The 72,089-nt window shown below is 41.6% G+C and overlaps 1 protein-coding gene across 1 annotated transcript; it reads left to right on the forward strand.

The window, feature by feature from the left end:
* The first annotated feature begins 9,656 nt into the window (after positions 1–9,656).
* On the forward strand, positions 9,657–53,122 carry LOC148028021 (jagunal-like protein). The gene is made up of 6 exons (XM_087689705.1): positions 9,657–9,837; positions 9,930–9,985; positions 45,219–45,342; positions 51,919–52,025; positions 52,130–52,217; positions 52,352–53,122. Exons 1-6 carry the CDS (start codon positions 9,753–9,755, stop codon positions 52,423–52,425), a joined length of 534 nt encoding a protein of 177 aa, XP_087545831.1. The 5' UTR covers positions 9,657–9,752; the 3' UTR covers positions 52,426–53,122.
* The last annotated feature ends 18,967 nt before the right edge of the window (positions 53,123–72,089 follow it).

Raw genomic sequence — 72,089 nt, forward strand, 5'->3', positions numbered from 1 at the left:
CAAGTCATATGTAGAATTAAGTGTAGATTGAGTATACCTACACATTATGCATCTTCTATTTTGCTCAAGTCAGCTAAAGAGACCACCAAAGACCAATATTATGTACTATTATCAAGGAAGATAATTCTTGCGAATTCTTATCCAATACCTTTGCTCAAACTGAACTTGTAGATCATATTGCAAAACAAGATGCAACTTTTGTATACATCAACCAAATAGATTATTATGCAAATGATATCACCCTTACTAGTGCGGCCAACATTCCTTGGAGACCTTAGGTGCAACTTCTAGTTTATGTATAAATCAACTAGTCAAATATATCATTTAGCTTCACTAAATATTATGGAAGAGTATGTTGAATTAGTGCTTATACTCGAATTTCAATAGGAGGGTATTCCATATTACAACTTTACTGACCTCCATTTGGGCCACTTAGCTACATGTCTACCTTGCTTGCCCAAACTATGTAAAGACACTCATGAGATAAGAGGCAAAATATCTATTTTGTTAACTCCCTCACTTGTTAGGAAAATGATCTCCACACTAGAGTATGCCTATATTTAATGTGGGTTCCATTTACCTCAAGGCTATCAAAGAGGCCACTAAGGCTTAGTATCATGGAATACTATCAAGGAATCCTAGTCTTTGCTTACAATGGTCATGCAGAACATGCTACAATAGTTACATTGTATATAAAAACTATGCAACAGATTTGTTTGTACTGACTATGTTGGGAAAGCTAAAGTTTATGACCATGCAACTACCAAAAGCAAGACTTAGTTTTGAAATTCGTAATGTTGTATAGTACGTTCACTTGACATGCTATTTGCAGTTTGTTTACACCCTCCTTGTTTATGCACAATATAATCATGCAACTATTGCTTATCTCAGAGAAGCCATTTAGATCATTACAGTACTAAGGAAAAATATTGGTCATAAGGTCAAACCAATTCTACACATTTAGACATATATGCCATTCAATTTCTAATCACTTTGAGTCATATGCCTAATTACAACTAAAAAGGTTTAAGTTACATGACAAATTTTTAGACCTTGGTTCATGCCCATACATCATGCATGTTCTATTTTACTGAGGGGTGGTGAAGAGGTCACCAAAGACCAATATCATGGAATAATTATCAAGGAAGACCTAGTTCTTATAGATTCTTACTCAAATTGAATTCCTTTGCTCAAATTGATCATGTAGATCATATTCCAGAACAAGCTACAATTTTTAAATCAATCGTACAAACTATAGTGTAGATAATTCCACCCTTACCATGGCTAATAATAGAACCTTACTTAATCGTATTACCAAACAACAAAAATAAGCATTGGATTGTTGATCCATAGACTAGAGTAGATAACATACACCAAATTCTAAACCTAATTTCTTGACACTGCTATCAAAGCTATATCACACGTGATTGAAGACAAAGACTACTATTTGTGAGAGTAGGATGCCCTTGTTTGTGATTCTTCTTGCACGAGTCTCCTTTTAAAGTTGCACTTGGAGACGAAGTGCTAGAGGTCAAGCATAATTTGAAGAGTAGAATGGAATATGGCATTCATCTTGCCGATGTCAAGGGAGGAGGAATCCGTGCAAAGGCAGTGTGCACAACATAGGGAGAAGGGGTGAAAGAAAGGGGAAAGTTGTTTTATCATGCTCATCTTTCATGTTTTGTGCATGTGTGAATGAGTGAAAAAGCCAAATGTGTGTGTGTGTGTGTGTGTGTGTGTGTGTGTGTGTGTGTGTGTGTGTGTGTGTGCGTGCGTGCGTGCGTGCGTGCGTGCGTGCGTGTCCTCAAGTTGAGAGAAAGATACATGTAGGAACTAAAGAAGAAATTGAATTAGATAGAAAGCAAGAAGAAAAGGCAAGCATACATGTACTTGCCCCCATAATTGTGAATTGGAAGCCTATGTAAGTGCAATGGAAGAGAAAGCATCTATGAGGCAAGAATGGGAACATAAAAAGAAATATATTTTACTAATCTTTAGAACTTACAAATTTATACAACTTAAGCAGAAAATGAAGGCATTAATAAAAAGCATCAATGAAGGAGCTAGTTCTTGATTAAATTTGTGAGAATCATTTGTATGTTATAATTATGCTTGTTTCATGAATGAAAAAGTGCAATGTATGCTTTGAACATGGGCATCACACCAAACATTATCCATACCTCAAGGAGCCATATGTTAAATGCAAAGTTGTTTCCACATCAAGTATTATTTCCTATTCAAGATCATATGGATGATAAACTTGGATATTTATTTTAGTTTGTCAATTCAAGAAGTTTTCATGATATACCTACAATAAAAACTATTCAAGTTTCCAAGAAATTCTAGCATTGCAAGAATTTTTGAAGTTATAGGATAGTACAAGAATTCAACAACACATTTTTAGGTGTAGCAAAATGAGTAGGTGCTATGAACTGTACCTCAAGGAATTCAGGTGCAAGAGTAGTTGCATGTATCTAAAAGAATACTAGGTGCACTGACTTAAAAACAAACTTGAAAACTGTTATATACAAGCAATCCTTTGAAAAAAGTATCCTGCACATAAAAACTATTAGACCCAAGTATGTGAAAGGTTTCCAATGCTTAAAAGCTCTTAATTTATATGGAAAGTGGAGCACATTGATGCATATGTATCTTACATGATCCTATAGTATAAGATGTTCATGAGATAGCTCTCTTTGAGCTAACATTTGATTTAGTGTAATGTTATATTATCTTCTTTTATAGGATTTATTAGGTTATTTCACATATTTCTTTGGTGATGCAGTGCCTTGTTCTAGATTCAAATTATGTGATGTTTTGCCTAGCATGCACTATGTTTCTTACAAAAGTACTATAGTAGTGATTTTCAATCAATACAAAATAGATGTAATGCCTAAAAAGGAAGCCCTCATCACATAACAAAATAGTTTGTTATTAAAAAATGACCATGTTTTATAATTCTTTCTTTACTCACTCATTAAAATCACTCTCCTTCTTCATAATTCTATATTTATTTGTTAATTGAAGATAATAAGTTGTATATCTTTTATTTATTTTATATTTGTAAAAATATATTAAGCCATGCATGTTTTTATTCATAAGTAAAAATAAATATTTTAAGAGTTAGTTATGTTATAAAATAAAAGGAAACAGTATTATTAATAGATTCTAATCTTTGTCAATTCAATATTCACTTTTTTATGATTATTAAGAATAAAATGATTTTTCATGCATTGGAAATATTATGTGCCCTTCATAAATTAGAAGATACTCTTCCTATGACGTTGAATTTTTTAATCCTCTTTTTAAATATGCTTTACATGCTAAAACTCAACCATATATCAAATTGGTCATGCATTGTTTATTTTCTAAAATTACTCTCTCATATTTATCATCATTCCTCAATATTTTTATTATTAATATTTACCATTGAGGATTAACAAATGTTTTTGAAGAGCATCCAAATTTCCACAAAAGTGGCCTTTCTCTTACAAAATGTGTGTAATCACTTGTTGTGAAGTTTTCCATTGCATGAGTTAACTAGCAATATAAAATTAATGTATGTAGCCTATAGATACATAGGGGATGCATTTAGACACAATTTTCTCCATACAAGGTCGTTAAGTTCAAGGAGAAAAAAGTGTGCAAATAAACATTCTTCAAGTAAAATATAATTTTCTACAATACTGAGTACCAAAATCACCTCAAATATATATATAAAGGGTCTCTTTTTATATATGCAATTGGTTTTGTCATATGACATTGAATGCACAAAATAGGGGTAGTTTCTTACCACGAGACTCAAATGTGTACATATTATGGTCACAGATTTTAGATGCATAATCCATGAATGGAGACATTATAGGTGAGTTTTGGTGCTTGATTGAGACACATGGAGAGGAATATTGTATGGGAAAGAGCTAGCTAGCATGCTCTGATCGTAGGGTTCCAACATGTAGCTATCATGGATAGGAGGACTCAAGTATAGTGTCGTGGATACCATGTGAATACACATTAAAACCACAAATTGTATCCCTATTTTACTCCAATGGTAAAATTACATGCAATTTTGATTAGTGAAACAACCAAATAAAGGAATGCTGTCAGTTATCGCCATAGTGGAAATTACCCTATTACAAAAAGTACGGTATCTCAAGAGGAAGATAAAGTCTACATTACATCTAGAAGATCATGAGGAGGATGAACTTGCCCCAAAATAGGTTTAAGGCCATATTTGGGAAGTTTGGAGCATTGTGAGTAGCCATGGGACCTTTGATTGATATACAAAACCCAAAAGGTGTATCTAGCAAGTTCATCGGTCTACATGGAGGATTGAGAAAATCAAGCTCATGGGTGAAATCATGGATGTCTTCAAACATAAACAAACAATTGAGCAAAGAGAGCTTACATGTGAAATCGTGGACATCTTTAGAGCTAGTCAGCCTTATTATGAGCATATAAATAAGATTGACTAGATCTTCAATCCTAGTCAATGTTACTATAAGCCTACAAATAAATGTTCTTGCTTGCAGCTTGAAGATTGCTTAGGAAATTCTCCTTCTATGATAATAGATGAAGAATAGAACTTAGGATTAACTCTTAAATAATTATTTGACTTTTGTTTGCATTTGCTTCAATAAAGAACTACAATCATCTCAAGCTTCCATTGCATCTTCTATTCTCACTTGCATTGTTTCTACATCTCATTCGATATGCATTTGGTATCTAAGCATGTTGATGCTAGGCTTGTGGTGTATTGGGTGAGGAGAGCTTTGGATCAAGTTATAGTCAACACAAATTAGACACCCATAGCATAAGGTGAAAGTGAGAGGAATCTATGGACTTGGAGCAAGAGTGGACCACATTCGAGGTTTTCATTGAGTCATCCTTCAATTACTTTTAGAACCATGCTTGTTACAAGTTGCAAGAAACCATAACCCAACCTTAGCAAATGATTTTAGCAACCATTAAGAGGTCAAACATGGAGAGTTTTTTGGCTATTGAAGGGCTAAGATAACTATAAGTTTCAAGAGCAATACAAAACATACTATAATACCTTTGGAGCACTTGGAAAGCTACAAATATGTGTATTTGAGGCATTAAGAGAGATTTGAAAGGTGTTTTGATTCTTAGATGAGTTTGAAGCTCAATTGTATGCATGAGAAGGGTATCCGTATATTTGAAGGTCTCATAAATTTGTGTTTAGGGGAACAAGATAAGACAAAGTCCTTTGAAAACTCTCACTTCAAGACAACATGACATCATTGCAATGTTTATATCATAATGCCCTAATCAATACAACAAACCAATTGCATTATTGTAAAGCTAAGATTTAGTTCTACAAGCGTTGTAGAATAACCCATGGTTTGAATGCATACATAGGAAAAGAAAGACGCAAATTATGGGCACAAATCTTTTGAGCAGCAATGTTGGACATACAAGTTGATCTCTTTTGAACACTATTGATTACTTGATAGTGTAAAGAGATAGCTCTTGATGTATAAGTGGTATTGGGTAACTTGAATATGTTTGTAATGTATATGAATTGATTTTATGAAATTTGTTAGCATTGTACATTAGGGCATATAATTATGCAATGATGCGATGACAAGGTGATGCAAGTCCCAAAAAAATTGCCCATTGTTAACTTCAATTAAGTGGTCCACTTAGCCTTGAAATGCATGGATATCTTACTTTTCGAGAAACAAGTTTTATTTTAAAAATTTAAAGAAAGAGGTCTCTCTCTCTCTCTCTCTCTCTCTCTCTCTCTCGCTCTCTCTCTCTCTCTCTCTCTCTCTCTCTCTCTCTCTCTCTCTCTCTCTCTCTCTCTTATTTGAAAAGAAAGGGCAATGATCTTGTGTGCAATAATGTGCCCCTATTAATACTAAAGACTTGGATAGCTACAACTAGAGTAACCAAATATGTCTAGTTGTTTAAGACAACATGTTGCCAATTTTATGGGGATACTTTACACATTTTATTGGTTGAATTTTGGCATCTTTGATAGTGGTGTGCAATATATTTGATGTGTTTATTGCAATCTTCTAGAATGAGGAAACAATGGATGTACAAACTACTCATTTTAAGCCATTACAATAATCACCTTCTATCACAAATGAATATAATCCCATATAAATGGACATGTTAGACCTCATGGTTTGCATGGACAAATTTGTTGCAAGTGTTTTATGTGAAGAATGAAACAAAAAAAAAACACATTTTGTGGAACAAGCTCTTCAAAGTAATGCTACACAATCTTATACTAATTTTGTGAGTATGCTTAATGTTGTCATTGCCTCAAGGATTTATAGGTATCTTAGCAATGCACGAAAAACTTTGATTTTTCCCATGCATGGAGGGATGGGTGGACTAGCCTATTCTAATACATATGAAGGAGCAAATAGTAATCTATACAATAATATAAGACAAATCAAGAAGATAGGCACACAATAGTAAGAGGCATCGTGTTACTAGTACACATAAAAATGAGAAAAATAAGACAAGTGGAATTTGCAACTTCTATGGTAATATAGACAGTGGGAGCATGAGTATTACGAAACTTACTGGTAGGCAAAGGGAAGTGTTTTTATTACAACAAAGATAGACTCATGGTTCAAAGGGATTGTAGGAAAGAAACAGAATTGAGGATACATGAGAGAACAATATTTGTGACATCTACACTAATGAAAAGGCATGATCTATCTTTGCTTTTGAACTTTAGATGTTGATCTCTGTATAGATACATCTACTATAGTATATGCTACACAAATAGCAGCACTATGACACTTTATGTGCATTTTTCAGGAGTATGGATGTGATCAATTATGAAAGTTCTAATGTGCAATGTAGTAATTACACATACATGCCATAAAAATAAAGGATATGTAGTATTCATTCTCAAAAATGGTAGATATCTCAAATTGTTAGAAAATCATGTAAAGTTGGTTGATGGCTTAATGAAGTCACATGTGCAAATGTATACTTTGAGGACACAAACTATCATGCATTAAGGAAAAGTGTCAAAGATGATGATATGATGTCTTTATGGTACAAATGCTTTAGTCACTTGTGATGGAATTTTTGTGCTTGCATGACACACGGTTAAAGGATTGCCTAAGTTGGATGACATACAATCAAAGGATTGTCTAAGTTGCATTGGAGTCTAAGGTCATAAACTCTAATTTGATGGATGCATAAACTATCATTTTCCAAGCTTGACAAGGAATTAGACCTTGGATTTGTATTACATATCGCATACAATGATGTGATTGGTCCATTTTCATTATTCATTAGAGGGGATCAAAGTACTTTGTCACATGCATTGATGAGAGTTCTCTACCCACATGGTTGTTCTTGCCAGATAAGAAATTGCATATACTAGCTTGGTTCAAGGTTTGATTGCCCATGGTAGATAATCAATTTGGCAGCAGTTGAACATCTTGAGATCAAATCAAGCAAGAAATATCTCTCAAATGGGATGCACCATTTTATACAAGAGAGAAGCTATAAGTGTGAAAAATCAAGCCAAGAAATATCTCTCAAATGGAATGCACCATTTTATACAAGAGAGAAGCTATAAGCATGAAAAATCAATGCCTTAGAAATTAGAATATTGATGAAAATAGCTTAGGGGGTGTACCTATAAGAAATTATATATATAATGTACATTCAGAGGGTATTAAGAAATAGTCTTTCTTTACATGCTATAATGTCATAAAATTACCCCTTTTACTTTACTGAACTTACACTTTTTTTTTTGCAAATTGTAATTAAAAATCTCTTTTGTAAATATGATCCTATAAAATTTACTAAATGAAATACCTTATCTTTTGAGCTCATGTGGTATCTTACATATTCTATAAGGTGCACCTGCCAAGGAAAAAAGCCATAACCATTCTAAAAGTATATGAATGTTTAGGAAATCTATGAGGTGAAGCTATTGTAATAGCAATGCATATCACTAATAGATGAGTTAAATGTGAATTAATCGATATTATAAGGTGATATTTAGGAAGAAGCCACTATAAGGTGCAACCCCTTGGGGAAAATAGCTAGAACCATTCTAAAAGCATATGAATTTTCGAGAAATCTATGAGGTGCAGCTATTGTAATAGCAATGCATATCACTAATAGATGAACTACATGTGTATTAATCAATATTGAACCTTACAAGGTGATATTTTGGAAGAAGTGAAATGTGGAGTACTTTGAAGCATTTATTTCATCATAGCTTATGCATATTAATTAATTATAAGAGAAAGAAGTTAGATGACAAGAGCGTTTTTAGAATTATGGTTGGTCTATGCCAAGCCAAATGGAAAGGAATATAGGCTCTATAACCCACTCACAAAAAGAGTTTTGATTAGTGTGATGTGGTACTTGGTTAACTTGTTATACTAGAAAGTGTCCTTTTGAGAATCACTTAGAGCACTTCAATAAGAAAATAATGTTGAAGAATATGCAAAAAGTAGAGAACATGGATAGTATACATTGAAAATAAGGTAGTAGAGACTCCTAACATACTAGAAGGATGCATACATACATGGGTTGTTAAGATCATTGCAACCTACAAGGCCAAAAAGTCATGGATTGAAGAGCAAAAGAGGGTTGGATCATGTTTCCTATGTCCATGCATCTTACTAATATATTATTTTCGCTATAGGTTCAGAAATCCCCAAACCTCCAGAGGGCTTCCCAAACCTAGTCCTTTTCCAAACCTCCCTTTTTCAATCAAAACCCCCTCCCCTCCCCTCTTTCTCAAGTGTAATCTCTCATTTTCTCTTCCCCTCCCTTTTTTCATTAAAGCCTCCCCCCCTCCACACACACACACCTCCCTTTTTTAAATTAAAACCCCCTCCCCTCTCTCTCACTAATAATCTTTCTCTTTCTTTCCCCCCTCCCCTTTTTAATTAAATTCCTCCCCCCTCTCTCTCTCTCATCTTATGTGTAGAACCTAGGTTTTCTCTCTCTGCTTTAATTAAATCAAACTTCTTTTTAAATCAAAATTTCTCTCTCTTTCTCTCTCTCTTAGATTAAACTTTTTTTAATTAAGCATTAAAAAAATTAATTTAAAGTTTTTCAAACATAGTTTTTCACACACTTTGAGAGAGAGAGAGAAAGAGAGAGAGAGGAAGAAGAAGAAGAAGAAGAATGATAAAAAGAAGAAGACGTAGAGAGGAGGGAGGGAAAGAGGAAAGAGAATAGTCTTTTTTAAATTAAACATTTTTCTTCTCCCCCTCCCCCCTCTCTCTCATCTTTCTAAATAGGGCTCGAAGATGGAGGAAGGTAAACAGGATCATAGGAAGGGAGTTGGGCTGAGATCTAAAAACGTGAAGAAGGGTGTTAGGCTAGATGCAGAACTGCATAGAAGTAGGGACAAGGATAGATGGCAAACAACAAGAGTAAGAAAGGAAAGAATGTGACCATGTTGTTCTTAGCATTATATGCCTAGATCGTGAAGGGCCCTTTTTCTTACAATTTAAGGTTCATATGCAGTCCATGGTAGATATGCAAGATAGTGGCATTGTATAAGCATACACTCTAAAAGGCAATGCATTTTAATGGTAAATGAATGATCTTAAAAATTGAACTGAAATCTCCAAGAGAGAGTTTTACAGTTGGATTTTTTATTAAATTTAAAATCTAAGAATTTAAATATAGACGTCTCTCTGTCTGCCTGCCCGCCTAGACGTCTCCGCGAGCATGCTGTATGACCCGATATCGTAACAGAAAATTACAAGAGAGAAAGAGGAATGCGGCCTCGAGCAGGGGCTTCGTCTTCGAGGCCCTCTGGAACGGATGGCTTCGATCATCCTTACAGAATGACAGTCGATAACAGTCAGTGATTGAATCTCTTCTGCTTCTTCCGACGGATGGTCCCTTATGTTCTATATTTGATCTTTGCTTTTCCATTTTTCCGAGATTCGCAGGATACAAGAAGGCGGCGGAGAAGAGAATTCAGCTGCAAAAGCTCTCACTTGCGCAGGTACGATCCTGAGTTATTTTCATATCACATTCTCGTGATTTTAGCTTCGTAAGGAAAACAGAGAGCTTACTGTAACCGAAGAGATGAGAGAAACTTAGTAGTAAAACGCAAGCTTAATGATGATCACATGAGAGAGAGAGAGAGAGAGAGAGAGAGAGAGAGAGAGAGATGGTGTCACAACACCCTTCCCCCCTTCGTTGATCAGTTACGCAGGGTCGCTTGCTGAGTCCTTTGTTCTTTGCCTTGGGCACTCACTCCATTTTGAGGATGTTGTCTTGTCTATATAATGGTGAGGTGGTCTGACTCTTTCTCCCTTCACAAGAACAGTTGGTAGGGCAAGCCTTGGCGCGGACAACACCTTCATGTTTCTTAAGGCTGATCTGGATACTATACAAAGAGTGATGGCCACATGGGACTTATTTGCCCTTGTCTCGAAACAACACATTAAGGCATCTAAGATCAGCCCTTATCAGTTGCATTGAGAGTGATCTCCGAGCCTTGGGCTGACAAAGCGAGGTGGTGCTTAAAGGCTTTGTTTTCAAGCACTCGGACTATCCTTTGGGGGTGTAGGTTTTGCCTAAGGTGCTAATGGATTGGATTTCCTAGGGGATATCATGGATAAGTTTGTTTATTGGAAATCGCAAGTCTTGCCTTTACACGTAAGATTAAAAAATAGCATAGACAATCATGACACCGATGGTTTCATATTATCTTCCCTATCCGGTTTTTGTTTTGAAAAAAAGATTTTACATGAATAGGTATCTCCTAGATTTCCTAGCACCATGTTTGCACTTCCAAAAGAATAGGTAGTGGGGTGGTTCTAGATTTGGAGCACATATGATTGCTCTCCATTGGTCACTGTTCTAGGCCTTGTGAGGGTAGACAATCCTAGTCTTTGATTGCAAGGTTTTTTTCTTGAGACTCCGGGTATTAAGCATGAGAATATTATGATTTCTGTCTAGGCACCAAATGGTAGTAGATGGTTGGGGGAAGCTCTGATCGCGACGTCCTCCATGAATGGGGTGTGGGCAGTGTTAGCCTGCTCTTTATCACTCTCAGTCTGTCATCTCCTGGTTGTGAGCTCCTGTTAGAGTCTGACAGGAGACAGAGGAGCTCAGTCAGTTCATTTTGTGGCTGTCTTTGTCAGTCTGCAGCCTCTGGGTGTCATACAGCCCAATCTGGGCTGTTATTCAGCAGTCGGCCCATTTTCTGGGCAGGTCGGCCAGATCTGGCCAAAGTCGGCCAGATCTGGCTGGTCGGCCAAATCTGGCCAGGTCGGCCAGTTTTCTGGCCTGGGGGCTATATATAGCAGCCCCCCCAGTCATTCCAGAAGTGTGCTCTGTAGGTTCAGCACTGCCTCCGCCATCTCCATCTCCGGCATTGGTGTTGCCATTGCTTCCAGTCTGTTCTGGTCCCCTCACTGACTCTCCGGGCTGCGTGCAGGGACTGCTCTGTCCATTTCAATGTATTCAGCATTCATCTCAGTCAGTGCAGACTTTCTTCCTTCATTCTCTGCTTTCTCTCTCCTCTCCTCCGTGTTCGTGTTCTTCTTCCGTTGCGCACTCTCACATGGTATCATCGCCTGATTGAGAGCACGGAGGACATACCCTTAGGAGTGAGATACCTTACAGCTGCTGCCATCTGATCAACAACTGCCAGGCGACTTCTTCAGGAGGCCCTTCAGCCTGCGTTTTGCTGCCCACGCTGCCTGCAGAGGCTGCCACGTCATCCAGCGACGCAGAAACCCTGCGTTTTCCACCAGGCTGTCCCTCCTGCTGGGCGACCTCCCTACAGGCTGCGTTTTGTTGTTCTGCTGGTCGCTTCCACTCCAGGCGGCACATTTCCTGCTGGCGACTTCTTTCCGGGCTGTCTCCTGGTGCTGGTGGTCTCTCTTCTGGTGATCGACATCAGTTATCTTTGCGTTTTGCAGATCCAGGTGTTTGTAGGCACTCTCTGCCTGTGTCTTGGTGGTTGGTGACCACATTGCTGGTTCTATTTCGACAGTGGCACAACTTTCTTTGGTATTTTGCAGATTGGAAGATGTCTTACCAGTTTTCAGGCTTTGATGACTCAGAGGATGAACTTCTTTCTCATCATTCCTCTGAGCGGAGGCGGGATTATCATGAGGTTCGACGACGGGATGAACCTCCTCGCACTCATCCTTCTTCAGTCCATGCATCTCAGAGGGTTCCATCTACCGCGAAGGTTTCTTCTGTGAAGACTGCTTCAGATGTGCGGATGCCTTCCCTGATTCCCTCTATTCAGGTGCCGATTCTCCATTCCTTTCCGAAGGAAGATAAGTTGGATGGTTCCAACTACTCCCTCTGGTCATGCAAGGTGGCCTGCATCCTCGATACATTTGACCTTTGGGAGCTTGTTTCTTCACCCATCGACTGCCCCCCCGCGGATTCGTCCGATGGCACCTCTATGGACCGTGCAGCCTTATGGGATCGGCTTAACTCTCGAGCCCGTTCCTTTCTTTTTATGAGTCTCCATGATTCCGTTCTTGTACATGTTCACAGGTTACAGACCGCGGCGGAAGTGTGGAAGAAGCTTGCGTCTTTGTATCAGCACAAGACATTTGCCCACAAGATTTCCTTGGAGAAGAAGTTGCGGATGCTCAGTCTTGATGATTCTCCTTCCATGAAGGAGCACATCACGAAGATGGAGGATATGCGAGGCGAGTTAGCCTCTCTTGGTCGTATGATATTGTCTGAGGATATGGCGATGATTCTGTTGACTCAGCTGCCATCACCCCGTTATGATGTCTTCTACACCAGCCTCATCACTTCGAGGACCCGTGAGACACTCCTATGGGAGGAACTTTCCCCGCTTGTCTTGGAGCATGACGAGCGACTCAAAGAGGTGGGAGCCAGTGGCTCCACCAAGGCATTTACGGCCGGCACAGTTGGCGGCAAGAAGAAGAAACAAAAGAAGGAGAAGGCCAAGGACAAGAAGGAGGAGGACAAGAAGGATGCGCAGGAGAAGAAGCCCAAGTGTCCCCATTGTGGGAAGGGCACTCATCCCAAGGAGAAGTGTTGGCAGAAGTATCCCCATTTGAAGCCTAAAGAGAAGGACTCGAAGGCGGCCCCAACCACAACAGAATCTGCGTTTGTGCATGTCTTTGTTGAGGAGGATACAGCCCTAGCTTCTACCACCCAGGAGAAGCCGTGGCTCGTTGACAGTGGAGCATCTTCCCATATGACCTTCCGTCAGGATTGGCTTCAGGATCTTCGTTCCAGAGGGGGTACAGTCACCATTGGTGACAATTCTATAGTCCCTGTTCGAGGCGTGGGGACCTTACCTATGTTTTCTGACAGGCGGTCTTCCTCCGCCAAAGTTCTCTATGTCCTTGATTTGGGTCTTAACCTATTATCTGTGCATGGTCTTACTCAGTTAGGTACCCAAGTCATTTTTACACAGGATGCAGTCACAGTGGAGGATGCTTCTACAGGTGATGCTCTTTGGACAGGTACACAGGAGGGTGGGCTTTATACGCTCACAGCCTTGGCTACGCGGACTTCCCATGAGCTTGGGCTCCTTTGGCATGCTCGGTATGGTCATTTGAACCTCGATTCTCTTCGCCGGGCTTCTAGGAGGAAGATGGTGGAGGGACTTCCTGATTTCCCTCCTCTTCACACTTTGTGCCCTAGCTGCTTGAGGGGCAAGCAGCATCGGCAGCCTCACCCGCAGGTTGCCTCAAGGAGGGCTACTTCTCCGCTTGAGTTGGTTCACACCGACCTTTGCGGACCTATGGGCACGGCCTCCCTCGGGAAGGCCAGGTATTTGATGCTGATTGTGGACGACTTTAGTCGTTATGTATGGCCTTATTTCTTGGAGTACAAGAGCGAGGCGTACTCCCGTTTTTGTGAGTGGCAGGTGTTTGTGGAGACCCAAACAACTTCCAAGGTTCGTGGCGTTCGAGCTAATCACGGTGGCGAGTTCACTTCTCACCTTTTTTCTCAGTTTTGCAGGGATCATGGTATTCGGGTGGAGTATTCCCATCCGAACACACCATCAGAGAATGGTGTGGTGGAGCGTGCGAATCGGACCATGGTCAAGATGGCCCGATCTATGTTGGAGCATAGGAGTCTTCCTCATTTCCTTTGGGGTGAGGCGGTGGCTACAGCGGTGCATATACACAACCGCTCTCCGACTTCGGCTTTACAGGACATGACTCCTTATGAGGCTTTCTTTGGCAATAAGCCTTCCGTGTCCCATTTTCGCATCTTTGGGTGCGATGCTTTTGTCCATGTGGACAAGAAGAAGAGGAAGACGAAGTTCGACTCTAAGTTGCGAAAGCTTATCTTCGTGGGTTATAGTACGACCACGAAGGGATATCGGCTCTACGATCCGACGACTCGGAAGGTTGAGGTGAGCAGGGATGTGATCTTTGATGAGGCTTCGGCCTCTGAGGATTCGATTGATGGTTCCATTACAGATGTTTTTTCGTCATCGACGGGACCCCCCCCCACCTTCTCTCCCTTCACTTCCCCTACCTTCTTTCCCTTCACTTTCTTCCAGGATACCCCTTAGCACCCCTCCTATTCCTCCTCCTTCGGCATCCCTTTCCCCTTTGGTGGATGTGACTCCGTCTTCTATGAGCTCTTCCACCACCCCTTCGGGATCTTCACGGGATACACAGCCTTCTTCTGATGCGGAGGATCTACCTTCACTCGGTGAGGGGGAGTCCCTCTCCGATTTGGGTGCTTTGCAGGTTCCGGAGACCCCCCGGTCTCCCTCACAGCAGCAGGAGTCTCTCAGGATTCCTTTATGGTATCGCCGGCTCATGCAGGATTCAGGTGTTACTCACTTTCCTACTTCTTCTACAGGTCCACGTCGATCAGCACGTTTACAGGCCTAGCGGGATAGTTCACTATGTGTGAACTATGCTCTTATGTCACAGATTCTTCAGGATTCTGAGCCTTCCACTGTGGAGGAGGCTCTTGCACAGGATATTTGGAGACAGGCTATGCAGGACGAGCTCGATTCCATCGAGCGAAACCATACGTGGGAGCTTGTTCCGCGTCCCACGAAACGGAAGGTGATAGGTGTGAAATGGGTCTTTAAGACCAAGTATCTTGCAGATGGCTCCTTGGACAAGCATAAGGCTAGGCTTGTTGCCAAGGGTTTTGCACAGCGTGCAGGCTTGGACTACTTCGAGACTTTTGCTCCTACAGCCAGGATGTCCACCATTCGAGTTCTTTTGGCTCTTGCTGCTCACCACCGTTGGCCTGTTTATCAGATGGACGTCAAGTCTGCTTTCCTGAATGGCGTTCTTGAGGAGGAGATTTATGTTTCACAGCCTCCTGGTTTTCTTGTGCAGGGGAAGGAGGATCATGTCTACAGGCTGCGGAAGGCTCTTTATGGCCCGAAGCAGGCTCCTCGTGCTTGGTACCAGCGGATTGACCGCTTCTTTCTACAGAGTGGCTTTGCGCGCTCCGCTTATGATCCCAACCTCTACTTACGGGTTGTGGATTCTCTTTCAGTGTTCCTTATCTTGTATGTGGATGATCTGATCATTACAGGAAGCGACACTCAGCAGGTGGAGCATACACGGTCCATTCTTCAGCAGGAGTTTGACATGACGGATCTAGGGATCCTTCACTTCTTTCTAGGCCTGGAGATCTATCAGATGGCACAGGGCATTTTTATCTCGTAGCACAGGTACATCTCCGAGCTTCTTTCGGAGTTTGATATGGCTGAGTGTCGGCCTATCTCATGCCCCATGGACCCCGAGTCCAAGCTTTTGACAGCTGGAGCTCCCCTTCCAGATCCCACCCGTTACAGGTGCCTTGTCGGCTCTCTTATTTGGCTGCTTCACACTCGGCCGGATATCTCTTTTGTGGTGGCTTTATTGTCTTCCTTTATGCAGACTCCTACCCAGGATCACTGGCAGGCGGCCTTGCGGGTTCTTTGCTATTTACAGGGGACTCGATCCTTCGGGATCATGTATGGAGATGGGATTACCCTTTCTGGCTGGAGTGATTCTGATTGGGCAGGTGATGTGGATACGAGACGATCCACTACAGGTTATGCTTTCACCCTTGGATCCGGTGCTGTCTCTTGGAGCAGCAAGAAGCAGCCTACCGTGGCACTTTCTTCTACAGAGGCTGAGTATCGGGCCCTATGTTCGACCGCTATGGAGGCAGTTTGGCTCCGTCGCTTACTGACGGAGATTGGCTTTTCCCAGACCGGACCTACGGAGCTGTGCGTGGATAACCAGAGTGCTCTTGCTCTGGCCAAGAACCCGGTGTTTCATGCTTGCACGAAGCACATTGAGGTTCAGTATCACTATGTTCGAGAGCGGATCGTGGATTCAGAGCTGGTGGTGGTCTATTGTCCTACGGCGGCCAATGCAGCTGATCTCTTTACGAAGCCTTTGCCTCAGGCTTCTTTGCTTCATCACATGCGGTTCTTGGGTCTTCAGACTCTCCCAGGATCTGAGAGGGGGTGTTAGCCTGCTCTTTATCACTCTCAGTCTGTCATCTCCTGGTTGTGAGCTCCTGTCAGAGTCTGACAGGAGACAGAGGAGCTCTGTCAGTTCATTTTGTGGCTGTCTTTGTCAGTCTGCAGCCTCTGGATGTCATACAGCCCAAACTGGGCTGTTATTCAGCAGTCGGCCCATTTTCTGGGCAGGTCGGCCAGATCTGGCCAAAGTCGGCCAGATCTGGCTGGTCGGCCAAATCTGGCCAGGTTGGCCAGATTTGGCAGGTCAGCCAGTTTTCTGGCCTGGGGGCTATATATAGCAGCCCCCCCAGTCATTCCAGAAGTGTGCTCTGCAGGTTCAGCACTGCCTCCGCCATCTCCGTCTCCGGCATTGGTGCTGCCATTGCTTCCAGTCTGTTCTGGTCCCCTCATTGACGCTCCGGGCTGCGTGCAGGGACTGCTCTGTCCATTTCAGTGTATTCAGCATTCATCTCAGTCAGTGCAGACTTTCTTCCTTCATTCTCTGCTTTCTCTCTCCTCTCCTCCGTGTTCGTGTTCTTCTTCCGTTGCGCACTCTCACAGGCAGTAGAGATACGGCTCTTGAAACCTACAAAAATAAGATTAAGGGAGAGTGGTGGGCTGCATGTCTATTTATAGAAAGTTTGGGGCACCCAAATTAGGGTTGTACATATGGGACATAGTAACTCTCTAGGATCACATTTAAAAAAAAATAAAATTATTTTTTCATTAATTAAGGGTATTTTGGGGCTGTTTAAGCTAGGCGAATGCATTTTTAGCTCAACATCTCCTCTTAGGTCCAAAATTGAGCCATGAGAAGTAGGCTAGCCAAGCCCTTTATATTGATTTTTCTTGTATCCCAAGGTATCCCACCTCAGAGCAGCCAGGGTATCGAGCAAAAAAGGGTGTATGTCAATTGCCTAGTGACCTATTAAGACTACAGAGGCGATGATTATCTTACCAAGGGAGCCCAAGTGATTACCCCAGAGAGGCTAGGGCATCGGACCAAGGGTGCATGTTTATTGCTCAAGGGCCTGCCAAGTCATGTAAAGGCGGATGAAATTAATAATGGACTTTTTGGTTTTTTTGTTTGAGAGCTTTGGGTTAATTTGTGATTGAAAAGGAATAAATGTGTATATATGCATGTTTACATGAATAGAATGCCAATACATTGGGTAATGTAAAGGAAGATGCAAGTATTTATGCTCAATATAATGCGATGCAACGGTGTCACTTGGACAATGCCATGCCCTTGTAGGTGAATTGTTTACAGGCATGAGCGCCCTTTTACAATCACATCATTCTAATAGTACGGATGAAGTTACCAATGTTTATAGTATACAATACAAAATAAGTAAGTATTTAAAAGAAAAAAATTGTAAGCATCATCATTGTCACTTTCAAGAGAAGGAAACCACTCCCTCTCAAAATGGAAGGAGAAGTAAAGAGAGAAGTACCCTCTCCTCCTCAATTGAAAGAAGTAGAGGAGAGTGTACCCAAGTCAAATCCATGGTAAAAGATACTATAGAATCGGCTAGTTGACTGCCTTGGTTAAAATATCAGTAAAAGTGTCATTGGATGGTATAAACTCTAGGTGAATAGTGCCTAGCTTAACATGTTCTCTGGTGAAATGGAAGTAAACCGTTACGTGCCGTGTTCGAGGGGTAATGATAGGATTGCGTGCAAGGCAATTGACACTCTAGTTGTCGCAGTAGACAATTGTAGGCGACTCGCAATGAAATTATAGCACGGCCAACAAGTTCCTCAGATAAATGGTCTCTGTAGTATCATTGAAGAGAGTCCGATACTCTGTATCGGCTGTGGAAGTTGCCACCATCTCCTTCTTATGGCTCGCCCAAGAGATGGGTGCTATGCTCAAGGTGTAGAGGAGGCCTCCATGGGATCGCCAGGTGTCAAGATCTTGTACCCAGTCAGAATCAGTATACCCCTGCAAAACCATAAATCATGGCCATAACTTAGTCCATCATTATAGGTACACCTTAAATATCTTAATACACGAATACAAGCAATCCAATGAGACAATCTAGGTGCATTGAAATACTAACTAAGCAAACTATCTGAGAATGCAAGATCTGGCCTAGTATGAATCAATCAGAGTAATTTTTCTACAACAAAACGATAGGTATGAGTATCAAAAGGCTGACCCAAGGTATCCTTGTGTAGATGGACAGTGGGATCTAAAGGCATAGCCACTGGCTGTGTTTGATCAGTGCAATACTAGTCCACCAACTGTAGGGTGTACTTTTATTGGGATAGAAAGATACTTCCCTCAGATCTAACAATCTCCATCTCCAAGAAATAAAACAACAAACCCAAGTATGTCATCTCAAACAAAGAGCAAAGGTGTGCTTTAATTTCTATTAGAGCTGCAAAATCTGAGCGAGTGAGTAATATATCATCAACATACAACAAGATATAGCCGACCCTTGTGCTAATGGTGCTTATATATAGATTTGAATCATATGGAGTAGAATGGGATTCGTGAGTTTGTAAAAACTCCTCCATCTTTTGGTACCAAGACCTTAGCGCTTGATTTTGTTTATAAAGAGCTTTCTGCAAGCAGAATATCTTATTAGTCCGATCAGTGGAAGAAAAGCCAGAAGGTTGCTCCACATAGACTTCCTCTTCGAAATAACTATTTAGAAAGACACATTTGACATCCATCTAATAGTTTTTGACCAACCATGGTGAGTGGCGATCGCAACCAATAGATGAAAGGATAGCAACCGAGCGGTAGGGGCAATGGTTTCTTTATTGTCAATGTTGTGCTTTTGCCAGAAAACCTTGCACAACTAGGCGAGCCTTATATTTGTCTCAAGTACCATCGGCCTTTAGCTTTTGGTCCTAAAAATCCACTTTGTCTCGATGATTGGCTTGTGATGAGGACGATCCACCAACGTCCAAGTTTCATTTTGATCAATACTATCTAGTTCCTTCACCATGGCCTCACACCACAGAGGATCCTAGAGAGCTCCTTGTCGGCTCAGAATGTGCAATGTAATTAGTTGTAAACAACGATGTATTTGAAGCTTGAGGAGCGAGCCGAGCACACCTTCTAGAGTCCTTTAGAGTGTAATCCAGTGGAAGGATCCTCAAATCCTGCATGGTTTGTTGGCACTAGCGAGGTAACACGCCTCATAGAGGAGGGCTGGGAGTTGAAGTATCTGCAAGATGGTCAGGAGCAAGTGGTAGATTTGGCTCAGTAGGCACGATCTCAAATGATGTGAGTGGAGTCCAATGTAGAGAAGTGCACTATGTTCCTCTCATCCAAGTTGACATTTCTTCAAATGATGAACTTATTTGTTTGAGGATCAAATAAACAATAGACTTTTGCTCCGAAGAATAGTCCACAAAGATCAATAAATCTGCTTAAGGGGTGAGTTTTTCTATCTTATTATCAGAAGTGTGCATATAAGCACGACTATCAAAAGCTTTGTAAGTGAGAAATAATAGGCCGAGAGCCAAAAAATGCTGTGTACGGAGTCTTTTAATGTACACAGATGTGCTAATAGCCTCAACCCGAAGGTGCTTAGGAAGCTTTGCTGCAAACAATATTGACCATGCCATATTCATGATTATCTCTTTCCTACACTCTATGACTCCATTGTGCAAGGGAGTTGGTAGAGATGAGTTGGCGTGCAATGCCCTACTCTTGTAGAAACTTAGAAAACTTGTGGGAGGTAAACTTGCCACCAGAATCATTCCTCATAATACCTACACGATGACCAGTTTGGTCATGTGCTTGTAGCACCCAAGCACTTAAGTGAAAGCGTTGGACTTGTGTGATTTAAGAAGTACACCCACATGCATTTGGAGAAATCATCCATTATAAAAAAGAAGTAGTGTGCCATTCAAGGGATCAGTGGATGTGGGACCATAAAGATCTACGTGAGTGAGTCCAAGGGGTTCAGCAGCAGGAGTGATAGACTGTTGAGGAAAGGGTATACGATACTACTTACCTAGCTGATATGCTTTACAAACCTCTCGAGATAGTTTTGGGCGTGGAAGGCCCTCAACCATCCCTTGACGCGACAGCTTATAAAGAGAGTCATAGCCAAGATGGCCTAAGTGAAAATGCCAAAGACGCTTAGAGTTCGTGGGCTTCCATATGGTGACCTAGGCCTGGAAGCGATGAAACTCCGAATCATGGATAGTCGGCTCTGTAAGAAAATGTGTCATGTGGTAAAGGCCATTAAGCTATGTCTTACCTCTAGCAATACTAAACGAGTTTGAGAGTCTAAGACGTTGATTGTGGTTGCATTGAAGAATATTACTTGCCCCAATTGGCAAAGCTCTAAACGGACAAGTTCATCCTAAGCTGGGAGACATGATAGACATCATCCAACAAAGCGAGATCTGGACCTTGTTTAGTGGGAAAATTGATGTGACTCTAGGCCTAAATCTTGATAGAGGAGTTGTTTCCTACACGAATACTCCCGACTGCAGGGGCTTAGGAAATGAAGATGTCTGCTATGGGAGTCATGTGATGGGTAGTTCCATTGTCTACAAGCCGAACAGGTGTTGAGGTACTCGGCTGTGACGAGTGGGCCTTTGTAGACATCTCATCAGAAGGTAACTATAGATGTGAACGAGACTCGCATTTGATGTCTCTAAAGAGACGATGTGGGCCTCTGCAGACCAGTCAGATAAACCCCTTGGAGTTGAGTAGTTCACTGATTATGATGACTAATGGGTGGCAGTGTGGGTCCAACCTTACCATTGCCCTTGCTGGAGGTTGCCACCACCTTGCTTTCCTTGCTAGGGGTTACTCAATTGGAGTGCATGGGTCTAATTTTTGGATTTTGGCTCTATGCCTCTTGCCTTAGATCGACACTTGTCGTCATAGTGGCCAACCTTTTGACAATGTTGACAATACCTACTATTCTTAGGTACATTCTACCATCTAGGTTTAAGAGAAGATTGATTGGTTCCTTGGGATTCACTAATCTTGTTTTGATTTTGATTTTGATTTGAGTTTTGTTTGCCCTTGCCCTGTTGCCCCTTTGAGAAGATATAACTAGAGTCCTCTCTATGGAGGACATGCTATGAAATTGATCGAACAATTGTGCATAAGGCAACAACTAACACTCAAACTCATAAAATGTGGGCATTTAAGGTTGTGAAATCACCTACTGCACAAAATGGAAATATTTTCTTGGTAGCTTGTTAAGGAACAGGGTAACCTAATTGTTAGAGGACTTAGGAGCCCCTATGGTTGAGAACTCAATGAGGAGACTCTAATACTCAACCAACTTGACTTTCAAGTCATTCTTGTTTGTGATTTTAAAAAATTGGAGCTCATGATCCGAAATGCGATAGATTCTATCCCGAGTCGCATAGGGGCTAATCAAGTGTGCCCGATGCTCAAATGCTAAGTCGAAATGCTGAAGTTGAGAGTGAAACTCAGGCATTAAGTTGTAAAGAAAATACCCTAACACAAAAGCATAAACAAAAATTGTATGATAAAGCATAGACTGATAAAAGAACACAGTTAGGGTTAGGGTTAGGTAACTCAGAGACAATGAACACAGTTAATAAATGAAATGATATGACTACTAATAATACGATGCTCATGCAGCAAACACACTATGCAATGAATGAATACTGAACCTTGAACTCCTGTATCTCAAGGATCCGGGCAAGGGTAATGAGCAGGAGTGTATTGTACTCCAAACGGATCCTGAATCGTAGCAAGGCAGCCTCCGGATGTTGAACACCAACAAACGCAGCAGTGAGAAGTTGGATCTAAAGCAGACAACAGTAAGGAAAGAGAAAGACTAAAAACGCAGGCAGGAGGTGAGCGAAAGACTAAAAACATAGACAGGATAGCCTGCAAGAGAAAGAAAGACTGCAGTGATTGCAGTGGAAGAGAGAAAACTCTCAGGGTGGCTGTTGGGGCATGCAAATGCAACAGTTTGCTGACGTGGCAGGCTGTACGACAGCAGTGCAGATGATCAGCAGTCAGTTGCCAGGCAGAAACAGCAGCAATCAACGTGCGGAGGGCTGGAAACATGCGCCAGACTATAGGGAATAGTGATGGACAGCAAGGGCTGAGTTGTCCTCTGCGAACGGGGTGTGGGCAGCAAGCTAATAACACCTGAAACTTGCGAAAACGAGATTGGAAGAAGAGTAGAGGGCTGGCTGCCAATTTATAGAAAATTAGGGTTCTAGATCCTCTCCCACTTAACTTTCTCGATCCGCTCCCCATTTTAGGGTTTTGGCTAAAATAGCCTAAAAAAAGCATGTTTTGGGGCTGTCTAAGTGGCTAAGAGCAATTTTTAGCACAACACCCCCTCTCAGGCTCAAAATAGGGCAAGAAAAGTAGGCCAGCCTAAATTTTGATTTACCTCAAGGTGTCCCAAAGCAGCAAGGGCATCGGACAAAGGGTGCACGTCGGCTGCCCAGTGGCCTACCAAGACTACAGAGGCGATGGTTATCTTACCAAGGGAGCCCAAATGATCACCCCAGAGAGGCCAAGGCATCGGACCAAGGGTGCTCTGTGGCTGCCCAAGGGCCTACCAAGTCCTACAAAGGCAGATGGAATCAATGGACTTTTTTTTGTTGAAATGTTTTGAAAATAGATAAGTAATATAGGGGCAGCGGCCGATTAAGTGACAGATAGGAAAAGATAAAGAGAGTTTTAAACCCAAGTTAAGCACAAAACTAGCAGACCAATCCCTCGCACTGACTAGGATAAGTGCCTAAGGATGAGAACAAGTGTGTGTATGTGCCAATCATGTGGTGAATATGTGGAAAGGCAAAAAAGAGGATGGTGGGCTTAGCAAGACAAGCAAAACAAGCAAGCAAGCAAGGGTAGGGAAACTGCCGTTAGGAGAACTACCATGTGTTATGCTACGAATATGGTCATCCTAGAGCCGACCACTCCGAAAGACCGAAAAGGGATAAATGCGCACAGATGCATGTTTACATGAACAGAATGCCAATGCATGGGGTAATGTCATGCTCATGCAATGTGCTATGCAACGGTGCCATTGGAACAATGCCCTCGTTGGGGAATTGTTCACTTGTCCAAGTGCCCTTTTACAATCAGGTCATTCTGACAGTGCGGATGAAGTTACAAATGCCCATAATACAATACAAAAGAATAAGTGAATGTAATGTCTAAAAACTGTAAGCATCATCACTGTTACGATTAAGAGTAGAAACCGCCCCCTCTCAAACTGGAAGGGAAAGCAAGAGGGAAGCCCCCTCTCCTCGTTAAGTTGAGAAGTAGGGGAGGGTGTACCCAAGCCGATCTTGGGTAGCAGGTACTGAAGAACCGCCCAGTTGACTGCTTTGGTCAAGATATCTGCAAAATTATCTGATGAAGGCACAAACTCTAGGCGAATAGTGCTTAGCTCAACCTGCTCTCTGGAAAAGTGAAAGTGGACTTTCACATGCCGTGTCTGTGGTGTGATGATCGGATTGCCTGCAAGGGCAATGGCACTCTGATTGTCGCAGTAGACACCAGTGGGAGAATCACATGGAAAATGAAACGCCGCCAGTAAACTCCTCAAATAGATGGAGAGGCCGGTACTCAGCCTCAGCTGTGGAAGCCGCCACCGTCTCTTGCTTACTGCTGGACCAAGAAATGGGAGTTGTGTCCAAGGTAAAAAGGTAGCCGCCATGGGGACGCCGAGTGTCAGGATCTCCTGCCCAATCAGAATCAGTGTATCCCTGCAAACATAAACTAGAACCATATGTCAAGCCATAAGAAAAAGTACACCGCAAATAATGCAACACACGAAGACATGCAATCCAATGTGACATCCTAGGTGCTGTGAAATACTGACTGAGTATGCTAACTGAGTAAGCTAAATCTGGCCTAGTGTGAATTAACCAAAGAAGTTTTCCTACAACAGAACGATAGGTGTGTGCATCGAAGGGCTATCCTAGGGTATCCTTAGATAAGTGGACAGTAGGATCAAGAGGCGTGGCCATTGGCCGTGTCTGATCCGAAGTGTACTGTTCCACAAGCTGAAGGGCGTACATCTATTGTGACACAAAAATACATCCTTCAGAACGAACTACCTCCATTCCCAAAAAATAGGACAATAAACCAAGGTTTGTCATTTCAAATGTAGCTTTAAGCTTAGCCTTAATTTCTGCTATGGCAGCAGAATTTGAACTTGTGATGAGTAATTCATCAACGTATAGCAGGATATAGCTAAACCCCTTTGGTGTGGATCGAACATATAAGTTCGGGTCATAAGGGGTAGAATGAAATCCATGAGTCTGTAAGAACTCATCCATTCTATGGAACCAAGACCGCGGCGCTTGCTTTAGCCCATAAAGAGCTTTCTGCAAGCAAAATACCTTATCCCTAGGGTTCCTTGAAGGAAAGCCCGGTGGCTGCTCCACATAGACTTCCTCCTTGAAGTATCTGTTCAGGAAGGTACTCTTGACATCCATCTGATGTATCGGCCAGCTATGGTGAGTGGCTAGTGCAATTAGCGATCGAAAGGAAGTCAACCGTGCAGTAGGGGCAAAGGTCTCCTCATAATCAATGCCGTGCTTTTGTCGAAACCCTTGGACTACAAGGCGAGTCTTGTACTTGTCTAAAGTCCCATCAGCTTTTAGCTTTGTCCTAAAAATCCACTTTGTCTCGATGACTTTCTTGTAGCTCGGACGATCCACCAATGTCCAAGTCTTATTTTGGTCAATACTCTCTAGCTCCTTTTCCATGGCCTCTCGCCATTGAGGATGCTGAAGAGCCTCTTGCCATGCATCCGACTCAGAATGCGCTATGTAATCAGCGTTGCAAATGATGCCTGAGGAGCAAGTCGAGTAGATCTTCTAGGTTCCTCCGGAGAGGAATCTGGTGGTAGGATCCTCGAATCTTGCATGGTCTGCTGGTACTAGCAAGGTAACGGGTCTCGCGAAGGGGGACTTGGGAGCTGAAGAAACTACAGGAATGTTAGGAGCAGGAAGTAGACCAGGCTCAGTAGGCATGATCTCGGATGATGTGGAAGAAGGAAACGGATCAGAATCGGGTGCAGAAAATTGCACAATATCCCTCTCGTTAAAAACAACATCCCGCCTAACGATCACCTTGTTTGTCCGAGAATCGAACAAACGATAGGCTTTTGCTTCAGAGGAATATTCCACAAAAATAAGGAGATCAGCTCGGGGAGTAAGCTTACCTATCTTGTCATCAGGCGTGTGTGTGTATGCACGACACCCGAAGACTTTGAAGTGGGAAATAACAAGCCGAGAGCCAAAAAAATGCCTCATACGGGGTTTTCTGAGAAAGAGCCGTAGTTGGGTACCGGTTGAGGATGTACACCGAAGTGTTAACAACCTCGACCCAAAGACGCTTAGGAAGCTCTGCGGCGAATAACATAGAGCTTGTCTTTTCCATGACTGTGCGGTTCCTACGCTCTACGACTCCATTCTGAGAGGGGGAGTTGGTAGAGGTGAGCTGGCGAGAAATGCCATGCTTTTGTAGAAACTCGGAAAACTCGTGGGAGATAAACTCACCACCTCTATCACTCCTCATGCACCCGACACGACGACCAGTTTGGTTATGAACCAACATCACCCAAGCAAGAAGATATGTGAAAGCATCTGACTTATGCTTGAGGAAGTACACCCACATGTATCGAGAATGATCATTCACTATCAAAAAGAAGTACAGCGCGCCGTTCAAAGCGGCAGTGGATGTCGGCCCGCAAAGATCAACGTGAATCAATCTAAGAGGCTCCTTAGCTCTATGTGTAGACTATTGAGAAAATCGGGTACGGTGCTGCTTTCCGAGCTGACAGGCTTTACAGACATCTCGAGCTAGCTTCAGGCGTGGAAGGCTCTCAACCAACTCACGGCGTGACAACTCATAAAGTGAGTCATAACCAAGATGCCCTAAGCGAAAATGCCAAAGGCGCTCATTGTGCGTAGCCTCCTGAGATGTGGCTAAGGCCTGGAAGCTATGGAACATGGAGCCCTTGGCAGTCGGCTCGGTGACAAGACAAAGTGAGTCATGTGGTATAGGCCATTAGGCTGTGCCTCACCGTGAGCAATCACTAAACCAGTCTGAGAGTCAAGGACCTTGGTGGTCGCTATAAATAAAACTGCTCGCCCCAACCGGCAAAGCTGTTGAACAGATAACAAGTTCACCCCAAGCTGAGGGACATGATATACATTGTCCAGTGAAGCCAGATCCGGACCCTTGTCAGTTGCAAAACTGACGCAACCTTGAGCCTGAATCTTGACCGAGGAGTTGCTTCCTACACGGACCTGCCCGACTGCAGGGGCTCGGGTACGGAAAATGTCCTCTATAGGAGTCATGTGATGTGTAGCTCCACTGTCCACAATCCAAATTGGAGCTGAAGTGCTCGGCTGTGACGAGTGGGCCTTTGCAGTAACCTCGTCGGGAGGCAACTTAAGATGTGGACGAGACTCGCATCGGATGTCTCTATGGAGACGATGTGGACCTTTGCAGACCAGTCAGAAAAGCCCTCTGGAGTTGAGAACGTTGTCGATTGAGATGGCTGTGTGGTGGTAGTGTGAGTCTGACCTTTAAACTGCCCCTTGCCATCACCTTGCCTCCCTTGCTGGGGGTTGCCCGACTGAGGGGCAGGGGTCTGAGACTTAGGTTTTGGTGCTATGCCTCGTGCCTTTGATTGACACTCGTCGTCAAAATGGCCAGCCTTTTGACAATGTTGGCAATACCTATTTTTTTAAGGTACATTCTGCCACCCTGGTTTAAGTTGTGACTGGGAGTTTCCTTGAGAATCCCCAGATTGATTTAGATTTTGAGTTTGATTTTGATTTTGAGTGGAGGTTTGGTTTGGTTTGCCCTTCCCTTGTTGCCCTTTCTGAGAATGAGCAAGAAGAGCCCCCTCTGAAGAGGAATTCATATGAAACTGATCGAACAACCGTGCGTAACGCAATAGTTGACACTCAAATTTATAGAATGTAGGCATGGTAGGCTTGGAAACTATTCCTTCCACAAAATTGAAGTATTTCTTGGGGAATTTATTGAGGAACAATGTGACTTGATCGTTAGAGGACTTGGGAGTCCCCGTAGTGGAGAATTCAGCGAGGAGATGCCAATACTCAGCCAACTTGACTTTCAAGTCATCCCGGTCAATGATTTTGAAAAGTTGAAGCTCATGGTCAAGATTAATACGACGGGTCCTATCCGGAGCCGCATAGCGGTCAGTCAAGTGTGCCCATCGCTCTGACACTAAGTCAAAATGCTGAAGCTGAGAATGAAACTCAGGCAATAAGCCCTGCATCAGCTCGATAATAGCGGAGGCATTCCTATCCTTCCACGAGCGGACGACTCGTATGGAACAAATGCGGGATCAGGTTGGGGTTCCAACCCCTGCACAAGATCCCATAGGTTCTGTGAGTCAATGACATGTCTCATCAAATTCGACCAAGTAGTAAAGTTTGACCCGTTAAAATGAGTCTTGTCATTAAATGCATTCTTAGCAGAAGATGAGCTAGAACCATGAGGTGTCGGGTAGGTGGTGTAAGATGATTGTGGGAAAGATGATGGAGGTGGGTGTGTTTGATAAGAGAAAGAGGGAGGGGGAAGAGGTGGGTAGGCAGAAGGAGGTTGAGAGTGTCCAATGAGTGCTGATTGATACGGAGGCACTGGAACATGAATGTTTCCATAAGGTGCCGGTATAGGTGGAGACATTGGGCGCGATAGCCTTGTCCAAAGTGAGGCTGGGACATAGCAGGATGACCAGAAGGTCCACTAGGCAATGCCATGGAGGCAAATTGTGGAGGCAACTGATCCACACTCCGGAGAGACTGAGTGGGATACCTAGGCTGCAATGATCCCGAAAGTGTATATGAGGTAGGTGGAACACCATCCGGATGAGGGAAGGATGAGGTCCTAGAGGATGTGCCTATGTTTCCATAACCCCCCGGTGTGATGTGCGGTGCAACATGAGGTGTCTGAAATGGAAATGTAAATGGTGTAAATGGAAGTGGTGAAGCAACGGAAGAATGTGGTGGGATAGGTGGGTATTGAAAGTGAGGTGTATGAGGTACAGATTCTTTTTGTTCATTTTTATCATTTAAAGACTGAAAATGAAACTGTGAAGATGATGATGCACCATGTAATGAAGTGAAAGGAACACCAAATTCATTATGATTATGTGAAGTAGACATAAAAGAAGGAAGGGTAGAAGAAGAGTTATGTGACTTTTTCTTATAATCCCCGCGACGTGTGTTAACATACAAGAATTGGTCCTCAAGAGGACCTTTTCCGTAGTCAACAGACTAGACTCTTTCTTCCACATGATCTCTACTAGTATATTGCAAAACAGAAGAGGTAAAAGAAGAAGGCACAAAAGAATCAAAAGTACCTTGCACCAGAGAGGATGGAAGAGTCTGAAAAAATGGAAAATACTCCGGATCTTGCTCTCCAAGAGGGGGGACCCGTCCCTGATGGAGGTCTCGACGGCCTGTAACATCTTCAGACTTACACGCAACATTTGAAGAGTGAAAATCATGCATACCTTCATTCAGAAGCTTTTCTTGAAGGGCAAACCTTCGGTCAAGCTTCTCAATCTTCTTTCGTCGATAGGCTATGATCAGTTTATATTCTTCAGAGATCAGCTTGTCTATCTTTTCTTCCATGTACTCAGATGTGTCTTCTACCATGTCGGAACTTTGTGGAGCAAGCTGATCAGCCCACTCTCACTTGGTTCTCGGCATAGGCTATTCTGGAGACAGAATCGGTGTTGATGTGTTCAAAGTCATTTGAACCTACTGTTGTTCTTGCTTCTTGCGAAGAGCTCTCAGATCAAAGGCCTAGGTTTCTCAAAGAGTACCAGGCTTTGATACCATGTAAAGAAAATACCCTAACACAAAAGCATAAACAGAAACTGTACGACAAAGCACAGACTGATAAAAGAACACAGTTAGGGTTAGGGTTAGAGTAGCTCAGAGACAATGAACACAATTAATAAATGAAATGATATGACTACTAATAATACGATGCTCATGCAGCAAACACACTATGTAGTGAATGAAGACTGAACCTTGAACTCCTGTATCTCAAGGATCAGGGCAGGGGTAATGAGCAGGAGTGTGTTGTACTCCGAACGGATCCCGAATCGCAGCAAGGCAGCCTCCGGATGTTGAACACTAGCAAACGCAGCAGCGAGAAGTTGGATCTAATGCAGACAGCAGTGAGGAGAGAGAGAGACTAAAAACGCAGGCAAGAGGTGAGAGAAAGACTAAAAACACAGATAGGACAGCTTGCAGGAGAGAGAAAGACTGCAACGACTGCAGCAGGAGAGAGAAAACTGTCAGGGTGGCAGCTGGGGCCTGCAAACGCAGCAGTTTGCAAGCGTGGTAGGCTGTACGACAGCAATGCAGATGATCAGCAGTCAATCGCCATGCAAAAACAGCAGCAATCAGCGTGCGGAGGGCTGGAAGCAAGCGCCAGATTGTAGGGAATAGTGAGGACAGCAAGGGCTGAGATGTCCTCCGCGAACGGGGTATGGGCAGCAAGCTCATAACACCTGAAACCTGCAAAAACGAGATTGGGGGAAGAGTGGAGGGCTGGCTGCCAATTTATAGAAAATTAGGGTTCTAGATCCCCTCCCACTTAACTCTCTCGATCCGCTCCCGATTTCAGGGTTTTGGCTAAAATAAGCCTAAAATAAGCATGTTTTGGGGCTGTTTAAGTGGCTAAGAGCAATTCTTAGCACAACATAAGCCTTGCATAAGCTCGACAATAGTGGAGGTGTTACAAGCCTTCCATGAGCGGACGACCTCATATGGAACAACTATGTAATTAGGTTGGGGTTCCAATCCCTGCACTAAATCCCATAGGTTTTGAGAGTCTAAGACATGCCTCATCAAATTCGACCAAGTCGTGTAGTTTGATCCGTTGAAACGAGTCTTGTCATTAAAAGCATGCTCGGCGGATGAGAAGCTAGAACCATGAGGTGTTTGTGAAGATGGATAAGTGGGTTAAGGTGGAGGACATGGAAACACTAAACAGGGAATGGGGATGGGGACACCAAACCTAGAGAATGGGGATGTAGGAATGGCATTGAAATTATTAAAATTCACGAAAAAAAAAATATTTCATTCATAATCCATGTGGAGTATTAAAACCAAGGTATATAATCCACAAGGGCAAATCATTTTAAGTTTTAACTTTAAAGATATCATGCATCATTCTAAAACTAGTCATTATAAATTGAATCACAACTTACAAGGCTCAAGAGTCAAGCTAGTCAATTTAAAATGCGTTATACATATGCTATAAAGCAATGAACAATGAACTAAAATTTAAAGTTTAAGCTGAAAGAACATGCCCCAAAAAAGACTACAAATATGAAGTCTAATCTCTAGGTTGAAGCAAAATGCCGAAACAGCCCAAAGAGCAACTGCATGACTGCAAGTACAAATATAATGTCGGCATGGCACAATGGCCCAAATGTCACATCACACTGTCATCAATGATCATATACATGTTGTCGATACTCCGCCTCAGCAGAAGAAAGGGCTACCGTGGGCTACTTCTTGCTACTCCAAGAGATAACACCTGTACCCAAGATAAAATAATAGCCTGTAGTAAACCGTTGGTGGTTCACATCGCCAGCCCAATCCGAGTCACTCCAACCTGCAAGAACGAGATCTGAAGCATTTGTACTTGCGGGATAAGAAATCCCTAAGTCAGAGGTCCCCCCTCAAATATCGAAGAATCCTCAAGGCAGCCTGCCAATGCACTTGTTTGGATTCCGTCATGAACCCTGCCAAAAGACCCACAGTAAAACAAAGATCAACAAGTGTTGAGAAGCCAAATCAAGGATCCAATCAACTAATGGTAGCGTGAAGCATCCATCACGGGAGAATCTGAGTGTGAAGTGGCCTTCCAATTCGGGTCCATAGGAGTAGTAATGGGCCGACAAGTCTCCATCTCAAAAGTCACCAAGAGCTCTTGAATGTGCCTCTGCTGAGAGATGAAAATCCCCCTTTGAGACTGATAGATCTCGTGACCCAAGGAGAAATGAAGAATCCCCAAATCCGTCATCTCGAATACCTGATGCAAAGCTGTCTTGGTCTCTCGGCCCTTCTGTGTATGATCCCCTGTCAAAATCAAATCATCAATATATAGCACAAACAACACACGACCAACCACGGAAGTGTGCACATAAAGCTGCGGATCAGCCTTGGAGCGCCGATATCTCAACTTCGACTAAAGAAACGAGTCAATCTTCTCGTTCCATACATGCGGAGCCTGCTTGAGGCCATACAAGGCCTTATTCAACCTGTAAACTTTCCCATATGAGGATCCAAAGCCAGGAGGCTGCTCAACATAGAACTTCTCCTGCAAGTCACCATTCAGAAAGGCCGACTTCACATCCAACTGATAAATAGGTCATCTCCTATGGTCAGCCAAGGCAAGAACAGCTCGAATAGTTGCCATACGAGTAGTGGGGGCAAAAGTATCATGGAAATCAATGCCTGGGCGCTGAGCAAAACCTTTAGCAATAAGGTGAGCCTTGTGCTTGTCCAAAGAACCATTGCTAAGGTACTTGGTCTTGAAGACCCACTTGACACCAATCACCTTCTTGTGAGAGGGATGAGACACAAGAGGGCAAGTGCCATTCCTCTCAATAGCCTCCAACTCGACTTCGATGGCCTTCTGCCAATGATCAGACTGCAAAGCCTCCTTCACTGAAGTGGGCTCTCGATCCTGCATAACATGGGTCAGTAAACAATAGTTGGAGCAGAAAAGCTCCGAAGAATGTGCTTGGTTCCTCCGTGACCTCTGCGGTCCATCCTACGGTTTCTACTTCTCAGGGACCCCCTCGATCCCTGAATCTCGGAAGGTGTCATGGGCCCAACGAGGAGGAGGACGAACCTCTCCTCGTCGCTCTCCATTTGTTGAAGACTCAAGAACATCCACCGGCGGAAGCTCCTCGGGGGTGGCCGGTGGAAGAGAAGACTCTGAATCCGAAAAAGAATCACCATCAAGAGGCTCTGGCTCCAAAGAAACTGTCTCGGGATCCCAACTCTCCCTTGGATCTCCAAGGACGGGGTACTCCTCACCCCTCTCTGTGGTTGGTACTTCCACGAACCGCACATCTCGGCTCATGTAGACATCCCGCTTAACGGGATCAAACAAACGATAACCTTGGGAGTGGGAGCTATAGCCTCCGACTTCAAAGTCAAGAAATAGGCCCAAGTCATCCTGCTGTAGTCATCTACGATCAACATGAAGTACAAGCTCCCCTTCAGGGACTCGGTCCTCATCGGGCCACAAAGATCCGTAGATACAAGCTCCATGGGTGAAGTAGACCGCCTAGAAGCTTTGTTGGGAATCGCATCCCAATGCAGTTTTCCACGAATGCAGGAGACACATGGCTGATGGCTCACCACTATGTCCGGCAAGCCTCGGACAAACGACCCTCGCGACGCCTTCCGAAGGTACCCGTAGTTCAGGTGGCCAAACCGAGCATGCCATAGCTCGGACTGTGTCTGAGAAGTAAGAAGAAGAGAAGTAAGAGTTGAAGAAGTCAATTTGTAGACTCCATTCTCCTCATACCCTTGAAAGAGAGAACCTTCCTCGATCCACGATCAAGGACTCGAACAATATCACTGTCAAACTCCACCAAGAGGCCAAGAGCACAAATCTTATGAACCAAAAGTAAATGATACCCCAATCCTGGCACATGCAACACCTCAGAGGTGTGGGTATCACCACGTCCATCTGGAATAAGCTGCATCTCACCCCGCGCAGCAATAGACGCAGAAGAGTTGTCTCCAATGAGAATCTGCCCACGCGAAGGTCGCAAATGGGCAACACCAACGGAAGGAGTCATGTGCCGTGAGGCGCCACTGTTCACAATCCACTCTTGAGCCTGGGGAGGTGTCATCGTAGCATCAGAAGTTGTCAGTGTAGAGTCCTCAATGACTGCTAAGTGTAGAAAAGCAGCTAATGAGGGTGCAGCCATTGCTCCAGAGTCCTTCGTGTCCTTCTTCTTGGTATCCTTCTTGTCTTTGTCGGGGCAATCTTTCTTCCAGTGACCAGTCTTTCCATAAATATGGCAAGTCGATTCCTTCTCCTTATCCTTCTTGGATTTGTTGTCCTCCTTTTTCTTCTTTTGGTCCTTCCCCTTCTTTTGAGAGGCTTGACCAACCAATGCCTCCGATTTGGAAACATTCTGTCCCTTCAATTGTTCCTCCTGGTCCAAGACCATAGGAATCAACTCTTCCCACCGAAGAGTCAACTCCCGCCCTAAAGCAATAAGAGCGGAATAAAAAGTACCGAATCGTGGCGGCAACTGGGATAGTAAAGTGATCGCCATGTCTTCGGAGGAAATAGGCTTCCCTGCATTTTGAACCTGCATCTGAAGCTGCTGAAGCTTGTTGATGTGTTCCCGAAGCGAAGAAGACTTATTCATGAACAAAGTCCGCATCTGCACCTCCAAAGAAACCCTCTTTATCAAGGTCATCCGGTTGTACATTTGGTCGAGCTCCAGCCATATCTCACGAGCCACCGTCAAGTGCACATCGCGGCTGTGGTGCAAGACAAACAAAAAAGATCGAATTCTGGCATTTAGTTTGTCCCAATGAGACTGGGCCTTGGTCAACACCGCACGAGCATTGGAAGAGAGTTTGGACTCATCCCTCACCGAGGGCCTATTAATCTCTTCCATCACCAGTTGTGCCAAATCATAAGACTCTAAAATGGCCAACATCATCACCTGCCAGATGCGGTAATTGTCTGGTCCATCAAGCTTTTGATCCGTTGGAAGAGCCGGTAGGACAGGCACCTTCCTGTCCATGATCACCTGGAACTCCAAATCAGTCTTTGTCGACATGTTAACCTGCAATACCTGCACAAACGCAAAAGCAACCCCCTCTGACTGTGAAAACGCAGCCTTCTAGGAGTGATTCCTCCTCTGCCCAAACCTTCTTCACCCGCCAGAGGCGACGAAAAGGTAAAATCTGCAATGGAAGGCCTCAAATGCAGCCTTCCTCCCCTTCGAACAGCAATAACCTGCAACAAATTCACTGATTAGACTCCTTTCCCGCACGCCCACGCTCGCTTCAGCCTTGATCCAATGCGCAGCCCTCCCGCTCGCCCTCAAATCCTAGAAACGCAGCCTTGTGTCGCGCTGAATTCTCCTCTTCAGATAGGTTCAGCCCTCAGTCAGTCCATCTTCACCACTCTGATACCATGTCAGAGTGCAGTGATGCGGAAGCGTAGGACAAAGATTGAGAGAGAGTGAACACAAAGGGAAGAGAGAGAGAGAGAAAAGGAGATAGTGTAAACGTAGAAAATCTGCGGTGTAGTATGCTGTATAAGAGTGTAGAAATACACAAGGGGGCAAAGGAAATATCCTCGTATGTCTCCAACTTGATGACCTCGATCTCCGTCAGCCTGAGCACAATCTGTCTCAGCCAACAGATCTCAAGATCAGAATTTGAAATCACTGAATAATGTGCCAACAATGTGCTGGAGGACTGCTATATAAAGCAGAAATAAAAGACATAAAATAAACAGGTTGGCTGCATTAAATGCAGTCGATTGCAATAAAATAATGCCTAAAAAAACTGTCCGACTGCACTGCAGGCTGCCACGTGGCACCTGCGCAGTCTGCTGATGTGGCATTGTACTTTGTCTGCTGTCCGACTGTTGACGTGTCCTCTACTGACCGACTGTCCGGGAAATGACACTGTCTAACACGTGTTATGAGACTCATGATAAGCAAACTAAATCAAAGACCATCGTCATGATCTAAGACTGCTCTAGCTACTTTTAAAGTGCCAGCCTCATCATCATGTGTACCATGAACTGTTGTATCTCCCTCAACATGAGCATGTGTCTCCTCTTCTTGTTGCTTCTTTCACTTTGTGAATGGATCAGGCTTTGTTGTCATACTGTTATATAACATCCTTAAATTAGCACTAATGAATACCAGATCGTTTGCCATCTCCACACCAACTTCCAAGACGGTTCCTTTTCTTTGAAGCAATGTGAGCGTATGTACTCCACAATTGCTTCAAACAAGAGGAGCTAATTGACTAACTCAAAATACAGATGGCTAGCTGTTGCAACTCAAGACCATTTGGACCATATTCCTTCCACTGCAAAGCTGCCCCAATCTTGCAGCGATCCTCTTGTGCATCCCCACAACCAAAAGAATCTCGAAAGGTTCTCTAACATGGAAGTTGGTATTTGATCTTTCGTCTAGTGTCATGATCAAGTACTAGACGAGACAATATAAGTCTCCATGCTTCCATAACCTTAGTGTCATTCTTATGACCCTTGCCTTGGAACTCAAGATCCACAACAAATGCAACTACATGCATGGGTGAGCTATAAGAGTTCCACCTTGTCACAACCAAATGGCATATCTCCTCATATGCCTCATCATTTGGTGCCAACTCTTGCAGCTTTTCATTTAGCCTATCCATAGCCTCATATACCTTGCTAATCCAAGGCTGCATAGCGAAGGAAGAAGAGAAGATGAGAAGAATGGAAAAGAGAGAAGAGAGAAGTGGTGGAAGAGGGAAGTGGGGGGTTGGAGAAGGAAGAGAGAAGAGGAGGTGATGGCGTAGGAGACGGGAGTAGATAGGACGGGGGTAGTAGATGGGACGGGGGGCTTGAGTTGACAGGACTTGCGGGATAGGCGTTGACAGGACCCGTGGGCGGGCAAGCACGTGTAGACGGAGTTGGATAGTAGGCACGAAATGAGGAGGCAGGAGTGGGAGCTGTCTGAGCTTTAAGTAAGTGGCTTGCTACGTGGTGTTCCCTGTCCCGTTCCTGATAGGGAACACACAGGACATGGAACGTTTTGCTAGACAGGGACGCAATTTGAGACGGATTCGTGACGGGGATGGTGTTTTAGTGTGCTAGGAGGCCGTTCCGACCATTTCCTATTTCTATGGTGGAGGATAAGTTGGTGGTGGATAAGGAGGAGAAGGGGGTAAAGGTGGATAGATAGAAATAGATTGTTGATGTCCAATGAGTGCTGATTGGTGAGGAGGTACCAAAACAAACATAGGTCCATACGATACCATAGGTGTGTTAGAGATCACAGCCTGATCAGGGGCAGCAGGGCAGGTACAGCCAGTACGGTGGCAGCGGTGCAGTCGGACAGGTGTGCAGTCGGACTGCACAGTCGGACTGCCACGTGGCAGTTCGACCGGTGCAGTCAGTCGGCTGCATTTAATGCAGCCAACAGGCTATTTTCTGGCGCCCTGTTTTCGGCAGATTTTGGCTATAAATAGCCGACATCCCCAGAGTCTTCTACACTTCTCTGCTCGCAGATTACAGACCGGTGATATGCGCAGATTCCGTCTCTGTTCTCAGATTTCAGACAGGAGACAGTGCAGACTGTAGCAGACTTCGAGGTGAACAACAGGTTGCATCGTCGAGGTGGAGACACGCAGTCCAGCGCACTGCGCCCGTGTATATATCTGCATATCTTTGTATTCAGCACACTTTATACAGCAGATCTTCATCTTCCACTGTCTCTTTCTCTCTCTTCTCTCTCTGCGTTCTCTCTCTCTCAGTCCTACGCTTCCGCACCGCTGCACTCTGACATGGTATCAGAGCAGTGTTAGAGGGCTGACTGAGCGCAGAATCGACCTGAAGAGGAGTTTCTATCGCGACACAAATTTGCGTTTTTTTTGCGTTTAAGGGCAGACAGGAGGGCTGCGCCTTGGAACAAGGCTGAAGCGAGTGTGGGCGCGCAGGAAAGGAGTCCAGGTGGTGGATTTGCTGCTGTTTATTGCTGTTTGACGCGGAGGAAGTTTGAGTTTTTAGCCTACAAGTGCAGGTTTTGCTTTTTCATCGCCTCCGGCGGGTGAAGAAGGTACAGGACGCGGAAGAGCCTTAGCAGGCTGAGTTTTCACAGTCAGAGGGGGCTGCTTTTGCGTTTGTGAAGGCATTACAGGTGAAGATGTCTACAGAGATTGACTTGGAGTTCCAGTCGATTATGGACCGGAAGGTGCCTGTCTTACCGGCTCTTCCTGCAGATCAGAAGCTCGACGGCGACAACTACCGCATTTGGCGCGTCATGATGTTGGCCATCCTTGAGTCCTATGATTTGACGGAGCTGGTATAGGAGGAGATCGATTGGCCCTCGGTAAGAGATGAGTCCAAACTCTCTTTCGATGCTCGTGCGGAGTTGGCTAAGGCTCAGTCTCATTGGGACAAACTGAATGCCAGGATTCGTTCCTTTCTCTTTCTATCATGTACTACAGTCGTGATCGCTCACATTGAGCACTTGACGGTGGCTCGGGAGATATGGCTGGAGCTTGATCAAATGTACAATCGGATGACCCTTATGAAGCGGGTTTCTTTGGAGGTACAGATGTGGACCTTGTCCGTAAACAAGTCTTCTTCGCTGCGGGAGCACATTAACAAGCTAAGGCAGCTTCAGATGCAGGTTCAGAATGCGGGGAAGCCGATTTCCTCCGAAGACATGGCGATCACACTTTTGTCCCAGTTGCCGCCACGATTCGGTACATTTTACTCTGTCCTTATTGCTTCGGGGCGAGAGTCTACTCTTCGGTGGGAAGAGTTGGTTCCTATGGTCTTGGACCAAGAGGAACAGTTAAAGGGACAGCATGCTTCCAAGTCGGAGGCGCTGACAGGTCAAGCCTCTCAGAAGAAGGGGAAGGACCAAAAGACGAAGAAGGGGGATAACAAGTCCAAGAAGGACAAGGACAAAGACTCCACATGCCATATTTGTGGAAAGACTGGCCATTGGAAGAAGGATTGCCCTGACAAAGACAAGAAGGACACCAACAAGAAGGATACCAAGGATTCTGGAGCGGTGGCTACACCCTCATCAGTTGCATTTCTTCATCTAACTGTCATTGAGGACGCTTCACTGAATGCTTCTGATGCTGCGATGACGGCTCCCCAGGCTCGAGAGGGGATCGTTGATAGTGGGGCCTCGTGGCACATGACTCCTTCATCAGATGGTGTTGCCCAGTTGCGACCCTCGCATGGGCAGATTCTCATTGGAGACAGCTCTTCAGTATCTATTGCAGGTCGGGGTAAGATGCAGCTTATTCCAGATGGACGAGGTGGTACCCATACCTCAGAGGTTTTGCATGTACCAGGCTTAGGATATCATCTCCTGTCAATTCATAAGATTTGTTCCCTTGGCCTTTTAGTGGAGTTTGACAGTTCTACGGTGCGAGTCCTTGATCGTGGATCGAGGAAGGTTTTATCATCTGGATATGAGGAGAACGGCATTTATAAATTGAAGTCTTCCACCGCCCTCTCTACTCTTCTTCTTACCTCTCAGTCACAGTCAGAGTTATGGCATGCTCGGTTTGGTTACCTGAACTATGATTATCTTCGGAGGGCGTCACGTGGACAGCTTGTTCGAGGGTTGCCGGATATAGTGGTGAGCCAGCAGCCATGTGTCTCCTGCATTCGGGGGAAGCAGCATAGGGATGCCATTCCCCACACAGCTTCGCGGCGGTCTACTTCACTGATGAAGCTTGTATCTACGGATCTATGTGGCCCTATGAGGAATGAGTCCTTGCGTGGGAGCTCGTACTTCATGCTGATCGTGGATGACTACAACAGGATGACATGGGCCTACTTTTTGGCATTAAAGTCAGAAGCTTTCTCACAGTTCAAGGATTGGCTTCTCTTTGAGGAGAACTGATCGGGCCGGAAGTTGAAGACCTTGCGATCCGACAAGGGCGGTGAATTTGTTTCTAATGAGTTTGCTCGGTTTTGTGCAGATAAAGGAATTCACCAGGAGTTTGCCAATACCAACACTCCTCAAGAAAATGGCATTCTTGAACGGAAGAACCGCAGTGTGATCGAGATGGCGCGCACCATGATGGAGCACCGATAGACCCCTCAGGTTCTGTGGGCCGAGGTTGTGGCTACTGCAGTCCACATCCTTAATCAATCCCCTACTTCGGCCTTGGAAGGGATGACCCCGTTTGAGGCTTACTTTGGGACCAAGCCAGATGTTTCTTACTTCAGGGTCTTTGGGTGTGATGCCTATGTTCACATTTCCAAGGCTCACCGTGATAAATTTGAAGCAGCTTCCCGAAGACAGGTATTTGTTGGCTACAGCTCCCAGTCCCAAGGCTACCGATTGTATGATCCCGTCAAGCGGGATGTGTACACTAGCCGCGATGTGCGGTTTGTGGAGGTTCCGGCTATATCAACGGGTGAGGAGCATCCCGTTCTTGGAGATCCAGGGGAGAAATGGGCTCCTTCTACAGTTCCACTGGAGCCCGTGCCTTTTGATTATGATTCTGTTTCTGACACAGAGTCTACTGTTCCACCGGTCACCCTTGAGGAGTTACCACTGGTGGATATTCCAGAGTCTTCTGCTGATGGAGAGAGATGAGGGGAGGTTCGGCCTCCTCCTCGCTGGGCCCGTGACACACTCCGTGATTCAGGGATCGAGGGGGTTCCTGAGGAGTGGGGACCGCAGGATGGTCCGCGGCGGTCACGGCGGCACCAGGCACATTCAACGGAGCTTGTATTGTATGCTCTAACTATTGTTTGATGACCCGTGTTATGCAAGATCGAGAGCCCACCTCCGTGAAGGAGTCTTTACAGTCCGCACCATGGAAGAAAGCTATGGAAGCCGAGTTGGAGGCTATTGAGAGGAATGGCACTTGGTCACTCGTGCCCCGCCCCCCGAATAAGAAGGTGATTGGCGTCAAGTGGGTCTTCGAGACCAAATACCTTAGCGACGGTTCTTTGGATAAGCACAAGGCTCGCCTTGTTGCTAAAGGTTTTGCACAGCGCCCAGGGATTGACTGTCATGATACTTTTGCCCCCACAGCTCGTATGGCGACCATTAGAGCTGTTCTTGCCTTGGCTGGCCATAGGAAATGGCCTGTTTACCAGTTGGATGTGAAGTCGGCCTTCCTCGATGGTGATTTGAAGGAGGAGATCTATGTTGAGCAGCCTCCTGGCTTTGGATCTTCAGATAGGAAAGTCTACAGGTTGAAGAAGGCCTTGTATGGCCTCAAGCAGGCTCCCCGTGCATGGAACGAGAAGATTGATTCATTCCTCCAGTCTCAGTTGGGATATCGGCGTTCCAAGGCCAATCCGCAGCTTTATGTTTACACTTCCGAGGATGGTTGTGTGCTTTTTATCTTATATGTTGATGATTTGATTGTCACAGGTGATGATGCACAGCAGGTCCAAGAGACGAAGTCAGCTTTACATTGGACATTCGAGATGACGGAGTTGGGTCTACTCCATTTCTTTTTGGGCCATGAGATTTATCAGTCTCAGAGGGGGATCTTCATCTCTCAACAGAGATATGTACAGGAGCTCTTGGTGTCTTTTGAGATGGAGGATTGTCGGGCCCTTTCTACTCCTATGGATCCGAATTGGAAGGCCACTTCCCATTCAACTTCTCCTTTGGCGGATGCTTCCCGCTATCGTCAGTTGATTGGGTCCTTGATTTGGCTTCTCAACACTAGGGTTGATCTTTGTTTTGCTGTTGGGCTCTTGGCAGGGTTCATGAGTGAACCTCAGACGGTGCATTTGGCAGGCTGCTTAGAGGATACTTCGGTATTTGAGGGGGACGTCTGATTTAGGGATTCATTACCCGGCAGGGACAGATGGTTCAGATTTTGTATTTGCAGGTTGGAGTGACTCGGATTGGGCCGGTGATGTGGACCACAGGCGGTCTACTACAGGTTACTGTTTTACCTTGGGTGCAGGTGTTATCTCATGGAGTAGCAAGAAGTAGCCCATGGTAGCCCTTTCGTCTACTGAGGCGGAGTATTGGGCCGCATCTTCCACCACATGTGAGGTTGTGTGGCTTCGGAGATTATTGGAGGAGCTTGGGTGCCCCCAGACTCGTCCTACTTTGCTGCAATGTGACAATGAGAGTTGCATTGCCTTGGCACGGAACCCTGTTTTTAATGCCCGGACGAAGCACATAGAGATCCAGTACCACTTCATCAGCGAGAAGCTTCTGGATGAGACCATCACTGTGGAGTACTGCAAGATGGAGGACAATCTTGCGGATTTGTTTTCAAAGGCACTTCCCCAGGCTCTACTTCGGAGACATTCTAGATCCCTCAGGCTTCTGCCCTGCCCAGGCTCTGAGAGGGGGTGTTAGAGATCACAGCCTGATCAGGGGCAGCAGGGCAGGTACAGCCAGTACGGTGGCAGCAATGCAGTCGGACAGGTGTGCAGTCCGACTGCACAGTCGGACTGCCACGTGGCAGTCCGACCAGTGCAGTCAGTCGCTTTTCTGGCGCCCTGTTTTTGGCAAATTCTGGCTATAAATAGCCGACATCCCCAGCAGTCTTCTACACTTCTCTGCTCGCAGATTATAGACCGGTGATACGCGCAGATTCCGTCTCTGTTCGCAGATTTCAGACAGGAGACAGTGCAGACTGCAGCGGACTTCGAGGTGAACAGCAGGTTGCATCGTTGAGGTGGAGACACGCAGTCCGGCGCACTGCGTCCGTGTATATATCTGCATATCTTTGGATTCAGCACACTTTATACAGCAGATCTTCATCTTCCATTGTCTCTTTCTCTCTCTTCTCTCTCTGCGTTCTCTCTCTCTCAGTCCTACGCTTCCGCACCGCTGCACTCTGAGAAGGTGGAGGTGGAGGCACTGGGACATGATAGTCTTGTCCGAATGTCTCTTGGGGCACAACATAATGATTGGATGGTCCAGTAGGTAATGTCATAGAGGCAAATTGCGATACCAAATGATCCACACTCGAGTATGTTTGGTATGCACTCCCAGAGGGATAACTTGAAAGTGTGTGTGGGAGGTCGAGCCTTTGTCACAGGTATACTACCCATTAATGGGTATGTAGAGGTTCTAAAGGTTGTGTCTAAATGTGCAGAACCCCCCGATGCGGTGTGTGGTAGATAATGTGGTACACTTAATGAAAGTGGAAAGGAAGGTGCATTGGAAGATAAGGGAGGATGGGTGGAGCCCAAATGTATTTGTGATGGATGTTGTGGGAAACATCGTAGGTTCCTTTTGTCCATTAAATGCATTAGATGAAGATGCACCTAATTCAAATTGACCATGAGAAATAAAATCATTTGAAGGAAAAGGAAGAGATGGAATACTTACAAGTTTTTCTTTTAGTTTCTTACCTAGTTTTGAGTCCATAGAGAAATACTTGTCTTCCTCATTACTTAGAAACCAAAGGTTACTTTAAAGAGTCCCTTATTGACAATCCAACAGAAAGGACAGAATCAGTTGGCATAGAATTTGAAATAATAGGATTCGTACTTGGCATCGGAGAAAAGATGTAATGTGAAAGTGATGTGTAATTCGAGCTAGGTTCCACTTGTGGATAGCCAATCCGTAGTGGAGATTTTGAAAGTCCTGCAAGAAAAACTAGGCTACAGTTTCAATTAGTAGGTGACTCGGCAGAAGATACAGGTGATAGCTGGGGGAGAGAGAAACTCTGCAAGCAACAAACGCAACAATCTGACAGTAGATGATAGCTCTAGGATACTAGGCAACAGTTGTAGGGTGAAGGCGAATGTCATGAGGATATGTATTTTTAAAAACCTCACTTAACATGTGGATTAATCTTTAATCGCATGGTTAAGTAAATGTTGCACATGTGAGGTGTAACTAGGGTTAGAGTAAATTTACGAGTCCGGGACTCAATGAAATTATGGGATGTCAAAGGCAAAAGTTGTTACAAGTTATGCTGCATAGGTACTTGGTGGTATCTGGTGTGAGTTGTTGGCCTAGGTCATTCATTTGGCCATAAGTGTTAGTTGGTGATACCAAAGAAGTGGTGTTTAATGGTACCTAACTCCAATTTGATGGTCAAAGATGATGCAAAGACACTCTGGAATGGAAGTTGCCTGGCCGACTTAATTATTGGCCATTCAGATTATCTAGGCACCGAAATATTAATAGATTAATTTTTAGTATTTAAAGACTGAAAATTAATATTTAATTATGGATAGTGCTAGAAAAACCATTTGGAAAAGTTGCCATTTGGCAAACTTGCCCATGAAGGCTGGTGGGAGGTTGAAGAAGAGGAAAAAACGTGACCATTCTGTTGTTATGAGTTGTGGGGAGCTGTTGGAGCTGATTGGGATTGTTTTTCCTCCATTTTCCAGCACGAAAGAGTAGGTTGATTGTAGGCGACAACTCCTTGGGACCCCCAAACTACATGCGACAGTATCTGGGTTGTTTGCGGCAACATTTATTGTAGACGACAGCAGGGAGAGGGTTCCCAATAGTAGGTGACAACATCCACAAGCTGTTGAGATAGGGTAGCGACAGTAAATGACTGATTTTTTTTAGTTGTTCGCAAAGAAAGTTTGAATTTTCTCTCTTCTCAGCATTCTCTCTCATCTCATAGCCTTTCTACAGTCTTGCTTCAAAGATTATAGCATCGAGATCACTAGAGGTTGAGAAATTTCAGATTTCTCTGTTGTAAATCCTAATTTGTATAGCAGAAAGTAGGGTTTACTAGCAGCCTCGTGAAGCGTGCCAAAAATTGGAAGCTCCAAGACTTGGATTTGACAAGGCTGAAGCTATTTTCAGTTAAATTCAAGTGGAGGGACCAGCAAATCAATGAATTTGGGGCATTTTCCGTCTCTATTAAAGGGGATGAAGGTCAATTGATTGCTTGAATCAACGGCAAATCAGATTGAAGACTTGCTGTCATTTTGGATAGCAAGGGGAATTGGAATATGGAAAGGGATTGGGAAAATCCCATTGTATATCAACTTATTCTTCAATTTAGTTAAAGGAATACCGAAAGGGGCGCTAGTTTTGGGACCAAGAGGGTGTCCATTGTCCAAGATTGTGAGTTAATTTTCTTTTCTCACTTTTGTAATAAATGTTGCTACTATAACTAAGTTGTAATCAGGGGATTACCACCCATCCATGGAAGGAAGGTTGGTTTCAGCGAAGGCTGGAATTAGGGACTAGATGGTAGTAGATGGTTGGGGGAAGCTCTGACCGCGATGTCCTCCGTGAACGGGGTGTGGGCAGCAAAGATATTGCTCCTAAAACTTGCAAAAACGAGATTAAGGGAGAGTGGTGGGCTGTATGCCTATTTATAGAAAGTTTGGGAAACCAAATTAGGGTTGTGCATGTGGGACATAGTAACTTTTTAGGATCGCGTTTCTTTTTAAAATAAGATGGTTTCTTCATTAATTAAGCGTGTTTTGGGGTTGTTTAAGTTAGGCTAATGGATTTTTAGCTCAATAGCCTTTGGATTGCATTATCGGTTTTCCAGACTGATTTCATTTATTGCAGCCCTAGTCACACTATTTGTGGCTGGATGCACTGCTCTTTTGAAACATGGTAGGCAGGCAAGCAGCAGTTATGGCAGTAGTTGGCTGCATTTTGGCAGGTTGGACCTTACCAGCATTTAATGTTGGTTGGCAGCATTTTTGCCCTGTTCTTGATCTATTTTCTGCTGCTAATGTGTCTATCATTGCCAGATCTTCAGTCCCTTTATTCTCTCATCATCACTTGCTTGTCAGCATTCTACTGCCTCGGGTTTTATGTTGTAGCTAGTGTTTGTAAAATAGTGTGTTGCCCTTTGAGTCATCAAAGGCCAGTTTCAATTTTATAGACAGCATAGTATGTATTTAATGAATGTGAGGATCAACATTAATAAAAAGTTTAACTTGTATTCTAATCCCTAGTTGCCTCTGTTCTTGATTCAAGATGCACTTGTAAGCTTCAAAGTGGGCTGCTTTTTATTCTTAGTTTCAAGAAGCTTGTTGTCTATGCAGGAATGAAATTAGAGCCGTCAGTAACTAAGTTGCAGCAATATCATACTCTTGCTCATTCTTGTGTTGCAGGCAGCTTTTCTCATTCTGAAAACAATTCCTGTGATATTGATAGCTATACATGGGGAGCATGTTCCAAACTCTACAATTGCTGCTTGTGCATTTGGAGGGTTGGCAGTTTTGTCAGGGACTGTAGGTATGAGCTTGCAACATCAGTAGATTTTGAAAATTAATAAACTTCTTTAGCATTAATATATTTCACATTACTTGCAAATCTAATATTGGGGGATGTGATAATTATAATTGGAGTGTGAATGTTTATATCTAGTTGTGCAGACACTGAACATTGCCTACATCCTCATAAGGCACACATGGTTGCATCCTGTAGATTTGTAACTTTGTAAGTTCTTTGGTGTGATGAGTGAGTGGATTATGCATGGATCTGAATTTTGTCGTTCTTATCATAGCAGCAAGGATGATAATAATCTCTACAAAAGCATGTACATGTGTGTTTCTGTGTGCATGCACTGAAAGAAAACTGAAAACAGGAACACTAACAATCACAGAAATTCACAATGGTGGAAAGAAGGTGGGGATGGGGGAGACGTAGAATTCAAATGGAGGGACAAAATAACTCTACATAAAAAGGTGTACAATTGCATATTGTTAGCAGACATGGTTTACATTGTCTTCTTCTTTGTAATCTCTTGCTTGTGAGTCTCAGTCTGAGTCAGATGAGGACTTTGGGAGCTCTGTCACTATCTTTGTCCATGATCCATTGATGTGTGTCAGTCCTGTTCATTACAGCACATTAACTAGATATTAGCGTGCATCTCCACCTGTCCACTTCAGCCTGTTCACATTGGTATAGTCCCAGCTAGATTTGGAGGTGTCTTCCCAGTTTTTTGTGGTCATTTTGTTCTCCAGTTGCAGGCGCATTTAGTGCTGTGCCATGTGGCAGTCCAGTTGGCAGCTTTCATTACAGATGACAACATTCCAGGCTGGTTGGACAGCATTTCTGTCATTATTTTATTGGTTGGACTGATTTGCAGCAGTTTGCCTTCTATTTCAGCTGGTTGGCTGTTTTGGAGTCTTATGCCTATTTATTGCCACCTTGGGGCTGCCACTTAATCATCCAGATTTCAGCGCATCCATCATCCTCATTTTAGCCTGCTATTTTAGTCACAATTTGCCACACCCGGTGCCCTTATTGATGCAGATTAGTAGGGTGCAGCTGCTGATTGGAGCAGCATTGTATTCAGCATTCCTTCTCTGATTGGTGCAGATTTGTTCGTTCTCTATGTACTTTTCTGTCTCTCTCTCCCCTTCTCTTTGTGTGTTTGTTCTATTGTGCACTCTCACATGGTATCATTGACAAGGGAGAGAAATTGGAGTAACCCTTGAGGCAAGACTTCACCGAATTGTTGTAGTATCTAGATTTTTATGTTTTTTGCCCTGCATGGTTATCCTCTTGTTGGGCAATATCAAAACACAAGGTTTTGTAACTTTTAACTTGTGCACATGTGAGATGCATAGGTGAGATCAAGTTGATTGTGTATCATGGTAACATACAATTTTAGCTTTGGTAATGGGGAACATTGACAAAACTTGAAGTTATTGTTGAAAAGTAGAATAAATCTTGGTCAGAGACATTGAATTTCCCCTTGGAAATGACTTTTCGTGTTATGGGGATTAGCGATTTAAATGATTTAATATTCTAGAGTAAGATCTATAGAAAGTTTCAACACTTTAAGATCCAAAGAGGTTAGAAATCAAAATTCGAGGATGGGCACCATATATTTTAATGAGGGTAGGCCAAAGAGCTATGCAGCTCGAATTTATATCTGGAGGCCCCAATGAAAATGGAGATTTGCTAAATGTCAAGTTTGGGCTGCATGCAAGTGTATCTTCCATGTTGGATTGTTTTTCTTCCATTTAGGGCTATTTGGGATAGATCTAAGGATGGAGAATTGAGTGGTGGGTGCTCTCTCAATTGAGTCATCAAGGACAGGAAAGAGACTTGATCTACAACACTTTTTGGGGCTGGAACAAGAAGGCAGCTCCTGTGCAAGCATTTCTTTGCAGGAAAGTAAGAGATTTTTCTCTAATTTGCTGCTCATTCCTTCTTCCTCAGTGTATTTGAATATTCTCAGCTCTAATCTATTGTTACAGACCTAATTTCAGTAGAAATTGGGGTTTATCAGCTTGTCTGTATGCCATTAAATCTCAGAGCTAGATAACAAGGGGACTTGTTGGAAATGTGAGAAATTATAACAGATCTAAGAAAGATTACTCATCTACAGCTAGGGTGACTCACATGCAAGCGTAGAAGACCCCATTTGTGCCTGCATGTACTCAAATCAAGAGGTGAATTTGGGGAATTTGATGCTGGTCATTGTTTTAGGGTTGGAAATGTAGAAATTTCTATCTTACTTCTTTCCTCTCATCTAGACTTGATACATGTGCCACTTCGTGAAGGAAATTGGAAATTTAAGCCTTAGATGTGAACCTAATTGTGCTATGGTTACTAAGTTGTTGATCTCAATATGTAACTAGGGAGGATTAAGGTTTGCATGGTGGCATTGGAATGCATGCATATGTGCCTTAGTGATTTAAAAAGGTAGTGGATGTAAATTCAACCAATGGACAACATAATAGTTGAGATTTTGAATTTATATGTGAAGTAATTTGCATGTAATAGTAAAAGAGGTGATTTGGGGATTGATGTGGCTGGTCATTTGGGATCTATATAGAAGTGTTCAAGACTTTACTTTGTGCCTACTAATCATGAGGCAATTTGGAGCTTGATGCGGTTGGTTATTGGAGACTTGTATACAAGTGTTTTAAATTTGTACTTGAGTGTGCATCGGATCAAGGGGCAAATTGATCTTAGTAGTTTGTTGGTTATAGAAGAGAGCTTGTTAGTCCAAATATCATTGAAGAATTGGCTTGGTCAATTCTTTGTTGTACAACAAGTATTTGGAATCAATGTGAAAAGAAATATTGCAAGGCATGCCAACGTTCTGGGGCCAATCAGGTGTTGTTTGATCTCAATTTCTAAGGGGTATTCTACCTTGAAGGGGTTCAAGAATTACTTTGCATTTACCATTTATTTTGTGAGCTTATTGCTTATTGTAAATTGTTGTAAATCAATATATTGAAGGATAAGGATTCCACCACTCTTTTGTGGAAAGGAAGGTTGGTCTCAAAGGCCCGTACATTGTTTCAAAATGACTCTCTTTAGCCAAGCCTCTGAATGGCTTTTTCTCTTCTAGGCTTGAGAGTGACATCTTCTTCATCCATGCTTTGAACCCCTTTCAGACTATGGTTTATAGTCAATTAAGAAATAACCATGTGGTTGCAAAACGAGACTTGGAGAGCTTATGCAGCTCTATATTATTGTAGCATGGAAAAAGATCAACACTTTAACCTTCTTTGTAATGAAGTTCACAATAAGGCAAGTATTCCCAGCAAACTTCTTGACACAATCTAGAACCTCAATATCTTCCATGAGAAGATCAATGCAATGGGAGACACATGGGATCCACACAATGGATGGAAATTCAACTTCTAGCAAGGTCTCATTCTTACGACAATTAGAGGTATTGTCAATAACTACTTGCACCACATTGGCAACACCAATCTATATGGCATAAGTTGAAGAGGAGGTAGGTGAGGTGATGAAGTAGAAGATGTAGATATTTAACATTGAAGTAGACGAAGCATTGAGATAAATGGATAAAGAGGTAGAAGAGAGAGAATTGAGATTCTACATTGACAAGTTTTGCTTCCTATGGTGGTGAAGGAGCCTAATGTCATTGAGGTAGATTGACTAGGAGATTTAGAAGCACCTATTTCCATGGCAGGGATAACCATCTCCTCGAGTCTTTGCCATGCTCAAAGAAACATTGCTAGTTTGATTAGATATGGGAGAGCTTTTCCATAACATTATCGGCTAGCGCTTAGGGGATTTGGAGACATGGCCGGTTTGTCCACCCATCTTGGATAAGTAAATAAGTTATCTAGGTCTTTTTTTAACTTGAAAGTCCATTGGTAGCAATTAGACTTGCCCTTGGCCTTCTCAACATTTATGGTGTACAATCCGAGGTTTAGACATTATAGTAGAGAGAGTAAGAGAGTGGGTAAATATAGGGTTATAGAATGTAGAGAGAGAGAAAGAGAGGGGTGGAGGTTTGAGATAGATGAAGGGGGGAGAAAATAGGAGAGGAAAACATAGAGTTAGAGAGAGAGAGAGAGAGAGAGAGAGAGAGCATTAAATTTACGAAAAAAAAAGAGAGTACATTAAATTATCCATTACGAAAAAAAAAGAGTACATTAAATTGTGAGAAGGAGACAGGAGGTTGAGGGAGTGTGTCAAAACACAACATAAAATGAATTTGTATCCTTTTGATTAATTTATATATTTATTTCTTTATTGTAATTTGTTTCCTTTGAACTTATTGGATATAAATAAAAGTACATTAGAGATGGCAACTAATGAGTGGTCACAGGTTATAGTGGACTCATGCAATGGGTTAAAGAAAATATGGTATACACCTTTACTTGTATGACCCGATTGGACACCTATGACTAAAGCTCAACCATATTGAGGTCGGACTTACAGACAGAAAGGATTAATGCTTTAGTATGAGTTAGATTTGCCTCATGTAGGTTGGAAGCTTATATTGCATATATCTTTGCATAGAAAAGTCATATGGAGATTCTAGCATTGTTTATGTGATATACTTGGAAAGAGCTTTCACATGATACTCATATTTGGGGGAGGGGAGTTCCTAAATTTTAGGAATCCCTAAGTTTTAGGAGGCTCCTAAAATTTAGGAGCCTTGGATTGGCCTCAAATGTTATATTCTAAAAGGCAATTTTATGTGTTGACAATGCTTTGTAAATTTGGTGGTTTCTATTCTTGATAGTTTTGACAGTTTTTAGTTCAAAAAGGAAGGCCATAAAGAAGAGACAAGTGTTAGAATACTTATCACACAAGCTTTCATGTGTCCCACAACTTGTCACAAATAATGAGATGTGGTTGTGGACACTTATCTTGTACTACACTTTCCCTTTTTGTACTCTCTCTCTCTCTCTCTCTCTCTCTCTCTCTCTCTCTCTCTCTTATAAGGAGAGCTTGTTTTTCCTCATTCTACATCAATTTTCTTGCCTGCAAGCTAATGTATAGTAGTTGAAGATAGCCTAAAGTTGTCCTTTACCCATCATCATCATCATCCTCCACTCCATCTTCAAATACCTCCATGTTTCCTCTTCTTTCATTGCTGTTTTACAAGATAGCAAACCGATAAATTCATTATAATGATATCTTCACAAGCTCTTCTTTCATTTCAAGAGTAAGAAAAAAGCCATATTGATGTATTGCTATTAGTAAGTGATGCATGTATACATGATCTTGGAAGAGAGAGAAATACTTCTCACTCTCTTAGGTTGATTGTAACTTGAGTTATTTTTAAGGGGCATGGCTTGAAGCAAAAATGCACTTCTTTTTTTTTTTTTGGGGGGGGCGGGGGGGGTTTGCTTCGCCCACCTAATCTATGTCCATTTTCTTTTAAGTGCACGTGGCTGTAATTTTTCAAATAATTATCATATTCAGTCTCAAGTATTCCTTCTTTCTATTTTCTTGAATTGTTCAACCTGGAAAATAAGTGAATATTACAATTGTCGAGTATACCATCTTGTTTGGGGTGTTTCTAGAGTGTAGATGAAAGTGGAAGGTGGATGAGCTCAAGAGAAGAAGATTGATGTATGAAGGCTAATGCTCGAGATGATGAGGTCAAAGGCAAGGGAACCCCTTTTATGAGGGCCAAGCCTTGAAACTTGAGGGACAAGTTTGAGAAGTGCTAAAAGTAAAAAACGGGCAATGTTTTGAAAAGTAAAAAATGGTCATTTGATGATTGAAAGAACAGGCGAAATTTTTGAAACAGGCATCAACAATCATGCAGAATAGTAAAAGACATGATGATTGTATATGAACCATACGGATTGTATAGTATAGATCATATGGATCCATTTTGCACGTGAACAGAATGCAACCATGGTTCTTTCCCAATTGAGAGGTGGCCATACTCAGTAGTAGAATGTCTCGGAGTGATGCTTCCAAAGTAGGAGCAGCTTGAGTAGACACCATGGTCTCCCAAGTTGAAGGTTTCTCAGACATTATGAGTTAGCCGCAAATCAAGCTTCTCACGATAGCTGTACATGATACTCCTTAGAAGAGCATTCACTTTGATACCATGTGAAGGTATGAATTTGGTGTCAGCTACCTTACTGATCTTCTAATTTTGTTTTGTCTTGAAATATAATGATATTTTCTTGAAGAATTGGACTTGATGGGAAATAAAAAGTTTGATGTAGCTGCAGTTGACTTACCTTTTCACTGAGGTTGCTAGAAAGCTTTTTAGTACAAGAGTAGCAATGTGATTCAAGTACAAAATTTCATGCCCTCTAATTGGCTGAACATTTTGATCTTTTCATGCTTGATTGGCATGGCTCTTGTATCCATCTGCTATAAGTACACAGTCATATGTGACATTGTGATGTGAAAAGCAAGTTGCCAATGCCATATAAGAAATCACTAATAATTAGCCAAGAGTGAACAGTCCATCTTGAAGAATTGGTCTAGTGAAAACAAAAGCTTTACACTTCCAACTTTATTGGAGTACTGCTTTTCTTGTACTGTTTTATATCCACGTCTGTACTTCCAATTTCAAAATATAATGACATATGTTGTTCTTTTATCTTTTTGAAGGTCTCAGGTGGAGCTCATCAAAGTACTTGAACTTCTTCATTTTCAACACTTGTACAGCTATCATGTTGTCTTTGATGCCCTTCTTATCAGGCAGCATCTATAATAAGGTCAGTAGATGAAACAAACTCAAATTTCTGGTGACTAATTTTGGAGCTATGGATTATTAACTTTTTCTTTTGAGCTTCTTATTCAACAAGGGGTCTTTGGCCAGGTTTCCCAGAGTCTAGAGACCTACCATACCACTAACAACTTCAAGCCAATTTTAATGGATGCGTTGGAAGTTGCTCAAGAGTTTATTGGTGCGCTTGAGTTTCACTGCATTTGTCCAAACTATAAATAAGAGAAATAAATAATACATTCCTTGTATTACGGCTATTGAATGCTCACAAGCCACATAGGGAAAGCATTTCATGCAAGATGTTTTCACCTGCAGGTATTGTTGTCCAACTTTTGCAGATTTCAGTGACATTCTCGCTACTGCAGTGCCTATCACGAAAAAGTCGATGAACCCCAGGACCTGCATAACATGAAGCAGAAGTCCAAATAGAAAAGGAGTAGTATGTATAGTGTGCATTAATACTAGTAATTTAGTGTCATTGAAGGGGCAATTGTTGTTCATTTTTAAAAAATTTGATTCATCAAACCCAGAAAGTTGTTTGGACAAGATCTGCTACTGGCAAGATATGCACATAAATTTTTATCTGGTTGTGTGAGCAAATGATGAGAAGAAAAAATCCATTATGTGACCCTAACGAGGAGTACCAAATGAGAACTACAATTTCTACGGTTGATTTGAAAAGGTTAAGCCTCATTTCATTTTATGGCTAGATTGTGGGACTTACTGATAAGAATGGTCTTTTGATATCTCATCACAGGCGAGAGTTGTGGTTTGTGGCCCTGCTTCATTGTGATTAGAAGTAGGTTCTATTGTCAAAAGTGAAATCTGGAGCAATGGACTAAACGTGATGGTTTCAACTTCACTGAAGGGTGATTTTCTAGACAGTGGTAAGAGCATCTTTTCAGATGGTTGTAAAGAGAACATTTGATAGTATGTCGAATTAGAAGATGCATTATATTCATAACACTTCAAAGACGGTAGAACTAATGTTAAAAGAGTACAAGAGAAGCAAAGCACATGTCTTAAGTGTAGATATGAAGAATATGGAAGTGTCTACTCTCCTAATGTTAAGCAATGTAGTGCTTTCTTTGACAAGAAGTTAATTAAAAGCGGTTGCAATTTGTTAAATTACATGGTTGTGGATGTTCTTCGCACATGCTAGTATGTTCCATATGGCTATGGTCCCAAGCAATGAAGATCTAGGTTTTTGCAAATAATGTTTGAAAATCATCCATTTAGGCATGAAAGATAGTAGATGTATTAACAAGTATCCCTAGATGCAAAATGGGAATTTGGGCTAGGCTAGGGCTTTGAGTATTTTAGCCATATTCCTCCCTATGTACCCAATTTAGGACACCCCAAAACCATTTACTTTATAGGCTATATCAGCCCATATGATTTCCACTTTGAGGCTTTAAATACAAGTCAAATATGAGCCTCCCATATTATTTGTAGAGGGAAAGGCGTGGGCAGATTTATAATCTAGCTCCTTAATTTATCTTGCACTCCTATATTTTGTCTTGGTTGCTCCCTTGAGTGCCCTAGCGGGAAGAACTTCTTGCCATGCTCTTGTGGCCACACAACCATTCCAAAACAAGTGCTTAACATATTTATTTCTACCAAAAATGCACTTTCTATGCATCATCCCTCTTTTTCCCAATGCCCCCCTTGACTACCTTCCACAGAGGCATCCTATCTTCGAAATGTAGCACAAGGGACTAGTTGTTATTAAGATGTTCCCTCAATTTGTCTTTTGAGATGCCCAACTTCTGGATTTCACACACCCTTATTGAAAATTGTCATTTTGAAAAGTTACTAAATGCTAGGATGTTGTGAATGACATTTGAAAATTGTCCTTTTGAAAAAATGGAGTAAATGTTGTTTGTATATTATTGGTGAAATGGGATGTTGCAATTTAAGTCTTTAAAGATTTTTCGCTAGCTTTTACTTAATATTCTTTTTCATGGTGGTGGTAACAAATTTTGAAATGTTTTCATGATTAGATTCAAGGAGTTGGTTATGTTATTATATTAGCTCGATTGAAGATCAAGCTGCCTTGCATTATAATAGTGAAAAACAATTCCTTTATCAATTTAAAGCTGCCTTGCATTATAATAGTGAAAAACAATTCCTTTATCAATTTAAGTTGGATCTAATTATCAATCTATTTTTAAAATCTATTATTAATGGAGTAATTTTAAAATCTCTTATAAATCAAGTTGCTTGAATGCATGTTACTAATCAAGTTGTTTGAAGATCTCTTTATAACCTAATGATTGACTTTACCTATTACTTAAATTTGACTACCCATAGATAGAATCGAGAGCAATTGTAAGGAGTACTACTGGTGTGCATTTCAATCCCTTGGCTTGTAAAGAATTGCAACTTGTAAGGCACCCTTAAGTGTATTAGTAAAAAAGCAACAATATTTTCCAACATAAATTGACAAAAAATTGTGCATTTTGTTGTCATTTTTTGGAGGATTGATAGTGTTATGCTTTGTAGCAATCAATAGACTTGGTAAACACAATGGAGCCCTTGCTAAAGCTCATAGTAACAACACTTCAAACTTTTAGAGAGGAGGATAATCTAGGCTTCACCAAACGCAAGGGTTGCATGGAATGGTGTTGGATATGTTATCTTTTGGAGAGCATTGGCATTAGCCAACTAAATACTAGCACATATGATTCATCGATTGCTACAAAAGATAAGGCCATGTATTATGCAATAACATAAGAGAAAATGGTAGCTAGTAAGTAGTCGTAAAAGAAGTATGAAAATGCATGATGTATTCCCCACAAATATGAATCAAAGAAATTCTTAGCTTGAAGGAGCATGATACCCAATAACACGATTGAATTTTGGTGTCTTTATATACTTGGTTGCTCAAGTCCAATTGAGTCATTTGAAGATTTGAAAAATGAAGTAAAGATCACAAGGGCTAGTGTTCTTTGTATCTTATGAGTTGCACACATTTTGAAATATATCTACTACAAGCAAGTCTTGATAACCAACTCGTGGTTGTATTGGATGGCACATAATCATGGGCTTAATGAACGTGAGAAGGTGGTGGGAATCGAAGTAATGAGTTGGAGAATTTTGTGAATGGTAGTTAATGCTAGTGGGATTGTAGTCCATATAGTTTGAGTGTATGAATGTCTACACAAGTGTGCGAGTTCAAGCCTTTGATATGTCCCTTGAGGAAAATTTTAGTGCTCATGCTTTCTCTTAAGAAAAACAAGAAGAAATGCTTAACTATAGGTTGAGATTTTCTTGAGAAGATAGCATTGTAAAAAAGTAAGACAAAACTTAAAATGGTATATGGAGAAAGAGAAACAATGAAACTTATAAGGGGAATGTGCAATGTGGAATGTTGATTAATGTTAATTTGCACATCAAGCTACTTATAAGCAATGTCAATGTGTGACAAAATCTCACCATGCATTAGGGGAGTTTTGAGGTCTTGAAAATGTCTTTTAGGAGATAGAAAGAGAGTGCTCTAGACCTATAAAAGTAAAGCCTTTGTAATATAACTTCTATTTTAAAAAAGGTAAAAAAATATTTTACAAAAAGACACACACACACACACACACACACACACACACACACACACACACACACACACACATATATATATATAGTCTTCGTGAGTATGATATTTTTTACATTAATGATATATAGTCTTGGTCAGTTTTATTTAAGGATATGTTTGGATTAATGATAATGATAGATTTAATCTAAATTCAAATTAGTAAAAAACTTGGCACTTGTTTTTTTTCCTCCTTTCTTTTATCCCTTGTGTTTTTTCCTTTTGTGGTAATCTAGTTCCCTCTCTCTCTCTCTCTCTCTCTCTCTCTCTCTCTCTCTCTCTCTCTCTCTCTCTCTCTCTGTACCATGGATATAGAAATTCGATCTTTAACAAGGTGTCCAAGCTTCCAAATCACATCCATATCAGTGTTTAACTCATTCCAAAAAGATGGAATATGGATTTCTACAATCATTAACAAAGGGAGTTGGATCACCATGCAATAGGCAAAACATGGGAGAAGGCGAAGATATGAGAGCTCGTTCATTTCTATTTGGAAGGGTAGAATTCAAGATTTCAAGCTTGGAGTAAATATGAATATCATAAAAGAGGTACTGGTGCAACATGTGTTTATGCATAGAGAGCTATATTTGAAATGTGAAACATTAAATCTTTCAATGCATAGACCAAATTGTAAGAATTTGATTCTTAAAGTTTCTCTTTTCTTAAACTTGGTTTAAGGTTTTTCATTATAACATTTGTTTGTGTGTCTTGTAGATGTCTATCACTCTGATCTTGAGGAATGGCAACCAGTTGAGTCTATTGTTGATGTTATTGATGTAATGCATGGTTCGATTGGAGAAGAAACGTATAAAGATGAAAGAAGACAGAGTTTGTAGAGAATGGAATATTCTTTTATGACCATTCTTATATTGTCTCCATGTAGCGCAACCAATGGGGATCAATATCTCTCATTTCTTTGATCGATTTTTCAAGCTTTGAGTGGCCTTTACCAAGTCCAGCTACTAGTGATGAGGACTACAGATATAAAATATTTTCTGAGATACATAGAACATTAAAACCTAATATCTCAAGTAGGTTAAGCAAAGTTATGTCTATTAATATATTTGTTGACTTCTTTTCTAATGCTGAAATAATAAGATCGAAGGCTATGGCTTTGATAGTGAAGAGATTAATATATGATCATTTTATACAATTTGTTAATGAGGGATGGAACATTAGGATAAAATGAAAAATTATATGTAAAATAGATCAAGACTCTATAGCTTGTAAATATATGATTGCTACTCAAATTTTCATCCTTAGCTTTTATTACAGTAGATGGCATTATGTTGGTGGTAGTTTGGTTGCTTTACACAAAAATCTTGATAAATTTAGTAAAGATCCTATAGTGGATTTTGATATTTGGTTCAACGAGGACATTATTGAAATCCTAAAGGTTAGATCATCATGTATACTACATCAAGTGAGGATGGATTTATAGAATGAAGATATTGAACTACCATACTGATTTGTGTTCAAACTTAATATCAAATGAGTAAGTTTTTATATCATATTATATCCACATATGTACATATCTGATTTCACTTATTGATTAATAAACATTTGTAATATATTTTTTGCAAATATCAACAAGGAGAGAGAATCATATAAAATGCAAGGATAATGAAGAAAATATATCTTTACTATCAATATAAAATACATGTACAAATTTTGTGAGAAATTTTTGTCAGCCATCTCCATGGCTTATACACATAAGGGCTTACAAGTAATGAGGCAAAGCTACCTCTTTTTTTAATAACTTTTCTTAGGAGAAGTGATATCCTTTCTAGGAGTCATTTTGCCTTTCTTTGTTGATGCTTTGACTGCCTTGGGTGTTGAAGGCATAGCTTCACATGCTATAATTACATACATCTTCTCTCCTTTAATGTCCAAGCACCACTATTGTCCATTCTTGCAAGTTGCATACAATTGACCATTATGTACTTTATGACCTTTGCTCTTATATATCAAACATCCTCACTTGTACAACAATTCCTTGTAAATTGTCATATATTTGTAAGAAAAGATTTTTTATTTCATTGTTATTTTTTACAATGGACTATATTATTATCATCAATGGATGATTTTGCAACGAACCTCCATCTTAAAGTTTAGTATCTTTCACATGACTTTTATAAGTTTGTCTTCATTGAGATAAATAAACTTAACCAATCTTCTGACATTTGCAATTACTCTGCAGCCACCATAAGAGTGACTATTATCCTGATGAGGACACTGCAATCAATAATATAAAGTAAAACTATGAAACTTGTTCATGGTAGTTTATAGAATAAATTTTCTTATTATGTTTCAACCATTCAAATCAAGACCTTACTGCAACTTGTCTATATTGCATTGTTGCAAGTAAATCAAAAGGTATGGGATGCTTTTTCTCTAGCACTTCAATCAATCTTTTAAATGCTCTCCAAAAAGACAATAACATTTAGAGTAATTGCCAAAAAAAAATCAAGGAGACCTTGGATTATATACATTTTAACTTGGCATTTCCATGGCTTCCTTTCATAGAATTGATGAGAAAACATTACCTCTCCACACAATCTATTTTAATTAGACTCCAATGAGAACTAAAAATAATCATATTCAATAATTTATCAAAATAAATCTCATAAAATCTAACAAAATATCAAATTACTTACTTTTTATTGTATAGAATTAGAAGAACCTCCAAAGTTTCAAAGTCAATTGGATTGAACCAATGATCAAATTCACTTGCATCAAGCTTACTCCTCATATAGTATGAGATAGATGGATAAAGAACCTCAATTTTTTGTTGTATATCAAAGGGGAGCCATGCATTACACATCTAGCAAAGGAATAGAGATAGTGAGCATCAACATAAAAGCCTATTACTAGAAAAATATAGTGAGTAAAAATAAAATTTGGTATATTATACCTCATCCCAACAAGAAGAATAGAGTCATTTACTTGTCTCATTTTATTCTTGAGGATTTGAACACTGTCAAAGTTAAAAAATACCATATCAGATCTTTTGTTTATATCACCAAGTAAAAAGCAACAGACATTGAAGCCCTTAAGGTTAGCTACCCTTTCAAGAACGGTAGATAGCTCTTCTTCAAAAGATGGGAGTTGCTCTGGTTCCTTTTCTTGTGCTCTATTTTCTTTTCTTGCTGCTTGCTCTTTTGTGGCCTTTTCCTTTTTCTCATGTAGTCTTATGTCATTTTCATGGATGACATCTTCAACCTTAGGACATGGATCACCTTTCTTTTTTCTATATGGAGGCACATTTAAAATATTGAAAGCCTTCATATAAAAAAGAACTAGCTCAAGGACCTTTGAAAACATGTATCTCAACCTCCTAAGAATTATCATGTCTTTGTCCATAAGTATAAGCACATGTGCATGAGCAACACAGATATAGGAATCTTGAAAAAACTCAATAAAAAAATCTTCTATAGCCTCCTGAATGCAATTGAGAGCTACCCTTATCCATCTAAAACTATCAAGACTATGCTTGTCACAAATTTATCTGATAAGTCTTTGAAAATGTAGTTTTTGAGTTTCATTATCCAGAGCCTTCATTGCACTTCTAATCTCTTTTAGACATCTAATATGTTGTGAAAACTTTCTCCTTGGCTTTTATTTCCTTGTAAGTTTGGAAGGCTTGGAGGATTGATGGATCATTGAAGACAGACCTCTAGGATCAACTTTATGCTTTTTTGCAATGGCCTTGGTTCTAGCAATCTGAAATCTCCAGATAAAACAAAAAATAACTCAAAATTAGGACATATTCCCAAATCTTTAATTTAATATCATTTGTAATCACTTAATAGTAAACAAATACTATTCAGATAGTCTCAATCCCAAGCCGATTATATATTCACTATTTGACAATAACTTATTTTATCAAATGAGAAAACCAAATTTCAACAATTAATCAAAGGTGTATTATCCTTCAGCTTGAATTTCTATCAAACAATGCAGTGTCAATCCCAAGCTGATCATATATTCACTATTTGACACTAACTTATTTTATCAAATGTGGAAACCAAATTTCAATAATTCATCAAAGTTGTGCTATTCTTCCAGCTTGAATTTCTATCAAACAATGCAGCCCTCTAACATATGAAACACGACCTTGAATTTCTATCAAACAATGCAGCCCTCTAACATATGAAACACGACCTTGAATTTCTATCAAACAATGCAACCCTCTGACATATGAAACATGACCTTGAATTTCTATCAAACAATGCAGCCCTTTGACATATGAAACACGACCTGGGACTTCTAAGTAAGGGAGATATATGTCTTTTTGCGTTTCATAGGTAACTTTTTTTGTGAAAATTTTGGTCAGATTCAGACAAAATTTGGAAAATAAGTTCCTTAGTAATTTGAATATGATTTTGCTATTGGACTAGCCAAGATCTTTCAAATTTCCAGATCCTTGAACATAGAAGCGTGGTAACCAATACATTTAGTTACCCAAACCAATCTTAGCTGTGAGTTCAAGAACAAAAGGACCAGATAAAATTAGCCTATTTTAATTAGTTGTTTGTAGAGTAGTACAAGATTCGGCCAAAGACCTCCAAATCTTTGATACAATGTCAATTTTAATCACTTAGCGGTAGACATAACAGTAGAGCCCCTCTGACATATGAAACAAGAGATCACTACTCTCCATGGGGAAGAGCTATGCCTTATCGTGTTTCATTTGTCAAACTTTTTTGGAGAAAATTAGGATAGATTCGGAGAAGATTTCAAAGAAAATTTTTACAGTAATTTGTGAAAATGACCACTATTGAGCTAACTAAGATTTTTCAAAAAAATTACATTTCTGATACCTTGACACATGCAATGAGTAGACCATTGTTTCCTCGAAACTTGTGCCATGTGTCATTGGTGTTTTTGAATATGATTGCGCTTTTATGACACCGCTTTTCGGGTATAAAAGATAAATTTTAGCCTCTTCTTTTTCACTTTAAATACATCTCTTCTGAATGAGTGTGTGGTACTTTTTTGAACAAACCCATAGTGATCGTTGAGATATATATATACAAGAACTTAGGCTCGTGTTTATGTAAAATTTTCTTCTATGAATTTCGTTTCCTCTTCCACAACCATATCCTTTGTGCATCGCAAGCTGAAAGTATGCGTATTCCTAACGAAGCCCATTTATTCTCAGGAAGCAATACAATTTTCAAGTAAGAAACTTATATTTGTCATTGTTTTTCTACAATCTTTGAAAAATAGTTGAATGACTATTTTGAGGAATTAAAGATGATTAAATATATTATTTTTCATCCGGTATTTTCGAATGATATTCAACACCTTTTTGATCTTAGAGAAGATTACTACTTGGTAATCCTTGCAACATGGGTCAAAATGATAAGAATTTTATAGGTTATGAATAGAAATTGCTAGCAAGTCTTGATGTTGAGGAAGAGAATTTTCAAGACATCTCTATAGCTTGCCTTGCATTCATATATTAATTAGATAATGGAATATTAAAAAGAGGGGCTATCTATAGAGGAAAAGTTCTTACAAATTTAGTAGAGACTTGGTATTGATGACATGGGGTGTGAAGAGAAATTGAAGTCTCCATTAGAGGAGAAACCAAAAAGTTCAATAAATCTTTATGATGATAGTCTTCTTGAAGAATATAAAAACCCTAAGGTATGGAAGATATGCATTGTGGTTTATATCAGAGTATATTATGCATTATAGACAAATATTATTGGATATTTATCTATTGACATCTTACACTATTTTGGTTTATTGTCCATATAGAAATTGAAGATGTAGACAACTTTCTTGGAAGAGCCAAGGGCTCAAGGCCATTGAAGCTTGGTAAAAGTCAAGGCCTTGGTCATTATATTGAAAGCTTAAATAATTAAATAGTTGAAATTTATCACAGCAAATTTTCAAGCTCTCCATGCTTGCCAATGATGACTTTGAAAGCTATCTCCAAGGTGATTGGATCCCAAGTTTTCAATAGAGGATCAAATAAGATAATTTTGGTTGAGAAGGAAGAAGTTGTAAGAGTTTTTGGCTTTATGCTTGGATATAGTGGATCTAGGGCAGGATACTTTGGAGTTCATGGCTCTTATTTGCTCTCCCATATAGGAGATGCCAAGAATTTGAAGCTCCTTCTAGGCTATAGGAAACAAGAGTTTCTGAAATGTAGAGGTCTAGGATGAAACAAAAGATTCCTCTAGAGGACCTCGTGAATTGCTTGAAACTAGAGACTCTTCTGCAACATAGTCAGACTAAAAGTTGCCAAGGGTTTCTTGAAACCCATCTTTTTTCATCTCTTTTTCTAGTTTGTAATCATTCTAAAATTTTTTGCTTTGCACAAGAGTTTAAATATCCATCTTTTCTTCTATGGGTGACAGTTTGTATAGTCCTTGGCAAAGATGATATATTACATGATACAATTGTGTCTTTGAGCTTGAATTTATACCAAATTTGTTTGCAGAACCATTGGAAGACCTCTAATAAACTATTTGCTTTGTATCTTCCACCTCCATGTCTTGTGTGTCTAAACTATTTTGTTCTTGCTTGAGAATGTGATTTTTTCATATCTTCGGTTGACCGTAGAGATAAAGATCCATATTTCTTGATAAAATATAGAGCGTGGTTGTATAAAATGTGCTACATAGTTAACAAATAAAGAAAATCAATTAAAAGAGATATGCATATCCAAACTTATTACCATATAGTGAGTGAAGTGTTGATTACCCCAAGTTTTTGTCATTGCCCTTTTAAAAAGGTTCAATTGGTTTCTGAAGTCTTTGACATCATCATCATTCCATTCAGTTTTATCACAACAAAAGAATACTTTTTCCAGTGTTTCCCAAACACATTGGCTTTTCTATTCCGAGCTTATCCATTATCAACACAATTCTTAACTACATTATGTAGGGACTTCCACTTATTGTATCTAATAATTGAGCCACCATTCTTAGAGATTATCTTACCAAGTCTCCCATGAAAGCATGTGAACCTTTTAGCCTTCACTCCACCAATAGATGGCTTTTTGAGGACACAATTGCCATAGACTTTTGAAGATCTGGTTCAATAACAACATTACCACCATGTAGACCAATCACAGATAAGACTTTTTCAATCTTTGTTATAACATCTATTCTAGCTGATGATGGCTTAAACTTCCATGCAAATCCTATATAAAGATGAATAAGCTTTTTAATTATCTTGCAAAGCACATGAAGTGTATAGATATGGGCGTTCACTAAAGGAATATCTAGGACTAGCTTAAATTGTGGATCTTTGTTATGCCTAGAGGGAGCTCTATTACAATTGCTTGAGTTCAACTCTATGGTTGGGGACATGTAGTATAGGCAAGGAGATCTAAAGTTGGCTCCCTTTGATACATTGTACATATATTTGAGTGCCTTTAAGTCACTAACTATGTGCCACTCAATCTTATAGTTCCCAAATCCTTCAACAAATAGCTCTTCTCCTACTTGTTGTCTCTTAATAACTTCATATATTGATGTTCGATGAAAAACCCAATACAATATATCAAAATCCTATGTATCTACTTCAAATGCTCCTAGCCATTAGATGTTGTGTTTCGATTGAACACTAAATGACATTAAGTGATTGCACTGATTTGATGAAAGTGCTCTATTGTAATAGAGACCCTCTCTAGTTTTGTGCTGTTAATCGGTAGACAAAACAAGGTGGAAAATCTGGAAAAGCTAAAGCAGAAGACAAAGGCCAAGGAAAAGTGAAACGGAAGACAAAGGCGCACAACGAAAAGTGCAAGTCAATACTCTTGTAAAAGAGCGCAAGCGCATCATGATTTAATTTAAGGAGCGCCAGGCTCTCACCCGTGCAATTTGTAAAGGTAGATGGGTGGTAGGAAGGAAGCTAGGAAGATAGGAGGACAATAGGAAAAAGGGCCCAGGCCACGACCAGCCATGTAAAAAAGGGGATAAGGAGATGACCGCCCAAAAGGGATTTAGGGTTTTGTATATAAAGTTGAAAAGTGAATGAGAAGCTCATTCTTGTGTGTGGCCAAAAGTGGGTCTCCTCTTCTTTTTCTTCTTGCTTGCTTGAGCTTGTGCTTGAGAGAGGGAGTGTGAGAGTGTGAGGGAGTGAGTGTGTGAGGGTGAGGGACCGGGGAGGAGAAGCTCTCCATCTTCCCCTCTCTTCTTCTCTTCTCTTCTCTTCTCTTGTCTTGCTCGCAGCGATGGAGCTTGGAGCGTGGAGCTTGAGGATGGAGCTTGCTTGAAGCTTGCACTTGGATCATGGAGCTACCGGAGTGCGCGAGAGAGGAGGTAACTCGATTGGCATGGAGGTAAGCTCACTACACCCGTAGATATGGGAAACCCCCTGCTAAACCTCTCTTGGCGGATTGAAGGCTAGATCGTATCAAGAGCAAAGAAGCGTAGGAGGAGATCTAAACGAAAAACCAAGTCTCGAGTCAAAAACATTGGAGTGACCGAGCCCCTCACGGTCAAAGTCAAAAAACCAAATGAGACTAATCGGAGGGTAGATCCTCAGCCTAGCGTGCTTGACAAGCAGATATTAGATATAATTGTTGAGGATACACGAAAGCCACTAGTGCCCAAGGAGCCTTTGATTCCCCAAGAGGATAAGGAGCACCAGAGGCACAACGCTGCTTGTGAGAAGGCTAATTGCTCAACAAGGCAAATGGCACAAACGTCTAATAGCCTCGAGTAAATCATTCAGCCAGTACCAAGTCCACCTAAGATCCTAGTTCTCATACACCCTCTTTTTCCAAACGGACACAAGAAGCACAACAGCAGTCGTCAAGGGCGACTGCTCAATCCCAATCTCTATCTCCATCTAAGCTTCCAAATGTCCAAGAGGTGGGACATGACACCATCCGTAGCTCTCGGCCCAAGGATATGCATGTGTGCAATCTAATGTGACTAGATCAACTCATGCTCGATCTACACAGGTGAATGCTCAAAGGGCAACAAAAGACATGATCACTTTCGATCACCCTACGCAGTTGACACCGCAATCCACCAAGAGTAGCCAGCCCACTGGACTAGCCGCTACTACTTCCAATTAGGGATCAGAGCAGTCACAACCCCTGGCCGTGACAATGTCCCTTGCGGAACGTGTTCTTAGCAGTTCACTAGTGGAGGACGTGCCGCAACCAGCATCCTTGACAAATCTAGCACTTCCAAAGTGCTTAAACCCTAAGCTAGAGGAGTTAAACAGAAGGGAATTGACTGAAGAGCTAGACTCTCCAAAAAGAGAGGCAATTGTACCCTCACAACCTAGCGAGGCTATTCAGCAGGCCACGGCTATGCCCCATGAGGACATACTAGAGAAAGAGAATGCTGAGGCCCAACCAAGCACATCAACAACTGACCTAATTCAAGGTCCCGAGTCTTCAAGGGACACACCTCGATTGCCTAAGAAAAAGAAGAGAAAAGAGAGAAAACAACAACGGGAAACCAAGAGTGCCGAAGAGCTAAGGAATAAAGCATCGAGACCATCCACCAATGAACCCATTCATGTCTCTTCTAATAGCGGTGAAACCTCAGACACATCCGTGTGCTCTGAAAAATAAAGGCAGCCGTTACCATCAATGGTTGTTTTCAACACTCAATCCACCGACAATAGAACTCGCATTGACCAATCAAGAGTGGATACAATGCTGTCACAACAGGGTGACAAATTTATACTAGTCACATCCAAGGAGAACCATGACGCAATAACAAAGCCTTAGGAGAAACATGGAAACCCTGAGAGCATAAGAAATCCTAGCGTTAACCAATCTTTCTCATTTAGGCATGAGCCCCCAGCTATGCTAAAGCCTAGGCAAACTCCTAGAACCTTGCATGAGATAGCAACCGAGCAAGCCCTCGTTGAACATAGAAGTGTCGCAGAATGCTTAACCGAGTTGGATGCTAAGCTCAAGGTGTTCGCACGTGTTTACGTCCTTGTGGACATGGGCGCATTCCCTAAGGAGCAGCTTGGAGAATACTTGCCATTTTCCCTATCCTGGGAAGAGCAAGAATATCTTAACGAGCACTATGAAAGGCTTCTACAGGAACGCATGCGACTCACCCCTGACGAGGAAGCCGACAAACTATGCTTAACTATAACATTCAATGATGTGCTCTGCCAACCAAATCCCTTAGAGATTAAAAGCATTCTGGAAACAGTTGCAGCTAGGGACTACACCATCTGGGTCCTAGCCAATATCTTCCCCGACCAGCCTCATAGGAGCCCCTCACCAGCAGAGCCTCAGTCGCCCGACCACCTGGACTCGCCCCGCCTCGTACAAATAGAGTAGCCCCATGTTATGTAAAAGGCTTATCAAATGCTACCTGGCCATGACTTTTTATCTCTAAAGGGTTACGTGTTGACATGTTCCCCAATTGTACAAACTTTTCATATCTGCGTTTACTATGTTTCACGTCTTTAGAAAAAGAAAATGATAATCAAGCGCATATGATAAGTATCTAAGTCAACACCATGGAATTCATATAAGTGATGTCTCCTTGTGTTGCACTGGTTTATTATAGTTGTGGCATGTGCCATGCATATACTCTCATGAAGTGACAAGTGGATGTAGGATGACACATGTCTTTGTGCCAAAGTGTTCAATACCCAAGACACCACAAGACCTCCAACCCCACGAAGAGCCATGACAAAGCCATGCTGCCGAAAGCGAAAATCACCCTTGCGAGTGCCCACGTCGCATGGCCCAAAGCATGAGCTTAACCACTTCCTCTTTCTGGGTTACACTCTACACCGAGCACTCATAGCAGCTGTTACCCCAGTTGTACCAATATCGCACGTTCCAAAGATGATTGCAATATCTCATGTGTATCTCCCCATCTCAACAACTACTTCTCTAACAACGAGGCTAGGACACACTCATCACTGTAATATCCATTTCCTGAGCTTTCGAAACTTGACATTTTCCAACCCACTGAAACGGTGATAGCCTCAACATATTGCAATGGTTGTACTCAGGCAAGTCCAAAAAAAAGAAGAAGAAGAAAGAAAGAAAGAAAAAAGAACAAGAAAAAGAAAAAAGAAAAAGGAAAAAAGAAAAAAAAAGAAAAGAATGAAAAATAAGAAGCACCCACGATCACAACACAACACCTAGGGGTCCTCAAATTAGGTATGGCCAATGACCTTGGTCGGTTGGCTCCATCCCTAGTCCCCTAGCCCTTTAGCATCACCCACAATTGTTCAGGGCACATCAAGGGTAGGACATACCTAGGGAGCTTGTCTCGCCTATGGTTAGACTTGTCACCCTGACCCATTCGCACAATTCCCTCTTGCACTCTGCCTTAATACCATTGCAATCAATTGTGGTAAGCACCGCATGAATGGCCATGAAAAGTACATCGTCCTCATCAAGCAAGTCCAATAGCTCCCAACTACCGAAAGTGCGGTGTCCTTGTGTTCAATTAGGCTACGCCGTGCAGTCACAACGTAAAGGATGTCTAATACACCTTCACGTATACTTCTTCTCAACATGGGCAACTTTGCTTCATCCACACATTGTTACGAGAAACCAGCCCACTGTCTTCTAACTATGTAATATCTAAGTATGCACGAGCACTCACATAATATCTGCACCGAAGTATATACACAGTTTGGGTCCTCAAGTGTAGGACAATACTCTCAGCTTGCTTAGAGTTCGACCTGTCTCCCAAACTAATTGAACTATGTCTTGTGCAGGATAGAGAAGACTAGCACTACCCCTAGGGAGACACCACCTATGAGAGGTTTTCAATTGCAGGTATTGAAGACTCCAACGACAGTGTCATTCGCTCTTCATCGACACCCAACTCTGAATTCTTATCCTTTATCATCCTGCAAGCCTGCCAAGAATCGTCATGTGCCAAATCCCCAACAAACCAACACGTGTGCTGGCCATCAGTGCAATCCCCAACAACGAACAACCCTACCACTAGCCACCTAGGCCACCAATGTGCCCCCAATAACCTTCCTTCACACCACCACCAACACTCCTCCACGGTAGCCACCAATGTCCCTTTCACCCACGTCTTCAGTGCATGCCAAAGCTTGCTACCTATGACAGTGAGTGCCATGGGACTGACACTCGTCTAGGAGGGGGGTAATGTTAACCGGTAGACGAAGAAGGTGGAAAATCTAGAAAAGCTAAAGCAAAAGACAAAGACCAAGGCAAAGTGAAACGGAAGACAAAGACACACAAGGAAAAGCGCAAGTCAATACTCTTGTAAAAGAGCGCAAGCACATCATGATTTAATTTAAGGAGCGACGGGCTCTCACCCGTGCAATTTGTAAAGGTAGATGGGCAATAGGAAGGAATCTAGGAAGATAGGAGGACAATGGGAAAAAGGGCCTAGGTCACGACCGGCCATGTAAAAAAGGGGATAAGGGGATGACCGTCCAAAAGGGATTTAGGTTTTTGTATATAAAGTTGAAAAGTGAATGAGAAGCTCATTCTTGTGTGTGGCCACCAAAAGTGGGTCTCTTCTTCTTCTTCTTCTTCTTCTTCTTCTTCTTTCTTGCTTGAGCTTGTGCTTGAGAGAGGGAGTGTGAGAGTGTGAGGGAGTGAGTGTGTGAGGGTGAGGGACCGGGGAGGAGAAGCTCCCCATCTTCCCCTCTCTTCTTCTCTTCTCTTCTCTTCTCTTCTCTTGTCTTGCTCGCGGCGATGGAGCTTGGAGCGTGGAGCTTGAGGATGGAGCTTGCTTGAAGCTTGCACTTGGATCGTGGAGCTACCGGAGTGCGCGAGAGAGAAGGTAACTCGATCTGCATGGAGGTAAGCTAACTACACCCGTAGATATGGATGGCGCGTCAGCTATGTGAGAGGTAGCCATTAGTGCTTGCAATAAGCAGTCCGTGGGTCTTGGCAGTTGAGCGAAAGCTCCCACATGTGCATTTTAGAATCTCACTTTCATCAAGTTTAACCTCAAATCTAGCCACTCATTGTGCCTCTTCTAGTGACAAGTCATAGAATCTGATAATTAAACATTGTAGGATGTTCAAGTCAAGGAAAATATTGTTAAATTCATTGAATATAACTTATTTTTTCTTGCCCCAAAAGCTAGCCTTGATATGGAAAGGCTCACCGAGAATCTCCGTCACTTTGTTATTCACTCTCTATCTGATAGTTCTAACCACAATTGTCCTTGGAAGTATGCAATTGCATACTTGTCTTTGCTTCATATTTGATTGTAAAAGATGAAAAAGTTGTATATAAGTATCTTAACCAATATCAATACTATTTAGTGTCTTCTGCACAAACTTAGTATCCAAAGAATAATACTTTATAAATGACTCAAAGCATTGTTTCTTTGCCTTTTTAAATTTCTTCTTTTCCAAAATATCTTTTGAAACTATTGAAGGAAGAAGATGATAATAAAATTGAGATGCTTTAAAGAATCTCTTTCACTTGCATTCGGTTGAAGAAGAGATCTAAACAAAATCATCATCACAAATCAATAAAATTATAAACAAAGCTATATTTAATATTTTTAAAGTGAAAAAAATATACCTTATTGCTTGGATTCTTTTTCTTCAGTCACCTCCCCATTGTTTGAGACTCTCAATATTTTTAAGAGCTATTTGTTGATTTTAAAGGCATAAAATAGTTTGCTTTCGTTGATAAGATTTAATGCATTTCTCCAATGAATGAATCCTCTGTTGATAGCCCTCTAGCTTCTGCAACAACTCATTGTTATGTTTTGATAAAAGATGGTTCTCCAATCTGAGGACATCCTTTTCTACAATCAAGTTAAGTGTATAACCTAGAAACCCATTATAACCATCACCAATAAATCTCATCAATAAAGAGCTATTATAGAAAGGCAGAGTGCTATTTTTGCTAGGATCTTTGGGATATATCCTACCATCTAACCAAAGATCAAGATTTTGCTTTCCAACTTACTTTCCAACTTACTATCCAACTCAATATGAAGATGATAGAGAGGTCTTTTACTAGAGCTATAGAGATCATTGGATGACTGATCCATAGCTAAGGATATGATTAGAAGATTGGATTAAAAAACTATGCAAATTAAAAACAAGAAGGAAAACGAAGAAGAAACTAGTAAAGATGGGAAAGAATGAAGAGAGTGAGAATGGAGGGAAGTAATCAAAAGTTGAAAAAACTTTAAATTGAATATTATTTTTCACTTTAATAAGGATGACTAAGAATTTAATTATGACAATCTTTGTCACCTATGGCAGCCTAGATTTCTAGGTCTGATGTGACCACGACAATATCACGACAATGACTTATTAACAATTTTTGATATATTTACTTACCAAAATATAAAAGTTTTTAAAAATTTTAAAAATAATTTTATTTCCTAAAATGGTTTCTCTCTACAATTGCTTACAAGGAATTTTTGAGACCTCAAAACTCCCCTAATGACACCTAGAGAGCAAGAATGAATTGTGCACAATGCAAGCGATATTAATGTGTGACAAATCTTAACATGGGATCAAGAGACCGAATGAAGCATGTGAAATGCAAGAGTGCCAAAATGTATAAGATTAGTTTTTCCAATTAAATTGTTAATGCGTACAACTAGGTGATTAGTTCTCATATAAAGAGAGATTCTTCAAGGTCCTTTTAAAGAACCTATAGGATAGAATAAGGATTAGTCATAGGGATGTGTGACACCTTTCCCATGAGTGTATTATTCACACACACACACACACACACACACACACACACACACATTTACATGCATTTATCTCAAGACTCACCCTCAATTTGTATGGTTATGGCATTGGATTACAATAGAATGATAGAATCCCCCTCTCCCCTCTCTTGCTATGAAATGGTGGAATGCCTTTATATAAGAGTAGGCTTACAAGGAATGCATAATTATGCAATTTACAAAAGAATGCCCTTAATCTTAGGGGTTAATTGATAGATTGATCTCAGCCTTCATTGATGCTCCTTGTCTTTGCTCATTTGCCCTTAAGTAGTAAATATGTTGTAAGAAGCTGGGAAGATTGTGGTTTAGTGTGAAAATAATAGTAATACCATGTCACACTGACATAGGCATAAAAAAAAGGGACATGTAATTTTTCTCATCTTTTGAAACATTAATGCATTACTATCTCTCTCCTCATTACCTTGCTCTCAACTTCAATGGCTTCTTATCTCTTTCTTTCTTTCTCTCTTCCATTCTAGTATTTCTCTCTCCTCGTCACTCTCTTTCTCTCTCTCTGCACTCTCACTTTTGCAATATTCTCTCTCCTCTTTTTCTCTCTCCAGTTCACTTCTTAACAAGTGGTATCATAACATTGGTCTTTGATCCATTTTTTCTTCTATTTCAGTCAAAATTTTCACCATAAAAACCAATTTCAGATAAGTACTACAGGTATTAGACACATACAGTGGCTAGTAGTAGCTTGCAGGACATCTATAGCTAGATGAAGACTATATCTAGAGATCTTTCGAGATAGATATGGTAGTGGAAGGCCAAAATAGAGTCACATCGTAAGAAGCTCACTCACAGTGTAAGATAAGCCTCTAATGCTCTCTCCCTCTTTGCATTTGGTCATGTCCTATTTTGGTTTGGCGAGCACTAAGATATGTTGGACCTCGCCTATTTCTATGTCTTACCTCATCTTTTGAGCTCATTGCTCTTGAGTATAGGCAGCTATGACTTGCAATGCTCTCCTTGTCAACTTCTACTCTTCCTCAAGCTCGGCTATGATGTCTACAAATGGGTCTACTGCGATGCTCCATTTTAGTTTGCAAGTCATACCGGGTTATCATTTGTTGGATATCGACTATAAATTCTCCCAAGTCAAGCTCATCATTTTTTGAGTTAGCGCTAGTTCTTGACATGTTGCCAGTTTCTTGGGCAACCAGGATATCGATCAGATTGATCAAGTCGGGTAGAGCTACATCTCTAATTGTGCATGTCATTGTTGCTCCCTAGTGGCTCGCCGATTTGAGTCTCTCAGTATTCAGTGATTAGGGCACTTTCTCACTATTCGATGTCTGGGGTTTCCTCCTACTAGTGGGTTCGTTCAGCTTATCTTATTTTGCATGAATTTGTAGAGGCAAACTCAACCGCCGTCGCCAAGACCCATGGACCGCTTATTGTTCAAGTGTTTCAAGCGAACACCTATGGCTATCTCTCGCCTAGTGATGCACCTTAGATTTTACTAGAAAGTGAGCTTACCTTGATGCCCAAAGGAGTTTCCTCCTCCCTCAAGCACACTGATAGCTCCATGATTCATGATGCGAGCTCAAGCAACCTCAAGCCTCCACCTTCAAGCTCCATCCTCCATAGTCGCGTAAAAGGGCCTATGCCATGTAAAAAAGGGGATATCCATCTTTTTTACATGGCATAGGCCCTTTTTCCCTCCTTTGCCTTAGATTTTGAAAATGCACTTGCGCTTTTGGCCATTTCCCTTCCTACTACTTCCATTGTGTCTGATTTCCTTATGGGCCACCTCTTTTAGGTCCCGACTTGTACTTTTTCACTTTTTTCACAT

This window comes from Lygodium microphyllum, chromosome 12 (assembly GCF_053477565.2).
Source record: "Lygodium microphyllum isolate KBCC chromosome 12, Lygodium_microphyllum_v1.1.10, whole genome shotgun sequence".
Taxonomy (NCBI): domain Eukaryota; kingdom Viridiplantae; phylum Streptophyta; class Polypodiopsida; order Schizaeales; family Lygodiaceae; genus Lygodium; species Lygodium microphyllum.

Bases quoted from the DNA above. Each gene is read 5' to 3' on its own strand.
- LOC148028021 (XM_087689705.1), top strand. From the start codon at position 9,753: ATGCGGCCTCGAGCAGGGGCTTCGTCTTCGAGGCCCTCTGGAACGGAT. The intron at 52,026-52,129 runs GTCAGTAGATGA...GTCTTTGGCCAG, and splicing joins CAGGCAGCATCTATAATAAG to GTTTCCCAGAGTCTAGAGAC. The intron at 52,218-52,351 runs GTGCGCTTGAGT...TTTCACCTGCAG, and splicing joins AGTTGCTCAAGAGTTTATTG to GTATTGTTGTCCAACTTTTG.